Source organism: Phyllobates terribilis, unplaced genomic scaffold (genome assembly GCF_046119375.1).
Source record: "Phyllobates terribilis strain yellow unplaced genomic scaffold, ASM4611937v1 Scaffold_11__3_contigs__length_659146591, whole genome shotgun sequence".
Taxonomy (NCBI): Eukaryota; Metazoa; Chordata; class Amphibia; order Anura; family Dendrobatidae; genus Phyllobates; species Phyllobates terribilis.
In genome coordinates, this window is record NW_027362771.1 from 619803266 (window position 1) to 619875354 (window position 72089).

Genomic DNA, 72089 nt, shown 5'->3' on the forward strand with positions numbered 1-72089 from the left:
ATCCAAGGATATACTAGAGCTTTGACACAGGGCATCAATCCCTGATATTATGGGTCATCCTTTGAGGGGGCTGAGGCCCTTGTAAATTTTTGGGAGGGCATAAAATGTAGCCATCAATGGATACTTGGCAAGCAGAAAGTTAAACTCATTCTTAGAAATCAGACCTGCATATGTGGCCTTCTGTAAGATATGAGGTAATTCCGAGGAATATTCAGTGGTAGGATCTCTATGGAGGATCTCGTAAGTGCTATTGTCTGATAAAATAACAAGACTCATATTTGCATGATTATCATTGTCCTTGTGTACCTTGTTGCCCCCTTTATCTGATGACTTAATGACAATAAAGGTATTATCATTCAAGCCATTTAAAGCTCTCCTCTCCTGCATATGACAATTTGGGGTGGGTAAGTACAGATCTGCGATTCATTTTTCGTATCACCTCTGTTACTAATTTTGAGAAAATACCATTACTCTCAATATCTCCTAGAGACGGCATTTTCGTACTTCTTGGTCCGAAAAAGGACCTTCCCGCATAGCTTTTTGACCCTCCTTTGCAAACCCAGTTACAAGTCTCAAATCAAACAATTTTTACAGTTAGAGTAAAAATGAAGAAGACACTGATGATAACATAACATCACAGCAGGTGGATGAAAGTGAAATAACAGGGCCTTTGGTCATGCTGGTAGCATGGAAATGTGTATGCTGGGATGCTTATGAGATTACAGGAATATTGTTACCATTACGGAAATGGATGGTATTGTACAGCGATGCTTTTAGACTCTTGTTGTAAAAGAAAAATGGGGAAACGTTTTCCGTCATCCAAAGGGAAGACTAAATTGATGTATTACCAGGATAATCTTGAGTTACCTGCTTGCAAAGCTTTTAATGAGCAGACGCCTTTCAATGGCATAAAATATCAGGAGACAACACTGTGCTCACTGTAAACCCAATGCTCCCTGACTCTGCCAGCATTAGAACTACAAGTAGATGAGGTTGCAACAGCAGCAACAGTACATTTGATATAACGGACCAGATGTTTTATCTGCCATTGTTCCAATCTGACGCACATCAATAAAAAGAGATGCAGTGGCTGAATAGCCAGGTTCAGTCGTAACTAGACTGTGTCTTTTCTCTGGTAGGTCACCTGACTCCTGATCCCGTGGACCTCTGGGGCACCAGTTTGGATCATTGGCAAAAACTTGCACAGTTTGCTGTGGGTCTAATGTCATATCCAGCCTCCAGTGTACTGTCAGAGAGGGTATTAAGCAAAGACCACCAGTTGATCAATCTGCAGAAGCGTCGCCCATGGCCAGTATGGCAAAGGCGCAAATTCTCAAACAGGATACAGGTCACTCAAATAGCAGTGACCTGTCATAAAGACACCAGAAGCAGGAGGAGCGTCCGGGGTATCAGCCGAAGATCATACCCACAGTAAATCTTATTGTACCAAAACCTCAAATGCTGATTGAAGAACAACCACCATGTAGATTTCTTTACTAAAGGTATCTATTTAATCTGTAAAACAGGGCCATTATGGCCATGCCATTACTTTAACATGCGAAATCGTGGTGAAATTTCCTCTTTATATACAACTGATACACAGATAACACATTTAATATTTTTTCTTTTATAGATCAGTTCATTGTCCAGTGTGTCTATACTCAGCAACAGAGTGATGTTTCCATCCTTCTTCAGAACTGTAGCCAATGATAATTTACAATGTGAAGGATTAACAAAACTAGTTTTGCATTTTGGCTGGATTTGGGTTGGATTATTGGCTACGGACAATGATTACGGCCAACAGGGGATTCTACCCATTAGAAAAGAGCTTATTAAATCTGGAGTGTGTGTGGCTTTCATGGAATACATTCGTTTAGGTCAATCAGATCGAAATGCTCCTAACATAGCCAAGGTTATTAAGAGGTCTACAGTAAAGGTGATCATTGTCTTTTCCCTTTGGGTTGATTTGGTTCTTATTGTTGATGAGATGTTGAAACAAGATGTCAAAGGAAAGATCTTTGTTGCCAATGCTGGTTGGGCAATGTCTTTCATTTTGCTTTCTACCAATTTTGGACAGATACTCTCAGGCACAATTGGATTAACTATCTACAATACAGTTATTCCAGGATATAATGAATTTCTCAATAAAATCCACCCATCTGAGTCTTTGGGTAATCAATGGGCAATATTGTTTTGGGAGAAGATATTCAACTGCCAATTTCCTAATGCTAATAGTTCGATAAGCCCTGTACAGTCATCTGTTAGAATATGCACTGGAGAAGAAGATTTTAACAACATCAAAGACAGCTTCAACTTCACCTCTAGTTTACAATTTTCATATACCATTCATGCTGCTGTTCAAGTTGCAGCTAAGTCCTTGCAAGACATGGGAAGTTGTAGTATGGGCTTGTCCCCTAGTGGAAATTGTCCAGATCTTTGGAACATCAAACAATGGCAGGTAAGCGTTGTCTTCTTTTTGAATTTTGCCATCATTCAATTGGGCAAAATTCGTAAGGGTTGTGAAAACCCCAATGAGATTTTTTTTTCCAGCACTAAATAGTTCAAACAGAAGTACTGTTGTATGAAATCAGAGGTGAAGTTAGGTTTTTCCAACTTGTCCAATTGTCTACATTATGAAATAGACCTGTACTGGCAAAAGAGTAGATCCAAAAAAAGTTGGTACCTTAATTAAAAAGCTTGACCATCGTTATGCATGTAAAAGTAGAAAGATCCAGCTACTTAACTGATGTAGTGTAGAAGATGGAGGGCATTGTTGAACAATTCAAAGAACTTTTAAAGAAAAGAGGTTAGGAAATGTGGGCAAAAGGAGGGTTGTTCAGTAGATCTTGGATGTACAGAAGGTGTATAAAGTGGATCTTAATTGGAGCTATTGCGCTAGTATACAGACTATAGCTAGAAATAAATTGTGTACATTTTTATACACAATTTATTTCAAAAAATATAATTGTTTACTTATATATAATATTGACTAGCTCACTGGTTAGAACAATACAGACAAACAAAAGAGAAGATTTAAAAAATTCTACTCATCGGTGAACGTATTATACAATTTAATACATTTAAATAAATAAATAAGTAGCAAACTGCAGCAGTAGTCTCCTTGCGGCTTGTGAGCAGCCACACTCCTCTGTCCAGAGAAAGTTTAAGCAGTGCAGCTTTGAATTTTTTTAGCCTCAGTACAGTTGTTGTTACTTACAAGGCCTCTCAAAAGGAAAACAGGTAAAGGACTAGTAATGCAAACTACATCCCACGCAATACCCTATAAGCCACTAGTCACATTCAGTGACCCATAGAAGCGCAAATAGGCATGAAACGGCGGTCGTCCAATAGGTTTATCTCTAACGCCCTTTCTTGCTGGTTTAATATGAAGCAATAAAAAAGAAGGTTTTACTTACCGGTGAGATCTGTCTATTTTTTCCACTTTTTTGGACTGTTTTTCATAAGACAAGACCCGGTGTATGTGGGAGAGATGTCAGCTCTGCAGGCTGGAGAGCGTATTAAGTGCAGCGGTGCTGGCTTTTTTCTACTGTGGACTATAAATTGCAAGCCACTAGTCGAAGAGTATACTAAGGCCAGGGTCATCCCACTGTTGATTCTTTCCTGCAAGAGAATTGGGCTGCTTATGCAAATTACACTCAGCTCAAACTCTGTCACGTGGATTTTTCCACTGTTTAGGCCCCTGATGTGCCGAAACAGTGGAAACCCCTAAACAAATGAGGCCATTTTGGAAAATAAATCCCTGAAGGAATGTATCTAGATGTGTGGTGAGCACCTTGAACCAACAGGTGCTTCACAGACGTTTATAAAGTAGAGCTGTGAAAATAAAAAATCTTTTATATTTTTTAGATACAGTATTTTAAATTTTTCCCAGAAAAATGTTCTTTAGCCTCAAATTTATTATTTTCACAAGGGTAACAAATGGACTCCAAAATTTGTTGTGCAATTTCTCCTGAGTAAGCCGATACCCCATATGTGGGGGAAAACTACTGTTTGGGTGCATGGCAGGGCTCGGATGTGAAGGAGCACCGTTTGACTTTTTGAATGCAAAAATGACTGTAATTGCATTTGGAGCACCCCTGATGTCCTGAACAGTGGAAACCAAAACAAGTGACCCCATTTTGGAAACTAGACTCCACAATTAATTTATCTAGATGTGTGGTGAACACCTTGAACCCCCAGGTGCTTCACAGAAGTTTAAAGTTGAGCTGTAAAAATAGAATAAAACATTACTCTTTGCAAGTCTGCTATTGTAGTGCCCGTATATTTTAGTGACTGTACAATTGTAGTTCCCATAAATTGTAGTGCCCATTATATTATGTGCATCTTGTGCTTCTGGAGACGTGCACCAGTAAAGTAAGAGAGTTCTGATCACTGCAGAAATATAAAACATGTGGACACTAAATGTGTTTTAGGCACACTGGGGCTCAGGAGTGAGAGGTACATTTGCATTCTGAAGTGCACAATTTGCTGATTTCCTTTTGGGGGGCGAGGAGCCAATTTGCTTTTCCAGAGGCTTCGTACTACCAGTAACGTGGAAGACCCCTATATTTCCATTGACAGATGACAGACCTGAGTGGGGACCAGCTTTTTTTGTGGATTGAGTTGAAGCTCTGATGCACTGATAAAGTGGCAGTGCATTATAAGAAAAAGCTAATAAGGCAGGTAATATAAAGTGTAAAGTGCACTGTTAAAGTGGCAGTGCATCATGTAAAACAGTAGTCACAAGAGATAGATAGTAGAAAAAGGTGAAGTAGATAGTGTACTTGTTAAAGTACCAAAGCATTGTAAAGTGACAGTGTATAGTACCAGAATAATGAATAAGTAAAGCCAATAAACATACCGCCGCAATCAGGGAAAAGTGGTGTCCGCACAGCCTGGTCCCAACGTGTATTTTGCCACCAGAGGGGCTTTAATGTTTATCAGTCCACACTGTACTTTAGTCTACTGACTCCTACTGGTGAGTTTACTACCCACATTCATAACACTGTGGACTATGTATATAGTATCTGTCTCTGTGGCATTGCCATTTTTTATTATTTTTTGTATTTATTTATATACTACTTGGTGCATACAAATTTTCCCTTATCCCTCTTTCGGACTAATTTTACTATTGACACATTCTTTTCTTCTGTATTTATTTTGTTATGTTTACACAATATAGTGTATTGTTCATATATTTATCCACCATCAGTTCTGTGATACTTACCATCTGTCCCCTGCCTTGTTTTTCAACCTGTTGTTTTTATCCTCCATTTGATTTTAATCTTATAATCAATTAATAAACAATTAACTTTTTTGAATATGTCATTGTTGTATAATCTTCTGTAGGTATACTCTATATTGCTAAAGTAGACTAAGAATAGGCTACCTTTTGTGTCTATGAGTACATCTTCTAATACCCTAGTACAAGACCCTCACATTATTACCTGCCATCTATACAAAAAAAACACATGCTCCATCCTCCCAACAATGGAAACCCCACAGCCGCCGCAAATATACAGCAGGAGCAGCTAAGCCACACATTTCCTGCTTGTTTTGTGTATTCTATGGTACATTTGCATTGCACTACTCCTTCTGTGGCTGTTAATGCTCTCACTACAGAGCCAGGCAACTCCTTACCTGTCCCTTTCATATTCTACAGTGTGCAGTTGCTGTCAGTTCATTATGTTCAATGGTTATGATATAAAGCTGGAGGAAAGCTTACACTGCACAGGATAACAAAACCAGAAAATCTGAAACTGATGCAAAAAGGAATAATTTTTGGATGATTTTTTAAAATAAAATCAAACAGTTGTGCTCAAAAGTTTACTTACCCCAGCAGAATTTTTCCTCTCTTGGCCTTGTTTCAGAGAATATGAATGATAACAAAAAATTATTTTCTCCACTCATGGTTATTGGTTGGGTGAAGCCTTTTATTGTCAAACTACTGGGCTTTCTCTTTTTAAATCTTAATGACAACCAAAAACATCCAAATGACCCTGATCAAAAGTTCACATAACCCAGTTCTTATTACCGTGTATTGCCCCCTCTAACATCAATGACGGCTTGAAGTCTTTTGTGGTAGTTGTGGATGAGGTTCATTATTTTCTCAGATGGTAAAGCTGCCCATTCTTCTTGGCAAAAAGCCTCCAGTTCCTGTAAATTTCTGAGCTGTCCAGCATGAACTGCGCGCTAGAGATCTCCCCAAAGTGGCTCAATGATATTGAGGTCAGGAGACTGAAATGGCCACTCCAGAACCTTCACTTTTTTCTTCTGTAGCCAGTGACAGGTCAACTTGGCCTTGTGTTTTGGATCGCTGTCATGTTGGAACGTCCAGGGGCGTCCCATGCGCAGCTTCCGTGCTGATGAGGGCAAATTTGCCTCCAGTATTTGCTGATAGCGTGCTGCATTAATCTTTCCTTCAACTTTTACCAAGTTTTCTGTGCCTCACACATCCCCAAAATATTAGGGATCCACCTCCGTGCTTTACTGTAGGGATGGTGTTCCTTTCATCATAGGCCTTGTTGACCTCTCTCCAAATGTAACTTTTATGGCTGTGGCCAAAAAGTTTAATTTTGGTCTAATTACTCCAAATGACCTTGTTCCCGAAGTTTTGAGACTTGTCTCTGTGCTGTTTGGCATATTGTAGGTGAGGTACTTTGTGGCATTTGCACAGTAATGGTTTTCTTCTGGCGACTCGACCATGCAGCTCATTTTTCTTCAAGAGCCTTCTTATTGTGCATCTTGAAACAGCCACACTACTAGTTTTCAGAGATTCCTGAATTTCAGCTGATGTTATTTGTGAGTTTTTCTTTCCATACCAAAGAATTTTCCTGGCAGTTGTCGCCGAAATTCTTGTTGGTCTACCTGATCGTAATTTTGTTTTTACAGAGCCCCTGATTTTCTATTTGTTAATCACAGTTTGAATGTTGCTGACTGGCATTATCAATTTCTTGGATATTTTTTTGTATCCCTTTCCTGTGTTATACAGTTCAACTACCTTTTCCTGTAGATTTTGACAATTATTTTGCTTTCCCCATGACTCACAATCCAGAAACATCAGTGGCTGGATGAAAGATGCAAGAGTCGGTTTGGATCCCAGAAACTCATTCAGCTTTTATGCTCACACACTGATTACAAGCAAACAGGTCACAGGTGAGGATGTTACCTTAAATACCGACCATTCAAACTCATTTGTGTGAAATTCTGTGCATGTTATCAGGCCAAAATCCAAAATCACCAGGGTATGTGAACTTTTGATCAGGGTCATTTGGATGTTTTTGGTTGTCATTAAAAAGAGAAAACACAGTAGTTTGACAATAAATGGCTTCACCTAACAATAACCATGAGTGGAGAAAATTTTTTTTTGATACCATTCATATTCTGTGAAACAAGGCCAAGAAAGGAAAAATTCTGCCGGGGTATGAAAACCTTTCAGAACAACTGTAGCTGATTCACTTACAAAACAGCAGACCTATTGCTGTTGCAAAAAGGGATAATTCATAGCTAACTTTTTAAAAAAGCCATTGCTTCGTCATTGTCCAAAAAGCAAACCTGATGCTGTTCTTAAGAAAGGGATCATTTTTGCAAGGCTTGTTAAAAATCTGTTGATTCTTCATTTGTCTTCATAGCTGTTACAATTTTCTGAAAAGGAAAACCATTTTTTACCATTTACATTTCAAAAAACATAAAAAGTCTGTCCATATAGTGTATCAATAAACATGCTCTTGGTTACCACCGTTTACCATCCATTTACAAATAGCCATACATGCTAATAGAGCTTTAACAATACTAAGACTGTGTTTGCATTGAAGAGATGGGTTGGACACGATTTTTGGAGACTTTAGAAAGTTACATACAGCTTATAAGAGCAATAGGAGGTTTTGGATCACTTTCAATTCACTGTAAATTCAGTCATGTCTATCGATCTTGTGATTTTCATAATTCCATGACTTTTCCTCATTGGTGTTGTAATGTAATGTATGTGTTAAGGGGATGGTTGCAAACAAATTTATTAATAATGGAAAGCAACCGAACCCGGGGTCCGCAATGCAGCCTGGAGGACTGCGGCCGAACACCTTCCGGGTAAGAAGGTAAAACAACCAACTGAAATAACAATCCCTTCCGTGTTACTGCACACCGGAACTGGAATAGGGATTCACAATATCTCCGTTAACTGCACGAGAGATGTGCGACAAATAATGTATCCATAGCCCTATTTACTGCACAGGGACTACGCAGCAGGCTCTAGGATGCGTGTGTGATTCACACCGGCGTATACGTGCTCCCGGCCGGCATGCTACCGGAATGAGGAGTATCTCTCCACGTGGCTAACAGGTGGTGCCGGGAATATGGAGTCTGCAGTCTGCTCGGGGTGTATAGCGACCCCCTTGTCGGAGCCAGACTGTCAGACGAAGCTACCTGCCTCCCTCCATCTAAGGCTGCCTATCCCCCGCTAAACCTGCCTGTCAGAAGCTATTAAAAGCAATAGCACATGTGGAGCCCAAATGACCAAGCATCCACACAATAACACCATCACAGCTCAATGATCAGAGCGCGCCGCCATGTTTGTGGGCGGGCTATTTAAAGATTAAGCCCTGTACACCCTCGCATTATTGGTGACGTCACCCGGGACCAATCAGGCGGTGCCAGGTCACCGGATCAGCTGACTCCCAAACCACCTATCACGGTCCGCCATGTCACGGGTAGTGTTGAGCCACCCCTGTAGTGTTCGAGTTCGGTTCGGTTCGTCGAACACCCGTGTGTTCGCCGAACTGTTCGTCGAACACCTTCGAACACCGTTAAAACCAATGGCAGGCAAACAAAAACACATAGAAACGCATAGAAAACACCTTCAAAGGTGTCCAAAAGCTGACAAACTGCTCAGAAGACATAACTAACACATGGAAAAGTGACAAGTACATATAGTAATGCGAAAAGAAAAGAGGTGGAGGAGTAAAAGGAGGGGGAGACACAGACATAGGCATGTCATGCCCTTCTAAAATCCAAAAAGTGAGAAGCCGACACGGCCAGTCCGTTCCTGCCCGTGCCATCTCCGTGTCGCTGGGTTTGTGCCAGAGCCGCGGTGGACCCTGACGGCCAGCCCCCCTCTCCCAATACTGGTGCCTGTCTGCTGGTGGGTCGAGCCCCCCAGCGGTGGGGGGGGAGTAACATCTGCAGAAGAAAGACCATCTTCCAGCCAAACTAAGATGTCGACTTCTTTTCGTGGACAATGTGATACGATCCCTTTCTTACGGACACGCCCATCGCTACAAATTCCAGATGAGGCACAAAAACAGCAGGTGCTTCAACGGATATCAAGTGTTCCTTCACGTGGGCTCTCCTCCACCTCAATTTCAACATCACAAATACTCCAGTCCTCAGAGGTGTCACCCCAATCGCACTTGCTTCCTCACAGCTCCGAAGTCTCCAGCTGCCCGTCTGAGTATGGGGTAACACAGATGGTTGAGTCTGCAGAGCTGTTTACTCATACTATAGCCTGGGAAACTGAGGTCTGCTCCAGAGCTTCTGTTAATCCAGACGAGGAAATGATCTGCACTGATGCCCAGAATCTTTATAAGTCGGATCCAGCACCAGATGAAGAAGGTTCTGAGCATAATGAAGACCCTCTTTCCCAAACTGTAACTACTGTTAGTGGAGACAATGATGAAGACGATGATGAGACTCAAATACCTGATTGGAGCGACAACTTGACTTTTCGGTCAGGGCAGGAAGAGGTTGGCTCTGAGGACGACGGGTGTGATAACACACAGGGTGATGATGACGAGGTTGGAGATCCCACTTACTGTCAACCCACAGTCAGCCAGTCGATGAGGTCAGCGGAGGAGGTGGAGGAGGATGTGACTAGCCCGGGGGATGGGGATGACTCGGTACCCGGGCCTTTGCCTGGCCTTGTGGATGTCGCGGTGGTCGGCTCCCTTGCCCGTACCCTGGGGTCACTCTTTAAAAGGGTGGATAATTGTTCATTTTATAAGAGTTCGTGACGCCACCAGTGGTATCTGGTGAGAAACACCAGCGCTGCAGCTGTCCACTGAGGCCGGTGATAAGGCAGCTCTATGGTATAGCTCCCCACAGGTGGAGCTAGGTCTCAGGGCAGTGTATGCAGGGGGAATGCAGGACAGGCGAGACCCAGCTGGGTCAGAGCAAGAACGGGAACGGACACGGTAGTCACTTCAGTACCTTTTACTGGAGGAAATTCAGGCACATCCCAGAGCACTGAAGGGTGAAGGGTGCATATCAAGATCCTCCCCAATGAGCGGGTGTAGGGACTCCTGTTTCTTGTCTCTGCGCAGTAAGTTTCTGACCTGCCTGGAGCTAGGCCTAACTTTGTCTCTGTCCTGCGCTGGCTGACCTTGTGGTAGGGCCTTCTCTTGGAGTTCACGCTCCCAGTATGCGGGGCCTAAGCGTCTACTGGCTCTGTTACGTATCAGCACCTTAGCAATTCTGGGACTTGTAGTTCTCCAGGGATTAGGGTTATGCCTTACTGGGTCATAGAGATCCAGGTAAGCTCGGATCCGGTGTCCGGTAAATGCTTCGGGGTGAGCTGGTTAAGCTCCTCTGCCCCTTATGTACTAACTCGCCACTCGCCTTCGGCCTACTCGGGCCCTCACTAGGCTACACACACTAACTTCAGCTTGCCGCGCTTCACCGATCTTATGGCGCCGGCACACCTTAAGCTCTATCTGGGCTCCCTGAATCTAGCTAGCAGGAGCCTCGTGCTCCACTGATGAACTATTAACTGAGTTCTCTAGACTAGACTGAGCTCCACTGCTGACTGACCTCTCTAAGGCTTTTCTACTGCAGGATCTCTTCAGAGGAGCTGAACTGCCTAGCTCCACATTCCCTATTTATATCCCTAACGGGCTCCCTCTGCTGGTCTGAGGTGGAAGGTGGAGATGTGTGAATGTTTATGGGGGCCTCTTGTGGAGGATTCCATCAATACACTCACAGGGGCGTCACAGATGCTATTGACGACGAGGTTAGGTTGCGCCTTCCTGGACAGAAACAGAGTACTGGAAGCACGTCAACAACTGCATCCTCAACCACAACTCTTCCTCTGACCACAAGTCGTAGTGGCTCTTCTGGTCGCATGGGCTCTAAGCCTTGCATAGCCTGGGCATTTATTCAGATCGATAAGGATGACCCAACTCGTGTTATCTGTAATATTTGTCACCAAAAGCTAAGTAGAGGCCAAAAAATCCATAGTTTGAGTACTTCATGCATGTACCGTCACATGGATATGAAGCATAAGTTGCAGTGGGAAGCTCACTGTGCTACAATGCGGCCTAGCAGGCTGGGCCAACCACCGTCTGCCCCATCTTGTGCATCCACGGCCTCTTCATCCTCTGTGACAGGGGGGACAGCAGTCACACATGTTTTTGGATGTAGACCTGCCACCTCTTTACCTGCAACAGCCAGTGTTGGCAGGTCGTCAGTTCATTGGGAAGTGGAAACACCTGCTGGTGTTGAGTGCTCTCCGACTTCGAGAGCACCACTTTTGGATCAAGGCAACCTAACATGTCCGCCTGCATCTTCCTCACAGACCGGCAGTTTGCCGGGGACACCCTACTCAACCCCGTCTAAGCACAACAGCCAGCCCTCGGTCCCTCAGATGTGGAAAAGTAAAAGACCATTTCCTCCTAGCCATGAGAAAGCTAAGAGGTTGAATTTCACCATCTGCAAGCTGTTGGCTACAGAAATAATGCCTTTCAGCCTGGAGGACACAGTGGATTTTCGAGACCTTATGTACGTCGCAGTGCCCCAGTACCAGATGCCCAGTCGGCACTACTTCTCAAAGAAAGGTGTGCCTGCGCTCCACCAGCATGTCGCACACAACATCACCGCTTCTTTGAGAAACTCTGTGTCTGACAGGGTGCATTTCACCACAGACACTTGGACGAGTAGGCATGGACAGGGCGTTACATGTCGCTGACTGGGCACTGGGTAACTATGGTGACAGCAGGACAAGGGGCTGCTGTCCAAGTCTTACCATCCCCACGAGTTGTGCGTCAATCCTCTTTATCTCGAAGTTCCTCCACTGCTTCTGCCTCCTCAACCTCCTCTCGGTCCTCCACCTGCACCCAAAGCCTGTCTAGTAATTCCACCTGCTTTCTAACTGCGCAGAAGGAATCCTGCACACCTCCTTACTAGCATCAACAATTTAACCCTTTTATAGCTAGATTGGCGCATCTGGGGGAAGAAAAGACTAACCCTGAGCACCAAATCATGCCAACTCATGTTACATATAATAGATTTGAGAAACACAGAGTTGTTTTATAAGCATAAAACATTCAAATTTTATTACAACATTTAAAATTACACATAAAGTACAATATCAAGTGACAGTATATAGATGGTGGCCAAGAAAAATATTCACTGGAGAAGACAACCAACAACAGAGGTCCCCATGGTCCCAGAAAATTCATACAGCAGAATAATATATATACTGAAACCAATAGTGGTATATATCGGAGCACAATTGTAGGTGTGTTTCCGAGTAAAATAATTATTGCTGAAGAAAAGGATTTTCAGAGGGACAGGTCCTATGCGTTAGGCAGCCTTACCCAGTGAAGATCAATCACAAGCCAGTGATAATGGCCACAAAATGGCAAACCCCCAGAATACAGGTGGTGGCCAAGAAAATTGTACACTGAAAAAGATGGCCAACAGTAGAGGTCCTCATGATCCCAGAATATATGCAGTGAGTTAATCAAGTAATAAGAATAAAGTAATTACTATTAAAGAGAGGGATAGCCATAAGGACAGATATAAACATTAGGTCATCTTACCCAGCGAAAAGCCAAACACTGGCTAATAGTAATAGCCGCGCTGTAACAAGCACCTCCTTACTATCCTGGCAGCAGGGCTCAACGGCATCAGTGTTTACTTTGAATTGCCTGGGAAATGTGAGTCACACAGCTAAGGAGTTGTGGTCAGCTCTGGAGACCCAGTTTCATGAATGGTTGTCTCTACTGGACCTGCAACAAGGGAAGGCCGTGTGCGACAATGCTGCAAACCTGGGTGCGGCCCTTCGCCGGGGCAATGTCACACACGTGCCTTTTATGGCTCACGTGTTGAACCTGGTTGTCCATAAATTTTTAGCCCACTATCCCGGACTAGATGGCCTTCTGCAGAGGGCACGGTCGCTGTGTGCTCACTTCCGCCGTTCGCATCCCACAGCTCAACGACTTACATCTCTATAGAAGTCATTGGGCCTGCCAGTTCACCGGCTGAAATGCGATGTGCCGATACGGTAGAATTCAACTCTGCACATGTTGCAGCGACTGTGGCAGCACCGACAAGCCCTGGTGCAATACGTTCTGACGTATAGCCTGGGCCAACGAGATCCAGAGGTGGGGCAAATCACGCTGCAGGAGTGGTCTCAGATCAGGGACCTATGAAGTTGATGCGCCCCCTGGGCCGTGGGGTACCCTGAGCCGGGCCGTTAGACGCTGGGGGTTGTAGTCACTGTGGCGGTGACCCGGTCAGTGACCCAGGGCGGTCAATCCAAGGGTAATTTGTATATATGGATTTTATAATGTCCGACTACGCCACCTGTGGAGTGCGGCCAAAGGGGCGGCCACTGCGGAACAGTCCTCTGAAGCTTGTGGTTTTGCAGCAATGGTATTATTACTCACCACAGGAAGAGTGTAGCTTCAGGGCAGTGTGGGTGGATGATGGTGGTTGTAGTGCAGGGAGTCAGTAATGAACACAGAGTCTGTGTGATGCAGTCCCAAGATCTTTACTCACAGTTGCTGCAGTCCAGATTACAGGTAGCAGAGCAATCTCAACGGTCATGCTGTGCGTACTCAGTGAGGGGCTCAGTCCACCCCCAGATATATAGTTATATAGTTAGTAAAGCCGAATAAAGACTTGCGTCCATCAAGTTCGACCTGTAAGTTATGTAGTTGCTAAAGTTGATCCAGAGGAGGGCAAAAACCCCAAATGATTTGGCCAATCTTCACCTGATGAAAAATTCCCTCCCGACTCTGAAACCAGCAGTCAGAATAAGTCCCTGTATCAACTTACTATTTTATTCTATTTTTAAGTATATGCTGAAATCTGCCTGGTATCTAGAAATGCATTCAGTCCCCGCTTGAACTGGTTTAGTGAATCTGACATTACCGTCTCCTCACTCAGTGAATTCCATATTTTCACTGCTCTTACCGTAAAGAACCCCTTCCTGTGCTGGTGCTGGAACGGAGCTACGGAGTACTTAGCAGGACCCCCTTCAGTGTGTCCTTTCTCTTGCCTTCTCCCTGCACCTCACACCCAGTGACACTTCTATCCGGTATCCTCGGGCCTTGGCGGGCAACTTGTGTTCCGTCCCCTGGGTCCTATGTGGCTTCCTTCTTAGCGAGACTGGTGTGGACTTTGACCTGCAATACATGAAATGCTGCAGCCTCCGGTTTCTAGTTGAGCCTTGCTGTTTCTCCGCTAGTTGAGGGACCGTTTCCCCTTATCTGGCCTGACTCCTCTACCTCCTGGTAGCAGCGGGAGTACGGGTGGCCTTCTGCATGGCCCGTAGCCCTAGGGTCCCTTCGGTTCCTGGAGCCTTCCTGCTCCCACTCCTCTCTTCTCTCCTTCAGTCCTGGGCCTCCCAGGCTAGGCCCGCCTCCGGAGCAGAGCTCATGCCGAGCCTCTGCTCCTGTCACATTTCCTCCTCTGACTAGCTTGCTCTTTCTAAGATGGCTTCCTATTTATACTCTCCCTGTCATGTGCTCCCCTAAGCTGCTCCCCTAAGCACCCACTACAGAGGACCCTCCCACCAGCTAGCGACCTGGGACTGTGCTCTCCCTTAGGAGCAATCTCGCCCTACCCCCACTGCGGGTATGTGTTGGATGCAGGTGTTAGGGTCCCGAGCCATACACCTTCCTTACCTGAGGGTGAGATACCACACCTGTGGGTGAGATGCAGTAACTATGTGGCGAATGAACCCTCAGGGGCGCCACACACCCTTCTGCACAGTTTTGAAATGGCGATGAAGATGTTTAGTGCTGACGACGATGCCATTATCAGCATGACTATTTCGGTGATTTACATACTGGAGCACACATTAAACAGAATTCAGAGTCAGGTGGTGGGACAAGAGGAGGTGGAGGAAGTAGAGGAGAAGTCGTACGCGGAAGTGATAACATCTCCAAGGTCTAGACGGTCGGCAGCACCAAGGCGGCAGGCATGGGAGGGTGGGGGAGAGGGATTAACCAGGGCGCATGGTAGCAGCCAAACTGTTGAGGAAGGTGCAAGAGCCGAGGAAGAAGTGGAGGACGAACTGGCAATGGGCATGGAAGACTCATCAGATGAGGGAGACCTTGATCACATTTCTGTTGTGCGAGGTTGGGGGGAGAGGGCAGAGGAAGGAAGCATGATTCTTACCTCGCTATCAACACAAAAAGGACTTGGTCCTCCCGGATGCGCAAGACACATGAGTGCCTTCTTGCTGCACTACCTGCAACATGACCCTCGGATTGTCAGAATTCGAAGTAATCCTGACTACTGGGTTGCCACACTCTTAGATCCCCGTTACAAAAGTAAATTTGCCAAAATAACTCCTGCCATAAAAAGTGATTGACGCATGCAGGAGTATCTGCAGACGCTGTTGAAGAATCTTTCATGTGCTTTTCCACTAAACACCAGTGGTGCACATAGTGAATCTCACAGTTCTAACTTGCCAACCATGGGACTGTCGAGTCTTCATCACTCAAACCGTAACAGTAACACAGTATCTGCTGGTAACAGCAATTTTGTGGAATCGTTTCACCACTTTTTTAGACCATCCTTTGCAAGGCCACAGGAGACAAGAAATCTGACACATAGTCAATGCCTAGAGAGGATGGTGAAGGAGTATCTCCAAGTGAACATCGAAGCCATGACTGTGTCACTGGACCCTTGCTCATTTTGGTATTCCAATCTGGAAAAATGGCCGGAGCTCGCCACTCACGCCTTGGAGATCTTGTCATGCCCTGCAGCCAGTGTTCTCTCTGAACGTGTGTTCAGCGCTGCTGGTGGTGTGCTGACAGATAAGCGCACGCGGCTGTCCACTGAGAATGTAGACAGACTCACGTTCATAAAGATGAGCAAATCATGGATTCGCAAGGACTTTTCTACCCCTGTGTTATCCTTGGGAGACTAAAAGCTTGAGGATTTGGTAAAATCACCTCACCAACCGTTTTAAGCAACTGTGGGTCAATTGATGCCACTTAACCATAGAACGCATGACCATAAAAATCTACACTTTCACATACCTGGGGCCTTTTAGGCCCGTGTGCAAATAACATGGAATAACTCAAACTCAAATGACAAACAACTATATACATGAAGAATACCTAGAGTTTCAATATTCTAACTAAAGTGATCTTGCAGAAAATAGAAAACAATTAATAGGGCGGGCCTGCGAGGCCCCAGGTATGCGTTCTAGGGCTAAGTGGTGTCTGTGCCACAATTTTGGGAAAAAATGGAGACTCTTTTTGGAGTCCCCATGCTGTGTCTTACGTGACGTTGGCATCGTCAATTCCAGGTGGGTTGGGTCGCTCCCCCCCCCTTTTAACTGTAAGAAACTACATACACTATGGCTTGGGGTAACACAGATGGTTGAGTCTGAAGAGCTGTTTACTCAGAGGTCTGCTCCAAATCTTCAGTGTCTGCTAGTCAGCGTAGAATTTTTAACTGCATCTAGCCTAGGCAATACTTTGGGTGTAGTAGCCCAGCTGCGAAGCAAGCTGCACCGCCTGTGTATCTAATAAGAATTTTTAAATGCATCTAGCCTAGGCAGAGTGTGGGGACCCCCAACCAAACCCAGAATCTCAGCCCCCCCACCGCCCCCCTTTCCTTGACAATACAATAATGTAACTCTTACAACTGGATGGGTGAGGATCGGTCACAGCTTTAATAACTCTTTATACTCATTCCATTAGAAAGGCATTTTATTTCTAAAATAATTCAGCTTGTTGCTGCATGCCCTGGGTATCCACTCCGGCAAGTTGGCCAACAAGTGTAACTCTCCAACATGTCCTTTCTATTTCCAGGCCAGGGAGGATCCGGCGTACTCATATGCAGGACTCTGACCCCCAACCCATCACTCTTATTGCTTGTTCCACTCCGTCCTGGAGTCCTGACGTAATATGTCCAGTCCAATATCCATTAAGTGAACACCGTCGGGCCGTATGAGGCCTGCTTTATCTCCTTCCAGTTGTCGGTGTCGGACCACTGCACCGCCTCTGTCTCTTCTAAATTTTGCCATCCGAATATTTATTACCCGCCTTGTCCGTTCGATGGCCGTGATGTCTCGCGCACCTTGCCTTACCTCTATCGGCACAATCTCTGACCATACTATAGCTAGATTTGTGAAAAATTCTCTGAAGCGCTCAGTGTCTAGTTTCATTATTGCCATTAGTTATGCGCTCTTGTGATGACCTAGGTTGTTTCCCCCGGCCTGTATAACTTTGATGACCAGACCTCTTGCCTCTCTCCCTACCTTGATTACCTCCATTAGTACCTGTGGCCATAGCAGGCCTCTAATACCTCTCCAGTTGAAATATGTGTTATGAAAATCTAATTTCCTCCCGCCTGGGCCGACTTTCGCCCTTTTTTCTGCACAATATATATACGAGTGGCCTATCACCCACATTGTTGGCTTAGCGTCACCTGTAAAAGAAACAAAACACGTTAGGATAACAAGTCTGGTCTTATGTATCTCGCCAAACATGTGGATCACCATCTCCCTATCCTCTGACCTTCCGTTTCTGACAGTCCTGCTCTTGCTGCTTCCATGGCCGCGCCTATGCGGAATGAGTGTGTCCCGTAATCTTTGGGGTGGTTCCCTGCCGATGTTATGCATTTATTAAATATAGCTTGGAACTGGTATCTTGATAATGGCGTTCCATCAATGTGTGATAGGAAGAAATTACTTTGTGATCTGATGGTTAGATATGTTTTTACTATTGTTACCCGACTCAGTGTACCGTTTGTGGGTTGTAGAAGTATCCAAGTGCCCCTGCACGCTGGAACCGTTTTCGATTGGTGTATGCGTAGACGTATTGCATTATTGGCTATGACTACATCCTGGTGTTAATTTTGGATTGAGGGACTAATTCACTTATGCATAGCTCCCCGAAGAAGGCGATCACAAATGCAGTAGACAGTAGTGTTGCTTCAAATTGTGAGTGTCATTTTAATGGTGTTATGGATATGATGTGAGAAATCAGTTTTAGTGACACGGGACGGGACGTCTACACTCCTGACTTGGCTGACCCCTTTTCCACCCTTTTATGGATTGTCTGATGATGAATCTTTGTCACATCTCCCCAATTCAGTAGTTGGAAGTGAAATGCTACTCCGGTCAGACACCGCTTCGCTGATGCCCCTGATATGCCCCTCATCATTAGCTGGTGGAGAAATTCTATGGTGACTTGTGATCTGGCTTGTTCACATTGGTCAACCCGTCTGCCAATTGAATTGTTATAAAGCGTTCTCAGCAGCATTGAACCCCTCAGAATAGTGGCTAGCGCGGACCCATACATTGTGTTTTAGGCACATGAATGCTAGCCTGCGTAGTAGGCCTTGCACTGGGAGAGACGATGATGCCATCTTATTAATGCAGTGTGCTAGGCTGGTGTTTTTTGTTATGAAGCGTATATTTTTGAAAGCCAGGCGCGCGCCCCATATTTCTATTGCTACCACTATTGAGAAGAAAAATTATTTTCGGGGCTAGATGCAGCTAAAAATTATTATTAATTTCAAAGCTGGTGGAGCTTGGTATAGATGGCCTAATACAATGAGTCCCACACACTGCTAGAAGCCCAAATATTTTTTCAGAGCAAGATGCAGAAAAAAATTATATTCAATTTGCAACCTGATGGAGGTCAATACAGATGGACTAAAAGACCAAGTCCCACACACTGCTAGAAGCCCAAATATTTTTTCAGAGCTAGATGCAGATAAAAATTATATTCAATTTGCAAGCTGATGGAGGTCAGTATAGATGGACTAATAGAACAAGTCCCACACACAGCTAGAAGCCCAAATATTTTTTCAGAGCTAGATGCAGAAAAAAATTATATTCAATTTGCAACCTGGTGGAGGTTAACATAGATGGACTAATAGAATGATGCTATGCTCAAAAGATTTTACTTCACTAGGTGCCGTAAAAAAATTGGTATTCTATACACAGGTGGTGTAGCTTGCAACACAGATAGGCTACTCCACTGACTAACACACTCTGCAATAGGCCAAAAAGGATTAGCTTTGCTAGATTCAGCCAAATGCTGTGAAAAAAACTTGCACAGCACTGGCACAGACCTGCCTGGCAAAAACTGATAGGAACTGATGTTACTTAGTCCTGAAAAGGACTGCAATTACAATTAGCCTTTACTCCCAAACTATCTATTTAAGAGCACAGACCTGCCTGATAAAAGTCATAGAAAATGCTGTAACCTAGTCCTTAAAAGGACTGCAATCACAACTATTCCCTACTCCCAAGCTATCTGTAGATTTGTGCGAAAATTGGCTTGAAATAAACAAGGTATAGTGCACACAGCAACAGCGGTGCCGTCTAACATGCAGCTGCAGCAGTGAGAAAATGGTGTCGACGGGGAAAATGGCTGGGTCTTATAGGGCAAGGACATGTGACATACACTGCCAATGACACATGCCCTTGCTTGTGTGAAAAAAAGCACTTCGCTCCGTTTGTGCGCTGCTGATAGGCAGACAGTTTGCACCTCCCCACTGTAAATGCGGGAATGAGAAAAAAAAATGGAGATCTTCATCATTCCTGCAGAGATCCATCCCCTGCCCCGCTGCACACTCAAACTGCGTATTAACATTAATTTTCAGCATTACTGAGAAAAAATCCAGTTATGATTTTGGTGCACGAACAGTTATCGAACAGCCGAATTTTTTTCAAATCGTTTGTGTTCACTAGAGATGAGCGTTGTTCTACTCGAACTGTTCGCCAATCTCAAATTCGAGCTGTTTTGGGCGGTGTTCGAGCCGTTCGGCGAACACGAACAATTTGAGAAAAATTCGGCTGTTCGAGGTTATGTTCGATAACTGTTCGTGCACCAAAATCATAACTGGATTTTTTCTCAGTAATGATGAAAATTAATGTTAATACGCAGTTTGAGTGTACAGCGAGGTGGGGGGAGGGGCATGGGATGGATCTCTGCAGGAACAATGAAGATCTCCATTTTTTTTTCTCTTTCCCACATTTACAGTGGGGAGGTGCAATCTGTCAGACTATCAGCAGCGCACACACGGAGCGAAGTGCTTTTTTTCACACAAGCAAGGGCATGTGTCATTGGCAGTGTATGTCACATGTCCTTGCCCTATAAGACCAAGCCATTTTCCCCGTCGCCACCATTTTCTCACTGCTGCAGCTGCGTGTTAGACGGCACCGCTGTTGCTGTGTGCGCTATACCTTGTTAATTTCAAGCCAATTTACGCACAAATATACAGATAGCTTGGGAGTAGGGAATAGTTGTGATTGCAGTCCTTTTAAGGACTAGGTTACAGCATTTCCTACGACTTTTATCAGGGAGGTCTGTGCTCTTAAATAGATCGGTTGTGGGAGTAAAGACTAATTGTAATTGCAGTCCTTTTCAGGACTAGGTTACATGAGTTCCTATCAGTTTTTGCCAGGCAGGTCTGTGCCAATGCTGTGCAAGTTTTTTTCACAGCATTTGGCTGAATCTAGCAAAGCTAATCCTTTTTGGCCTATTGCAGAGTGTGTTAGTCAGTGGAGTAGCCTATCTGTGTTGCAAGATATACCACCTGTGTATAGAATACCAATTTTTTTACTGCACCTAGTGAAGTAAAATCTTTTGGGCATAGCATCATTCTAATAGTCCATCTATACTGACCTCCATCAGGTTGCAAATTAAAACTAATTTTTATCTGCATCTACAGTACCTCTGTAAAAATATTTGGGCTTCTAGCAGTGTGTGGGACTTGTTCTATTAGTCCATCTATACTGACCTCCATCAGGTTGCAAACTGAATATATTTTTTTCTGCATCTACCTCTGAAAAAATATTGGGCTTCTAGCTGTGTGTGGGTCTTGTTCTATTAATCCATCTATACTGACCTCCATCAGGTTGCAAACTGAATATATTTTTTTCTGCATCTACCTCTGAAAAAATATTTGGCCTTCTAGTAGTGTGTCGGACTTTCTCTATTAGTCCATCTATACTGACCTCCATCAGGTTGCAAACTGAATATAATTTTTTTCTGCATCTAGCTCTGAAAAAATATTTGGCCTTCTAGTAGTGTGTCGGACTTTCTCTATTAGTCCATCTATACTGACCTCCATCAGGTTGCAAATTAAAACTAATTTTTATCTGCATCTACAGTACCTCTGAAAAAATATTTGGGCTTCTAGCAGTGTGTGGGACTTGTTCTATTAGTCCATCTATACTGACCTCCATCAGGTTGCAAACTGAATATATTTTTTCCTGCATCTACCTCTGAAAAAATATTGGGCTTCTAGCTGTGTGTGGGTCTTGTTCTATTAATCCATCTATACTGACCTCCATCAGGTTGCAAACTGAATATAATTTTTTTCTGCATCTAGCTCTGAAAAAATATTTGGCCTTCTAGTAGTGTGTCGGACTTTCTCTATTAGTCCATCTATACTGACCTCCATCAGGTTGCAAATTAAAAATAATTTTTATCTTCATCTACAGTACCTCTGAAAAAATATTTGGGCTTCTAGCTGTGTGCGGGACTTGTTGTATTAGTCCATCTATACTGACCTCCATCAGGTTGCAAACTGAATATATTTTTTTCTGCATCTACCTCTGAAAAAATATTTGGCCTTCTAGTAGTGTGTCGGACTTTCTCTATTAGTCCATCTATACTGACCTCCATCAGGTTGCAAATTAAAACTAATTTTTATCTGCATCTACAGTACCTCTGAAAAAATATTTGGGCTTCTAGCTGTGTGCCGGACTTGTTGTATTAGTCCATCTATACTGACCTCCATCAGGTTGCAAACTGAATATATTTTTTTCTGCATCTACCTCTGAAAAAATATTTGGCCTTCTAGTAGTGTGTCGGACTTTCTCTATTAGTCCATCTATACTGACCTCCATCAGGTTGCAAATTAAAAATAATTTTTATCTGCATCTACAGTACCTCTGAAAAAATATTTGGGCTTCTAGCTGTGTGCGGGACTTGTTGTATTAGTCCATCTATACTGACCTCCATCAGGTTGCAAACTGAATATATTTTTTTCTGCATCTACCTCTGAAAAAATATTGGGCTTCTAGCTGTGTGTGGGTCTTGTTCTATTAATCCATCTATACTGACCTCCATCAGGTTGCAAACTGAATATATTTTTTTCTGCATCTACCTCTGAAAAAATATTTGGCCTTCTAGTAGTGTGTCGGACTTTCTCTATTAGTCCATCTATACTGACCTCCATCAGGTTGCAAATTAAAAATAATTTTTATCTGCATCTACAGTACCTCTGAAAAAATATTTGGGCTTCTAGCAGTGTGTGGGACTTGTTCTATTAGTCCATCTATACTGACCTCCAATTTTTTTCTGCATCTAACCCAGCCAATAGTTTTGGCCTAATACCACAGTTTGGCCACTCAGCTCTGCTCGTTACCATCCATTGTTTTTTTGTGCAAACAACTCCAGAGTTGTGAATTAGTTAACCACCAAAATGAGTGGAAAAAGGCCTGCTGCTGGTGGAAAGGGGAATAGGCGTGTTGGGAAGGGGAAAAAAGGTTGTGTCCGTGGGGTAGGTGTTAAAGCAACAGTAACATCTGCAGAAGAAAGACCATCTTCCAGCCAAACTAAAATGTCTACTTCTTATAGCGGACAATGTGATAAGATCCCTTTCTTACGGCCACGCCAATCGCTACAAATTCCATATGAGGCACAAAAACAGCAGGTGCTTCAACGGATATCAAGTGCTCCTTTAAGTGGGCTCTCCTCCACATCAACTTCAACATCACAAATACTCCAGTCCTCAAAGGTGTCACCCAAATCGCACTTGCTTCCTCACAGCTCCCAAATCTACAGCTGCCCGTCTGAGTATGAGGTAGAACAGATGGTTGAGTCTGCAGAGCTGTTTACTCATACTATAGCCTGGGAATCAGAGGTTGACTCCAGCGCTTCTGTGAATCCAGACGAGAAAATGATCTGCACTGATGCCCAGAATCTTTATGAGTCGGATCCAGTACCAGACGCAGAAGGTTCTGACCATAATGTAGACCCTCATTCCCAAACTGTAACTCCTGTTGGTGGAGACAATGAGGAAGACGATGATAAGACTCAAATACCTGATTGGAGCGACAACTTTAGTTTTTTGTCAGGGCAGGAACAGGTTGGCTCTGAGGACGACGGGTGTGATAACGCACAGGGTGATGATGATGAGGTCGGAGATCCCACTTACTGTCAACCCACAGTCAGCCAAGAGATGAGGTCAGCAGAGGAGGTGGAGGAAGATGCTAGTGACGACGAGGTCAGGTTGCGCCTTCCTGGACAGAGACGTAGTACTGGAAGCACGTCAACAACTGCATCCTCAAACACAACTCTGCCTCTCACCACAAGTCGTGGTGGCTCTTCAGGTCGCATGGGTGCTAAGCCTTGCATAGCCTGGGCATTTTTTCAGATCGATAAAGATGACCCAACTCGTGTTATCTGTAACATTTGTCAGCAAAAGCTAAGTAGAGGCCAAAAAATACATAGTTTGAGTACTTCATGCATGAACCGGCACATGGACATGAAGCATAAGTTGCAGTGGGAAGCTCAGTGTGCTACAATGCGGCCTAGCCGGCCGGGCCAACCACCGTCTGCCATATCTTGTGCATCCGCGGCCTCTTCATCCTCTGTGACTGGGGGGACAGCAGTCACACCTGTTTTGGGGCGCAGACCTGCCACCTCTTTACCCGCAACAGCCAGCGTGATTGGCAGGTCATCATTTTCTTTGGAGGTGGTAACACCAGCTGGTCTTGAGCGCTGTCCGACATCGATAGCACCACCTTTGGATCAAGGCAACCTAACATGTCCGCCTGCATCTTCCTCACAGACCGGCAGTTTGCCGGGGACACCCTTATCAACCCCGTCTAAGCACAATAGCCAGCCCTCGGTCCCTCAGATGTGGACAAGTAAAAGACCATTTCCTCCTAGCCATGAGAAAGCTAAGAGGTTGAATTTCACCATCTGCATCTCTTGGCTACAGAAATGCTGCCTTTCCGCCTGGTGGACACAGAGGATTTTCGAGACCTTATGTCCGTCGCAGTGCCCCAGTACCAGATGCCCAGTCGGCACTACTTCTCAAAGAAAGGTGTGCCTGCGCTCCACCAGCATGTCGCACACAACATCACCGCTTCTTTGAGAAACTCTGTGTGTGACAGGGTGCATTTCACCACAGACACTTGGACGAGTAGGCATGGACAGGGGCGCTACATGTCGCTGACTGGGCACTGGGTAACTAGGTGACAGCAGGACAAGGGGCTGCTGTCCAAGTCTTGCCGTCCCCACGAGTTGTGCGTCAATCCTCTTTATGTCAAAGTTCCTCCACTGCTTCTGCCTCCTCAACCTCCTCTCGGTCTTCCACCTGCACCCAAAGCCTGTCTGGTCATGCCACAAGCTTTCTAACTGCGCAGAAGGGATCCTGCACACCTCCTTACTATGCTGGCAGTAGGGCTCAACGTCATCAGGTGGTTTTTACATTGAAATGTCTGGGAAATGTGAGTCACACAGCTGAGGAGTTGTGGTCAGCTCTGGAGAACCAATTTCATGAATGGTTGTCTCCACTGGACCTGAAACCAGGGAAGGCCGTGTGCGACAATGCTGCAAACCTGGGTGCGGCCCTTCGCCGGGGCAATGTCACACACGTGCCTTGTATGGCTCACGTGTTGAACCTGGTTGTCCAGCAATTTTTAGCCCATTATCCCAGACTAGATGGCCTTCTGCAGAGGGCACGGTCGCTGTGTGCTCACTTCCGCCGTTCGCATCCCGCAGCTCAGCGACTTACATCTCTACAGAAGTCGATGTGCCTACCCGGTGGAATTCAACTCTACACATGTTGCAGCGACTGTGGCAGCACCGACAACCCCTGGTGCAATACGTTCTGACGTATAGCCTGGGCCAACGAGATTCAGAGGTGGGGCAAATCACGCTGGAGGAGTGGTCTCAGATCAGGGACCTATGCACCCTTCTGCACAGTTTTGAAATGGCGACGAAGATGTTTAGTGCTGACGATGCCATTATCAGCATGACTATTCCGGTGATTTACATGCTGGAGCACATGTTAAACAGAATTCGGAGTCAGGTGGTGGCACAAGAGGAGGTGGAGGAAGTAGAGGAGGAGGAGTTGTATGCGGAAGGGCTAACATCTGCAAGGTCCAGAAGGTCGGCTGCACCAAGGCGGCAGGCATGTGAGGGTGGGGGAGATGGTTTTACCAGGGCGCATGGTAGCAGCCAAACTAGTGAGGAAGGTGCAGGAGCCCAGGAAGAAGTGGAGGACGAACTGATGGAAGACTCATCAGATGAGGGAGACCTTGATCACATTTCTGTTGTGCGAGGTTGGGGGGAGAGGACAAAGGAAGGAAGCATGATTGTTACCTCGCCACCAACACAACAGGGACTTGGTGCTCCTGGATGCGCAACACACATGAGTGCCTTCTTGCTGCACTACCTGCAACATGACCCTCGAATTGTGAGAATTAGAAATAATCCTGACTACTGGGTTGCCACACTGTTAGATCCCCGGTACAAAAGTAAATTTGCAGAAATTATTCCTGCCATAGAAAGGGATGCACGCATGCAGGAGTATCAGCAGAGACTGTTGCAGAATCTTACATGTGCTTTTCCACAAAATACCAGTGGTGCACGTAGTGAATCTCACAGTTCCAACTTGCCAACCGTGGGACCGTCAAGTGTTCAGCACTCAAACCGTAACAGAACCACAGTATCTGCTGGTAACATCAATTTTGCGGAATCATTTCACCACTTTTTTAGCCCATCCTTTGCAAGGCCACAGGAGACAAGAAGTCTGACACATAGTCAACGCCTAGAGACGATGGTACAGGAGTATCTCCAAGTAAACATTGAAGCCACGACTGTGTCACTGGACCCTTGCTCTTTTTGGGCTTCCAATCTGGATAAATGGCCGGAGCTAGCCACTTACGCCTTGGAGATCTTGTCATGCCCCGCAGCCAGCGTTCTGTCTGAATGTGTGTTCAGCGCTGCTGGTGGTGTGCTGACAGATAAGCGCACGCGGCTCTCCACTGATAATGTAGACAGACTCACGTTCATAAAGATGAACAAATCATGGATCCGAAACGACTTTTCTACCCCTGTGTCATCCTGGGGAGAGTAAAAGCTTGATGATTGGTTAAAATCACCCTACCAACCGTTTTAAACTTTCAAATTACTAATCATGTTTATCTGTATCTTGACTGGAAAATAATTTGGGCTTTGTAGCAGTGTGCAGCACTGATCCTATTAGGCCATCTATAATAAGCTTCACCAGATTTAAAATTAAAAATATTTTTTAGCTGCATCTAGCCCGGAAAATAATTTTGGGGCTCCGAGATGCGCAAGACACATAAGTGCCTTCTTGCTGCACTACCTGCAGCATGACCCTCATATTGTCAGAATTCGAAGTAATCATGACTACTGGGTTGCCACACTCTTAGATCCCCCAAACTTTTCGATCAACCTTTTCATTTTAATAAAGACCAAAAAAATGGTCATTTTTGAAATTATAAGCATTAGCAGGTTGTTAGAAACTGAAATGAAACAGTTTTCAACTCAAAACTTTATTCTAGGTGATGTTACATTTTCACATAGGACCCCTTGTTCGAAAGGAGCTTCTGAACTCTCTCGTCCATTGAATTTGTCAGGTTTTGGATGGTTTCTGCTTCAATTGTTTTGCATGAGGACAGAATACCCTCCCAGAGCTGTTGCTTAGATGTGAACTGCCTCCCGCCATCATAGACACTCCTTTTAATGATGCTCCAAAGGTTCTGAATGGGGTAGAGGTCAGGGGAGCATGGGGGTCACACCATAAGTTTGTCCCCTTTTATGCCCATATCAGCCAGAGATGCAGATGTTTTATGTGCAGCATGAGATGGTGCATTATCATGCAGAAAAATGATCTTGCTGTGAAATACACGGTTCTTCTTCTTGAACCATGGCAGGAAGTGCTGTTTGAGAAAATCCACATACGTTATGGAGTTCATCTTTAGCGCCTTCAGGGATCCTAAAGGGGCCGACAATCTCTCTCCCCATGAGTCCAGCCCAAAACATTACTCCACCTCCTCCTTGTTGGCGCTGTAGCCGTGTTTGCGTGGGGTGTCCATCAACCAGCCATCCTCCACTCCATCCATCTGGACCATCGAGCGCTGCACGGCACTCATCCGTGAACAAAACAGTTTTGAAATCAGTCTTCATGTAATGTTTGGCCCACTGGAGCCGTTTCTGCTTGTGTGAAGTGGATAGAGGAGGTCGACAGGATGGCGTATGCACAGCTGCAAACCTCTGAAGGACCCTGCATCTTGTTGTTCGGGGGAAGTTGGAGGCACAAGCAGCTTCAAAAACTTGTCTGCTGCTATGACAAGGCTTTTTTGCCACTGCTCTTTCAACCTGACGTAATTGCCTGTAGGAAAGAGTCCTCAATTTGCCCTTATCATCACGCACACGTGTGTACTGTGAATCAGCTACATACTTCTTGATTGCCAAGACACTTCATCCTGATCATCGCACAATGTTGATTGTAGTCATGCCTTGACCTAAACACTCCACAATTTGTTGCTTCTCAGCAGCCGACACATCCTTTTTCTTTCCCATTTTGGCAGAAAATGTAGGCTGCTTAATAATGTGAGAGAGCCTTCTTAAATATGCTTGCCTTTCATTGGACACACCTGCCAAACTAATTAGCACAGGTGTCTGCAATTGCTTACAGTGATATAAAGAGCCCTGACACACATCACCATCAATGAGTTTAACTGACAAACAAACAAATTCTTCCCTTATCACTCCTAAACACTTTTTGCATAATAATTTGGAACGCGGTGTACATGTGCTTTTCCACAAAACACCAGCGGTTCACGTAGTGAATCTTACAGTTGTAACTTGCCAACCGTGGTCTGTATGGAATTGTTCAATAAAGGGCCCAAAATTAAGATAACATAGATGGGAGAGGTCTCTATGAATAGGAATTCCTAAGTATTTGATACCCTGTGAGGGCCAGGCAAAGGGAAAGTTGGACTGGATGGAATCCTATATGGATTTGAGGAGGGAGACATCGAGGGCCTCAGACTTCGCTGCATTGATTTTAAAATTTTACCATGTAACAAAGTGATCTATTTCAGCCATAACAGCATGGATGGATATATGTGATTGAGTGATATATACTAGGACATCATCAGCAAATAGAGAGCACTTGTACTCGGTGCCTCCCACCTCAATCCACCTAATATTGGGGTTATGGCGAATTGATGAGAGCAGGTGCTCCGTCACTAGGATGTATAAGAGAGGGGACAGAGGACATCCCTGCCTTGTCCCATTGGTGATTGTGAAAGGTGATGAAAATGTTCTGACGCACCCCCTGGGCCTTGGGACACCCGGAGCCGGACCCTTTTTGGTGGATGCTGGTGGTTGTAGTCTTCGTGGCGGCGACCCAGTTCCGTGGCTCAGGGCGGTCAAACCAGTGGCGGAACTATTTATGTGGTTTTGATGTTTAAATGTCCGACTACGCCACCCGTGGATTGCGGTCAGAGTGAACCGCCGCTACAGGGCAGACCGCTGAGGCTGGTGTTGTGGGTGCAGCAGAGCTTAGCATAACTCCCCACGGGAGGAGTATAGCCTCAGGGCAGTGTATGCGGAGGATGGGGGTGATGGTGCAGGGCAGCAGCAGTAACGACACGGAGTCAGTGATGCAGTCCAGGGCCTTTTCTCACAGTTCTTATTGTCCAGACCACGTCTGCAGGTAACGGCTGCCCACGTCGTACTGTGCTCACCAGGTGAGGGGCTCAGACAACTCCCAGATAACTTTGGAGCACTTCACAGGACCCCCTTTGTGTGTCCTTTGTCTGGCCTTTCTTACCAACACTTCTGTCCGGCTGCCTCGGGCCTCCTCTTGGTAAACTTGGCGCCAGTTTCCCTGACCCTATGTGGTGCCTTCCTAGTGGGTGTAGCGAGGGGCTGCGCCACATAAAATGTCAGAGCCTCCGGTTTCTAGCTGAGGGTCGTTTCCTGCCTCCACTAGTTCGGGGACCGGTCTCCCCCTTTGGCCTGACCCCTCCACGCAGGTGGATTCGGGCGTGCGGTGGCGACTCGCCCGTCCGCACCCCTGGGATCCCTTCATTCCTCGTTCCTGGAGCCTTCTCCGCTCCTCTTCCTTCCTTCTCCCTCTTCCAGGCCTGGGCCTCTGTTACTAGGCCCGCCTCCGGAGCAGAGCTCATGCAGAGCCCCTGCTCCCTGCCACTTCTGCTCAGACTTCTCTGCACTGAACTAAGATGGTGCCCACCTTTTATACTCCCTTCTCAATGCACCCAGGAACTGCTTCCTCCCTGCTCCTGCACTACAGGGTTCCCCTTCCTCAGTGTTCCCTCCCCCCACTCCAGCCAGGGACAGGGACTGTCGTGCCCATCTCAGGGGCATATTGTTCGCCCTGCCCCATGGCAATGTGGTGTAATGCATGCAGGTGTCGGGTCCTGATCCACACTCCATCCTTACCTGAGAGTGAGATATCACACCTCTGGGTGAGGTGCAATACGTCTGTAGCAACCGAGCCCTCAGGGTGCTACAGTTCCATTTATCTTCAGCCTAGGTGACGTATTGCGATACAGGGCCGTGATTTTGGCTATAAAAGGGTCCGCTAGACCCCTACCCCAAGCTTTTTAAGAGAATCATATATGGCGTGCCAGGAGACTCTATGGAATGCTTTCTCAGCATCCAACGAGAGTATCTAATTACAAATTTTTAACTGCATCTAGCCCAGGAAATACTTTGTGCCTAGTAGCAGTGTCTGCTAGTCAGCGGATTATCCCGGCTGTTAAGCAAGCTACACCACCTGTAGTTTAGACACTTAATTTTTTCAAAGGAAATGCTTCGGGACCATGGGATACTCAGTGAAGAGCATCAGGAGGCACCCCAAGGCATAGGGGCTGGGACTGGCAGTAGGATGCCTTGCGGTGGACAGCCGAGCTCGATCCTTATAAAAGCTTTTTAACTGCAGCAGCTTTAGTGGACGCTACTGGAGCTGGAATTACGCGGCTGCTGGCATGAGACTTGCCCTCCAATAGATCCTTGTAAATGGATTTAAAGTGTATTCATTCAAATTAGAGAGACAATTTAAATTAAAAAGCTTAGAGCTGCCTCCACCACAGGGGGGCTCGCTCGACCCACCAGCGGACAGGCACCAGTATTGGGAGAGGGGGGCTGGCCATCAGGGTTCACCGCGGCTCTGGCACAAACCCGGCGACACGGAGGTGGCACGGGCAGGAGCGGACTGGCCGTGTCGGCTTCTCACTTTTTGGATTTTAGAAGGGCATGACATGCCTATATCTGTGTCTCCCCCTCCTTTTACTCCTCCACCTCTTTTCTTTTCGCATGACTATATGTACTTGTCACTTTTCCATGTGTTAGTTGTGTCTTCTGAGCAGTTTGTCAGCTTTTGGACACCTTTGAAGGTGTTTTCTATGTGTTTCTATGTGTTTTTGTTTGCCTGCCATTGGTTTTAACGGTGTTCGAAGGTGTTTGACGAACAGTTCGACGAACACACGGGTGTTCGACGAACCAAACCGAACTCGAACACTATGGGGGTGGCTCAACACTAGTGTTCACTGAACGGCTTGAACACCACCCAAACCAGCTTGAATTTGAGATTTGCGAACAGTTTGAGTTGAACAATGCTCATCTCTAGTCATGGGCATGCTCAGTGCAGTGAATTCTGTACTTAGGCTATAGCAGCCCTGTTTCCCTCCACAACCTATCCTTCATGTTCCTAGGAGCAAAGACCCAAGAGACACCTTGTACATCTCTTGCACCAGCTAGGCATTGGGACCAATGATGATGCTGAGCAGCATCTGACCCAGCTGGACCAGAATGGGAGACCACAGAATCCACTGATGATTTTGAACCCATTTCAGATCCAGAAAACACCCAACGCCTAACAGTAAGTTATACAGTTTATTAAGAATAATGGTGAATGTTATGAATTATATTCTGGCTTAGTGCCTAGTGACACATGAGCAGTTTTTTTTCCTGAAGTGTCTTTTTTGCATTTTTTTCAGTTGTTTCAGATGCACTTTTTCAACAATTTTGGCAAGCAACATTTTTTTTCGCCTTCACATTGACTTGTGTTCTGAAGTGTAGGTGTTTTCAGAGTGTAAGCCAACTGAAGAATGGTCAATTCACTTCTTTTAACTACTTTTTGTCTTTGGAAACTTTTAGGCTTTATTCACAAGTTGCTTTTTGCTGTTTTTTTTTGCAGCCAAAACCTGATCTCTTGGCAGTAAAAAAAACTGCAGACATAAAGCAGGTCTTGCTGGCTTTTTTGCTTCTTTTCTTGCTGAGTTTTTTGCTGCATTTTTCAGGATCTCAAAGTCCAGCATTGCTTCCAATATACAAACATGAACAATGCAAGGTGTTGAGCCACCAATAAAAGACATATGTGAAACCATAAAACATTTTTGGAAAAAAGGGCAATTTGATGAATTTGTTTAGTGGAAAAAGTTTTTTTTTGTCTGAAAAAATAGTCACTATTTTGCATAAAATGTTCATATGAGTTCATGAAAAGTATGGGGGGTGGTAGTTGAATTGGCCAGGCATAGTTTACCTATGACATTGGTAGGGCATTGAATTGTTAGTGCTTTGTTTACTCTCGTACATATCACTAATATAAATAAACTGTACTAATCCTAACTGCCATTCTCAGGTGAGGAGACTAAGACTATGGTTTAAACTTGGGAAAAATCACAAACAAAAATAAATGAGTTTCACATCCTTCTGATGAAAAAATGCTGCTGAAATGCTGCAAAAATGCTGAAAGAAGTGACATGCTGCAGTTTAAAAAAAAAAAAAAAACAGAAGTTTTCCGACTCAATCAGGAAAAAAAACTAACTGTGTGCCTGAGATTTTTGAAATCTCATACCTTTGCTGATACCCTAAAAAGCAGCATTTAATTTGAATAAAAAAGCAGCAAAATGCAATGTGTGTTCATAGCCTAAGAGTTTAAAAGATATTCAAAATGCTGACCATAGATATAGCAAGTCGTTTTGACTTATACTTGTATATGTTCATTTTTGTTGATTGTTTTAGTTAACTTTTTTAGGTGGTTTTCAGAGCAGACCAGCCTAATAAAGAAGTTGTGTGCACATGCCCGTAATATGGTCCTGGTAGGGGACCATGGTTAAGAAATACAAAGGGCTATAAAAAATAGATGGTTAGAAGGTGTAAGCAAAAGGAGGTGTTAAGCAGATTTAGCATTTACAGAAGGTGCATGATGAGGAGCTATTCTTGATAATCCATGTCAGAATATGTACCATAGCTATAGATAAACTGGGTAAGTGTTTGTACACAATTTGAGATTTCATAAAGCAAAATTGTTAAATCGTGTATAATTCTGACTATTGTTTCCTGCCTTTTTCCTGTTTAGAATGTTTAAAATATATTATTCTTGACCTTGATTTTTTTTTTAGCTTATACATTACATGAAAAAAGTCCGACTTACTCTAAGCAATGGTAATGAAAACTACTTTGATCAGAATGGAGACCCGGCAGCATTATATAACATTGTGAATTGGCAGAACCTACAAGGATCCATGACACAGGTCAAGGTTGGAATTTATAATGGGGCAGATCCTTCTGGCTCAGTTTTATCCATCAACTCAATCCTGTTGCGCTGGTCTATGGGAGATCAACAGGTATCAATGAGAAGGATTTAATATGTATTATACAGAAATGCAATCATAATAACAAAATAGGTTCCCCCTTTTAAAATCTTAAATTATAAAGAAAAACTAATGATCAGATGTAAAAATTAACTCCATAAAAAGGAAATACTCTATATACATACACTTCTATATGTGAGTTTTCCACTTGTAGATTATTCTTTAAAGGAGTTGTCAAGTTAAACAGCATAATACTCAAAATAACAAGTTCTATAATTTACTGATATGCTTCGGTTATCGTTAACACATCTTCAGATATATCCTACAGTCTCAGGTTTGCTGGCTTCACTTCCTGTCCTTTCCTTTATACAAGGCAGCACTTCCTGTTGGCACATGACCAGTTCTCTGTGTGAAAGGGTTGGCTTACTGCTAACTTCAATAGGTAAGCCAGCCCCCATCTCATTCTCAGCCATAGAGGACTGGCTTATCAGTCATCCAGGCCCCCCTATTTGGTCATGAGTTAACACAAAAATTCTCTTCTGTATCGAACAAAGGGCTAGGAAGTGGAGCAGAACTAGAAATTAATCTGTAACGGATGAGGATAATTAAGGATTGGGCCACCCGTGATTTTAGAAGCAGATTAGTAAATTGTAGCACTTTTTTTTTAGGCACTTTCACATTAAATTTTGCTTAACTGCACAACCCCCTTAATGGAAATGTCTCACTATGGACATTGTTGACATATCCTTAGACTATGCGCATCAGTGGAATCTGACTTCTGATGTTTTATTTTTAATTGCTCAATGTGACTCTGTATTATATGTCTTATATGAAGATTAATGATGAGCGAGTATGTTCTGTTAACTATTTCGGCAAGCACTTGAGCATGCTCGCCGAGTATCTTCAGCTTGCTCCGGTGTTGTTTCAGTCAGTCAATGCTCATGATTTGCGACTGTTTAAAAGTTAATACATGTGAGGAATGCCTAAGAAAAAGGCATTTCTCACATGTATTAAAGCTGTCAAACAGTCGCAAACCATGTGCACGGAGTGACTGAAACATAACACCTGAGCAAGCTGAAGATACTCTGAAAACACCCATGCATGCTCGTAAATCTCGAATAACGAGCATGCTCGCTCATCACTAATGAAGATGACTCATGGCGTACAAAAGTTTTGAACTTTTGTAGCCTTTCACTTCTCAATGAATAACATTCAAGTTATGTCTTTTGGGTAATCAGTGGACCCAATATGCTCCAGCTGTTTACCATCCAAAGAAAATATGGCAGGCAATACTAGGTTTTGAGGAGAGCCAGAAAAGTCAATGATCAGACAGCAGAAGGTCTATAACACATACAGTAATGACTATGTATTTACTATGTCATCAATTGTGGAATAAGTTCTATTCTGATAAACAGAACCTGTTATAATTATTTCTTAACTGAGAAAATACATTAATTGATAAGTATTATTTATAATCACCAGCTCCCTCGTTCGGTCTGTAGCGAGAGTTGTCCTCCTGGGTACAGAAAGGCCATTATACCAGGACAACTGGCCTGCTGCTTTGAATGTGTCCAGTGTCTTCAAGGAGAGATATCTAACCAGACAGGTAAGTCTTATAGGTCTATCTAGGAGAAGTTTATTTTTCAGTTCTCTAAAGAGTATTCCCACCATTATGTTGTCTGGCATTTGAATAGGTCATGTACAGAAACACTAATTGATGGTTTACCATGACTTGAGGCCCTCATTCTCCCCCTTCTAGAATAGGTAGGTATGAATGTTGTTTTTTGTGTGGAGTAAGCCTGGCATCCATGAACTTTCTTTATAGGATGAATGAGAGTCAAAAGAAATGTGGCTGGCTGAAATTCAATTACTGTTTCAGACATGTAGATATTAGAAGTCAAAATTTAAGTCTCTAGCAAGCTGGTCGGCTACAGTATATTCATTTTCAGTTTCATTGTTATCATTGCACTCAGGTTATTTAGCAAGATTAAATAAACTAATTGAGCAATTATCCAAAGAGTTACTAATCGGAGCAGTAGATTGCCTGTCTTAAAGTCATCTTGAGATGGTGGTTTCTGCTAAAAACTTTGAAAGCCAGGCCACTTTATCATGTACAAACTTCATGCCATAAGATGATCCATTGTTCTACTGATGAGTCAACCAAATTTTGTTGCCATTTATAATCATTACTCAGCCTACACGAAGAAACAGCACATGATAACATACAATATTTAGTACAGTTGAGAGAACACATGTCAATCAAGTTTAACAATTTATCAGTATTTCCTCGTTCAGGCAGTTGGGTGCCGTGACATTAACCTTACAGAACCAGTCAACTGATCAAGCTAAGAAGCACATTGATGACGTGCTTCATAGAAAAAGTTAGGACCCCATTTCTAAGACTATTACATCTCCAAAAACACATCTAATGGATTATATTATTTAAAGAAACCTGTCCCGGTAATAAGTAAATAGTTATGGCTATATTTTCAGATTCAATACACTGTATGAAATGTCCTTGGGATCAGTGGCCAAATGATGAACATTCTAGATGTCTTCCAAAGTCAGTAGAGTTCCTTACATTTGAAGATAATCTTGGAAAGATCTTAGCAGCAACCAGTATCATGTCCTCATTCATTCCTCTTTTTATATTGAGACTCTTCTCCTATTATAAACAAAGTCCTATAGTAAAGGCCAACAATTATTCTGTAAGTTGTCTTCTTCTGCTGTCCTTAACCCTCTGCTTCCTATGCTCCATTGTCTTCATTGGATATCCCCAACCAGAGAAATGTCTTCTTCGTCAGGCTGCTTTTGGTATGGCATTTACTCTCTGTGTTTCTTGTGTCTTATCCAAGACCATCATGGTAGTGTTTGCTTTCCGAGCCACCAGACCTGGTAGCAACTTAATGAGATGGACAAGCCCTCGAGTGTCCTACTCCATCATTCTTATTTGCTTGTTGTTACAGCTGACGTTGTGTATCACTTTTCTAGCAAAATTTCCACCTTTCCCACAATACAACACACAAAGTAAACCTGGAGTCATCATTGTCGAATGTAATGAGGGTTCATCCTTTACCTTGTGGATCATGTTGGGCTATCTGTTCCTTTTGGCCACCATCAGTTTCATTGTTGCCTTCCTGGCTCGAAGACTTCCCGACAGCTTTAATGAAGCCCAGTTTATCACATTCAGCATGTTGGCCTTTCTTACTGTCTGGATATCTTTTATTCCAGCCTCACTCAGTGCTCAGGGTATATATGTTATAGCTATGGAGATTTTTGCTATCTTGGCATCTAGTTGGGCTTTGGTTATCTGCATGTTTCTTCCTAAATGTTTCATCATCTTATTCAGACCAGATATGAACTCCAGAAATTATCTCATGCGGAGAGAGAGACCAGGAGATTGAAAAATGATGACATTATTTATATTTATGCAATTCTAATAAAGAAACTATACAGTGTACCTATGGACATATGTCTATTTTTAGTAATACATAATGATAACGATAATAATAATAATAATAAATAGTAATAAAAAATGTGCAGCTATGACTTGTTCTTTTTCTAATCATGTCCTACATCTCACAAATTCCACATACAGTATAATTTTCTGTCAATCCTTATCATGTAGGTACTACAGAGTGTAGTGTAAAAACATCAACTGTTCATAAGAAATAAGCTAAAAACTCTCAGTATGGCCATAAATACTCACTTAAAAAAGTCAACATTATGATATTATTCTTTGTCTTTTATTTACCATACCTACCTGTTTAGTCCAATACTGTTAATCATGTTGCAAATTTCTGGCCAATGAGTGGGTTTCAAACAGGTTCCGAACTTGGGTAAGAAAGATTTTTTTGTTTCTGCATGTGATGGTAAAATTTCCCTCCAAAACATGTTCAATACACAGAAATATTGTCATACTGCATAGAACAATCAATGCCATAGAGCGCGATCAACAAATGATGCAGTACAGTGCCAACCATAACTGTCCCATACAGTAGCAACAAAAATAGTGTCATACCATAGATGAAACACATAATGCCATGGACTTCATGCAAGAAAACTGTCATACCCTCCATACAAACAAAGTATTCCATAGGCTGCATATAGCACAGAGTGCAATGCAATGTACTTTTTAAATAGTGCCATACAATGCCCATAAAAATTGCGCATACAATGAAAACAATTAATACATTGAATACAGCAAGTAGTGTCATACCGTTCCCATAGAAATAATGCCATAATGCTCACATTAGAATAGAACCATAGAGGAAAAATATCATGCAGTGCTAATAACCATTGATGCCCTACAGTTCAGATAACAAGGTCATAAGAAATAACACTGCCTTCAGGGTTTCAGGTTCACATTGTACATGTAGGTTTCCTTTTTAACGAAGATTCCTTTAACCCCTTAAAAAATGAGTAAATTTTGGCTTTAATGACCAATCCCCTTTTAATTTTGACACTTATCACTTTGGGTGGTGTTAACTAGAATGCTTCTAAACACATCCCGGTTTATATGTGACACATTTCACTTTATGTTAGTGGTAAATTTAAGTCAATAAAAAAGTGCTTTAATTAAATTATCAGAATTTTAAATGATCAAAAATTTGAATTTCCCAAAGTAGAATTTTTATGCCCTTATAGCACGTAAGCATGCTAAGCAAAATGATTAATAAACTACATTTCCCATTTGTGTATTTACAACAGCTTCAATTTTCTTGCAATCTTTAATTTAGTTTGAATGTGAAAAAGGGTTTAAAAGTTTAGCAACAAAATAAGAAAATAAAAACTTACAAATTCAATTTTTTGGGGGTAACCTAAAAAATGGATAGGCCTATTCATTGAAAACTCCCCAATATTGATACAATTTTAAAAACTTCACCCTTGAATGTATTTAATCCTTTATTCACCACCGATATGCATTATTCACCATTAAGGAGCCTTATTCCATTTTAAAATGGTGATCGTGTATAAGAGAATAGCGCCACTCTGAGACCAAAATTCCCATGGGTGACATCTGTACATCACAGTCTATACCCTGCGGTATCGGCCCCAGCTATTGTTGAAATTGATTAACTCTTTAAATACCGCTGTCAATTACAACAGCAGTATATAAGTGGTTAAAAGGAGGTTGATAGGTTAAAAGATCCCCTTATGGCAAGGTCGAATGCCCGCGATCGTAATCGGTGGTCTGTGAGATCCAGCTATATGCAGGGTCTCACAGGCTCTGTCATTGACTCACTGACAGGACTCTGCTATACACGAGTACTGCAATGCATGAGACCAACGATCGAAGTAAAAATTATTCATGTCACACAGTGCGACTTAGTGAAAACGTAAAAATAAAAATAAAGTAAAATAAAATGTGAAAAAAATGTAAAAATTAAAAAAAAGCACACACAAATCCCGAAAATCTGTTTCGCCAATAAAATTACAGAGTTTGTGATAAAACAAAGATAAACAAGAAAAGTACACATCATTTGTACGGCCACGTCCGGAATGATCTGATCTGTAAACCCGGCATGTTATTTATTCCGTACGGTGAATTTTATAAAAAAAAATCATAAAAAAATTTAATAAAAAGTGATCAAAAAGCAATCTGTATAAAACATGGTCTAAATAAAAATGCCACATCTTCCCACAAAAACCAAGCCCTAATATCGCTCATTCGGGAGAAATATAAAAAAGTTACAGCTCTCAGAATATGGCAATGCAAAAACAAATTAATTTCTGTAAAATCTTGTTTTTACTATATAAATTTTGGTATTACTGTAATCGTCCTGACCAGACGTACATATCAGTATTATTATTTTTATCACACGGTGAAACGCGCAAAAAAATAAAAACAATAAATAAATTGCTGTTTTTTGTTCATTCTTTGTCTGAAAAATCCAAATAAAAAGCGATCAAAACAGATTATGTACCCCAAAATAATACCAATAAATCACCAACCTCTTGGAAATTATAAATTTGGTGCTAAAACAGTATTTTAGTGAAAAAAAAATAGTTTTGCTTTCAAATCTAAATTTTATAAAGTTTTGATGGTTAAAAATGCTCAATACATTCTTAGATGAATTCCTTGAGGGGTCAAGTTTTCAAACCTGTATCATTTGTGGGGGATTTCTGCTGTTTTGGCACCTAAGGGGCTTGACTAATGGAGCCCATGTTCCCTGTCTTGTGCTCAAACAGTAGTGTACAACCACACATGGGGTACTGCCACATTCAGTTAAAATGTAATATCAAATTATGGGGTCCATTTTCTGCTAGTACCCCTCATGGAAATTATAAACTTGGTGCTAAAACATTATTTTAGTTTTTTGAATCACTCATAGGATAAAAATGCTCCAAAATAAGGTTACTGCTGTTTTGTCATGTCAGGGGCTCTGCAAATACAAAATGGCATTCATAATCTATTCCAAACAAATTTACGCTTCATTTCCAAGCCCTACCTTGTGCCCTAACAGTAGTTTTTTACCACATATTTTGTATCTTCGTGCAGAAGAAAGAAGAAATTGCATATCAAATTACTGGGTCAGTTTTTTCCTGTTATCTATTATGAAAATAACAAATTTGGGGCTATTAATTTTACTGCCACAAAAGGACTAGGTGGCTAATGGTGGAGTGTATCACGTTTGTCACAGAAAAAAAAGTTTTTATTTTACTCTTGTTAGCAGCAGAAAAAATAGATTTTTTTTCTCTGAAAACAGCTGAATTTCAACGCCACAAAATGACAAGGTGACATATGACGTACTTTATAACGTTTGTCACAGAAAAAAAAACATTTTTTTTACTCTTGTTAGCAACAGAAAAAAATAGTTTGTTTACTTAGTCTACACCCAGCTTCATTTCACTGCCACAAAAGGACTAGGTGGCTTATGGCGGACTGTATCACGTATATACTTTTAGATTTTTTTTTTACTTTGTAAAAACAGCTGAATTCCAATACTACAAAATGACAAGGTGGCTTATGTCTTGCAATGTCACGTTACTCACAGAAAAAATAAAGATGTTTTACATCTGCATAATGCTTAATTTCACAGCCACAAAAGGACAAGATGGCTTATGGCGGACTGTATCAAGTTTGTCACATAAAAACATTTTTTTTACTCTTGCTATCAACAGAAAAAATAAATTTTTTTTACTGTACAAAAAGCTGAATTTCAACCCCACAAGATGACAAGGTGGGCCACTAGGGCTTGCTGTATTACATTAGCAAGTGAAAAAAATAGATTTTTTTTAAGGGATGCCCATGCATGGAGATGAGTAGAAGCAGTGCACAACAGAGTTCTATGACATGGGTGACACAACATGTCCACTGTTTATAAAGAGAGGACATGTGATTTCAGCAGTCAATGGCACAAGCCCTTGTGTCTAGACAAAGTGGATTCTTCCTGCGCCCTGATTGGCTAGCCGTAATTTGCAAACATAAAGTTAGGAAATGAAATAAAAGATTACAAGCAAGGGCTCCTCTAAGCTTCTTTCTCCTCCCCCCAGCTCCTCCCCTCATAAAACATGTCCCCTCACTCATCATACACCACCAGTATGCTATCCAGAGTGTTAAAAATACTTTAGTTGCAGCACAATAATTTTCCCGCACTTTTTTACCGAATGTTACCGATTTTTGAAGATTTTAAGAAAAAATGCTTGTGTTTCCGATCACGAATCCGAATGTGCCAAATTCGTGTCGAATTTAACATTTGCGATCGTTTTTCGAACATATTCTCTCATCACAAGTCACCAGCACTTGTAGTTGCCCAATGTAGACGGTGTATTGCAGCTCATCTTTTATTAAAGCAATTAGATGATAAATGGCAGTACCCGAGAGCAGTGACTTAACTGTGTACAGATCCTTACTATTCCAGCTGAATAAACTGTTTGCATCTGACCATCACTAGACCATCAGAGCTGGTCACAACTGATTGGTGGGGTGCTAAGTTTCAGACCCTCACATATCTGGCATCAAATCTACAGTATCCTGGGAATAGGTCATCCATATCAAAGTATTAAAAAGATAACTACATTCAAAATAATAATAAAAAAAACATTATGGATGAAGTAAGTTTTGCAAAATAAAGTGATAAAATAGCATTGCCTTTCCATTGGACGTTCATCAAGACGAAAAGGGTGAAATTCTCACTAGAATTAATCATTAACCATGTTTCTGCAAGCATGAATCTTTGAATGTAAGTCTTCTTCTGTTGGTAGTTTCAAGTACTATTGGAAAGTGGTGGAATGAGAGTTATAATAATAACTGGTGTGTGAAAATATTGGATTTTAAGTACATATTAAAATGTCAATAATCTTATAGTCAAAGTACCTGTGCACTGCGAGCAAGGTCCAGATACCTTGGCAATGTTTTAGTTCTCTCGTTATGCTTGGTATATGAATGTGAGAGTAATTTTATAATATTATTATAATTTTTAAGGACCAGCTCCATACCTCTGTCTGTAGTGAAAATTGTCCTCTTGGGTTCTGTAAGGCTGTTCTACCAGGACAACTGGCATTCTGTTTTGAATGTATACAGTGTTTTCAAGGAGAGATATCCAGCCAGACAGGCAAGTCTGATATACATTATCTATCTAAAAGAGATGTAATCTATAATTCTCAAAATAAAAAGACTATTAAAAAGGCAAAGACACTTTGATCTTATTGTGCATTTTGTGTTTAAAAAATAGAAAATACCTAATAAACAGAAGCCATTGAGACATCCTCTTTGTTTCCCACCATATATAAGGATCCAATTCTCCACTGATGGGCCAATCAAGACTTCTTAATAGTTGTATTAACCTCTCAGCTTTATTGGTAGTTACATACAATAGTTAATATAGATGAGAAGAGACATATTTCCATCAAGTTCAATAAACACTTGGTTGTCAATAGTCACTCCTTCAGACATTGCAGACTCAAAGTGCACGTGAACCAAAAATGGGCCAAAAGGCATAACAATGCTGAGTTCCATTGAAAAATTTAGGGCAACAGCACTATGACATCTCAAATAAGGCATATAATAGATTATCTTACCAGCAGGACCCTAAGCTGGTAAAAAATAAGAATGATACCTTAAGGGCTTAAAATATGTAACTTAATCAGATAAGTAAAATGATTGCTTGATTTTCAGATTCAATACAATATATTAAATGTCCTTGGGATCAGTGACCCAATGATGAAAGGATGAGATGTCTTCCAAAGTAGGTCGAGTTCTTTACATTTTAAGATGATCTTGGAAAGATCTTAGCAGCCACCAGTATCTTGTCCTCATTTGTTCCTCTTTTTATATTAAGACTCCTTTTTCATTACAAAGTCCTATAGTAAAGGCCAATAACTACTCTCTCAATGCTCTTCTTCTGCTGTCCTTAACCTTCTGCTTTCTGTACTCTGTAGTCTTCATCAGATATCCACAACCTGAGAAATGTCTTCTTCGTCAAGCTGCTTTCGGTTTTGTCATTTAGCCTCTGTGTCTCTTGAGTCTTATTAAAGACCATCATGATGGTGTTAGGTTTTTGAGCCACCAGACCTGGTAGCAACTTAAAAAGATGTCTTAAGTGTCTTACTCCATCATTCTGGTCTGCTTATAGTTACAGCTGATGTTATGTATCGCTTGTCTGTCAACTTTTACACCTTTACCACAATACAACACTCAAAGCAAACCTGGAGTCATCATTGTCGAATGTAATGAGGGTTCATCCTTCACCTAGTGGATCATGTTGGGTTATTTGTTTCTTCTGGCCACCATCAGTTTCATAGTGGCCTTCCTGGCTCAAAGACTTCCCGATAGTTTCAATGAAGCCCAGTTTATCACATTTAGTATGTTGGCCTTCCTCAGAGTCTGAATATCTTATATCCCAGCCTCACTCAGTGCCCAGGGTATATATGTCATAGCTATGGAGATTTTTGCCATCTTGGCATCTAGTTGGGCTTTAAATATTTGTATGTTTCTTCCTAAATGTTTCATCATGTTATGCAGGCCAGATATGAACTCCAGGAATTATTTGATGCAAAGATAGAGAGACTAGGGGAATGAAAAATAATTATGATATATTTATTGATGCAAATACAAGTACATTAAATGTTTTGACTAAAAGATGATTGAAATTTTCAAAATCCATTTCAGGTTCGATTCATTCTTCAGCCAAATTGGCTGAAATTTGACTCAAACCAAATTGATTTGTCACAAATCAAAAGTGCCCTATAAAGACCACAAATTATAATAAACTGGAAAAAAGGAACAAATGAAAAAATAATATTAGACAATACTTACCTGTCCTGCCACCGCAGCTTCCCCACCAGTTCTTTACTTTTTTCTTAAAGAGGTTGTCCACTACGTTTAAGTTTATGACCTCACCACAGTATAGGTCATCAATACCTGATCGGCCAGCGTACGACACTTGGCATTACCACCAATCAACTAATATCAGTACTAACTTGATGGGCTGCTCCATCTACTTGTTTTGGCTGCCACAGGGTACTATACATCTGCCCCTTATTAATTTGAATAGGAGGTGGATGTGCAATACCAAGCCCCCAATATCAGCTGATCGTCAGGGGTGTCGTGTGTCGGACTCCAGCCAATCAGATATTGATGACCTATTCTATGGGTAGGTCATCAGTGTAAAACTAATGGAAAACCTCTTTAAGATCTTCTAGCCTGTGTGATCTTCGGGATTCTGCACCTTATTCAGTCATTTAGACCAAGGCATCGTAGCAAGAAAGAGGTGTGGGGTGAGTTTAAGACAGGTGAGTATAATATTTTATTATTTTTTATACCACTTCATGGCCTTCAAAATAATCCAGTAAAATGGAGGCCTTTAATTCTGATAAAAAATATAAACAGAAATAGTGTCATTATCACAGATGAATCAGTGTCATGCTGTGTCATCAACAAATAATGCAATACAGTGCCATTCAGTGCCACCGGGAGAGTGCCATACGGAATGTAAAACAAAAAGTGATATAAAGTGCAGACATCAGTGTCATACTTCCATACAGTGCAAACAACAAATAGTTCCAAACACGGAATAAACAAATATTGCCATAGAGTCGCAAAAAACAGTGCTATGTAGTGAGAACAATAAATGGTTTCTACAACTTATTTAAAGAAGATGTCCATTACTTTTTATTATCCCCCCAATGTATTCCCCCGGGGTCCATAAAGGTTTTTGTAATTACCTTACGTTGCAGTTACTGCCTGTGAGTGGTGCTATATATAAAAATATAAAACATAAAAAATAAAAAAAATGATAAAAAAAAAATTAAAAGAAATTAAAAAGGAAAAAAAATAAAAAAAAACATTTTTCTTTTTGTGCAGATAATAGTTTCTGATGAAGGTCTGATGGTAAAGACCAAAACATCATAATTTTTACAGTGGATTTCTTAGGTAATTAAAAAAACACCTCTCTATTTGAAATGAATTTGTGTGTGCAGGGAGTGGCAGTGTGCTACACTTCAAACCATATTCATAAGAAAAGAAAACCTGATTCTTCAACCTGCAAGGGACGTAAGTCTAGAATGAATATCTCCACACCTTTCAGACAATCCTCAGTAATTTTTAGGCCACTGATAGCTTAAAGCTCGGTCAGCTATGGGAGATCGTAGAAGATATTTTTCTTGCAACCAAGTGGTTGTTAAACTTGTGGCTGGGACAGAGAGAAACACTACAGACAACTTGCTGCCTGTAACTCTAGGCAAGCCAGCAATTGTGGGTCTTCAGTAGTGTTGAGCCACCCCCGTAGTGTTCGTATTCGGTACGGTTCGTCGAACACCCGTGTGTTCGCCGAACTGTTCGTCGAACTGTTCGTCGAACACCTTCAAACACCGTTAAAACCAATGGCAGGCAAACAAAAACACATAGAAACACAAAGAAAACACCTTCAAAGGTGTCCAAAAGCTGACAAACTGCTCAGAAGACACAACTAACACATGGAAAAGTGACAAGTACATATAGTCATGCGAAAAGAAAAGAGGTGGAGGAGTAAAAGGAGGGGGAGACACAGATATAGGCATGTCATGCCCTTCTAAAATCCAAAAAGTGAGAAGCCGACACGTTCAGTCCGCTCCTGCCCGTGCCACCTCCGTGTCGCCGGGTTTGTGCCAGAGCCGCGGTGAACCCTGGCGGCCAGCCCCCCTCTCCCAATACTGGTGCCTGTCCGCTGGTGGGTCGAGCGAGCCCCCCTGTGGTGGAGGCAGCTCTATGCTTTTTAATTTAAATTGTCTCTCTAATTTGAATGAATACACTTTAAATCCATTTACAAGGATCTATTGGAGGGCAAGTCTCATGCCAGCAGCCGCGTAATTCCAGCTCCAGTAGCGTCCACTAAAGCTGCTGCAATTAAAAAGCTTTTATAAGGATCGAGCTCGGCTGTCCACCGCAAGGCATCCTACTGCCAGTCCCAGCCCCTATGCCTTGGGGTGCCTCCTAATGCTCTTCACTGAGTATCCCGTGGTCCCGAAGCATTTACTTTGAAAAAATTAAGTGTCCAAACTACAGGTGGTGTAGCTTGCTTAATAGCCGGGATAATCCGCTGACTAGCAGACACTGCTACTAGGCACAAAGTATTTCCTGGGCTAGATGCAGTTAAAAATTTGTAATTAGATACTCTCGTTGGATGCTGAGAAAGCATTCCATAGAGTCTCCTGGCACGCCATATATGATTCTCTTAAAAAGCTTGGGGTAGGGGTCTAGGGGACCCTTTTATAGCCAAAATCAGGGCCCTGTATCACAATACGTCACCTAGGCTGAAGATAAATGGAACTGTAGCACCCTGAGAGCTCGGTTGCTACAGAGTTATTGCACCTCACCCAGAGGTGTGATATCTCACTCTCAGGTAAGGATGGAGTGTGGATCAGGACCCGACACCTGCATGCATTACACCACATTGCCGTGGGGCAGGGCGACCAATATGCCTCTGAGATGGGCACGACAGTCCCTGTCCCTGGCTGGAGTGGGGGGAGGGAACACTGAGGAAGGGGAACCCTGTAGTGCAGGAGCAGGGAGGAAGCAGTTCCTGGGTGCACTGAGAAGGGAGTATAAAAGGTGGACACCATCTTAGTTCAGTGCAGAGAAGTCTGAGCAGAAGTGGCAGGGAGCAGGGGCTCTGCATGAGCTCTGCTCTGGAGGCGGGCCTAGTAACAGAGGCCCAGGCCTGGAAGAGGGAGAAGGAAGGAAAATGAGCGGAGAGGGCTCCAGGAATGAGGAATGAAGGGATCCCAGGGGTGCGGACGGGCAAGTCACCACCGCACACCCGAATCCACCTGCGTGGAGGGGTCAGGCCAAAGGGGGAGACCGGTCCCTGAAACTAGTGGAGGCAGGAAACGACCCTCAGCTAGAAACCGGAGGCTGTGACATTTTATGTGGCGCAGCCCCTCACTACACCTGCTAGGAAGGCACCACATAGGGTCAGGGAAACTGGCGCCAAGTTTACCAAGAGGAGGCTCGAGGCAGCCGGACAGAAGGGTTGGTAAGAAAGGCCAGACAAAGGATACACAAAGGGGGTCCTGTGAAGCGCTCCAAAGTTATCTGGGAGTTGTCTGAGCCCCTCACCTGGTGAGCACAGTATGACATGGGCAGCCGTTACCTGCAGACGTGGTCTGGATAATAAGAACTGTGAGTAAAGGCCCTGGACTGCATCACTGACTCCGCGTCGTTACTGCTGCTGACCTGCACCATCACCCCCATCCTCCGCATACACTGCCCTGAGGCTATACTCCTCCCGTGGGGAATTATGCTACGCTCTGCTGCACCCACAACACCAGCCTCAGCGGTCTGCCCTGCAGCGGCGGTTCACTCTGACCGCAATCCACGGGTGGCGTAGTCGGACATTTAAACATCAAAACCACATAAATAGTTCCGCCACTGGTTTGACCACCCTGAGCCACGGAACCGGGTCGCCGCCACGAAGACTACAACCACCAGCATCCACCAAAAAGGGTCCGGCTCCGGGTGTCCCAAGGCCCAGGGGGTGCATCAGAACATTTTCATCACCTTTCACAATCACCAATGGGACAAGGCAGGGATGTCCTCTGTCCCCTCTCTTATACATACTAGTGACGGAGCACCTGCTCTCATCAATTCGCCATAACCCCAATATTAGGTTGATTGAAGTGGGAGGCACCGAGTACAAGTGCTCTCTATTTGCTGATGATGTCCTAGTATATATCACTCAATCACATATATCCATCCATGCTGTTATGGCTGAAATAGATCACTTTGTTACATGGTCAAATTTTAAAATCAATGCAGCGAAGTCTGAGGCCCTCGATGTCTCCCTCCCCAAATCCATATAGGATTCCATCCAGTCCAACTTTCCCTTTGCCTGGCCCTCACAGGGTATCAAATACTTAGAAATTCCTATTCATAGAGACCTCTCCCATCTATGTTATCTTAATTTTGGGCCCTTTATTGAACAACTCCATACAGACCACGGTTGGCAAGTTAGAACTGTAAGATTCACTACGTGAACCACTGGTGTTTTGTGGAAAAGCACATGTACACTGTGTTCCAAATTATTATGCAAAAAGTGTTTAGGAGTGATAAGGGAAGAATCTGTTTGTTTGTCAGTTAAACTCATTGATGGTGATGTGTGTCAGGGCTCTTTATATCACTGTAAGCAATTGCAGACACCTGTGCTAATTAGTTTGGCAGGTGTGTCCAATGAAAGGCAAGACTACTTAAGAAGGCTGTCTCACATTATTAAGCAGCCTACATTTTCTGCCAAAATAGGAAAGAAAAAGGATGTGTCGGCTGCTGAGAAGCAACAAATTGTGGAGTGTTTAGGTCAAGGCATGACTACAATCAACATTGTGCGATGATCAGGATGAAGTGTCTTGGCAATCAAGAAGTATGTAGCTGATTCACAGTACACACGTGTGTGTGCTGATAAGGGCAAATTGAGGACTCTTTCCTACAGGCAATTATGTCAGGTTAAAAGAGCAGTGGCAAAAAAGCCTTGTCATAGCAGCAGACAAGTTTTTGAAGCTGCTGGTGCCTCCAACGTCCCCCGAACAACAAGATGCAGGGTCCTTCAGAGGTTTGCAGCTGTGCATACGCCATCCTGTCGACCTCCTCTATCCACTTCACACAAGCAGAAACGGCTCCAGTGGGCCAAACATTACATGAAGACTGATTTCAAAACTGTTTTGTTCACGGATGAGTGCCGTGCAGCGCTCGATGGTCCAGATGGATGGAGTGGAGGATGGCTGGTTGATGGACACCCCACGCAAACACGACTATGGCGCCAACAAGGAGGAGGTGGAGTAATGTTTTAGGCTGGAATCATGGGAAGAGAGATTGTCGGCCCCTTTAGGATCCCTGAAGGCGCTAAAGATGAACTCCATATTGTATGTGGATTTTCTCAAACAGCACTTCCTGCCATGGTTCAAGAAGAAGAACTGTGTATTTCACAGCAAGATCATTTTTTTGCATGATAATGCACCATCTCATGCTGCACATAAAACATCTGCATCTCTGGCTGATATGGGCATAAAAGGGGACAAACTTATGGTGTGACCCCCATGCTCCCCTGACCTCTACCCCATTCAGAACCTCTGGAGCATCATCAAAAGGAGTGTCTATGATGGCGGGAGGCAGTTCACATCTAAGCAACAGCTCTGGGAGGGTATTCTGTCCTCATGCAAAACAATTGAAGCAGAAACCATCCAAAACCTGACAAATTCAATGGACGAGAGAGTTCAGAAGCTCCTTTCGAACAAGGGGTCCTATGTGAAAATGTAACATCACCTAGAATAAAGTTTTGAGTTGAAAACTGTTTGATTTCAGTTTCTAATAACCTGCTAATGCTTATAATTTCAAAAATGATCATTTTTTTGGTCTTTATTAAAATGAAAAGGTTGATCGAAAAGTTTGGGGGATCTAAGAGTGTGGCAACCCAGTAGTCATGATTACTTCGAATTCTGACAATATGAGGGTCATGTTGCAGGTAGTGCAGCAACAAGGCACTTATGTGTCTTGCGCATCTCGGAGCCCCAAAATTATTTTCCGGGCTAGATGCAGCTAAAAATTATTATTAATTTTAAATCTGGTGGAGCTTAGTATAGATGGCCTAATAGGATCAGTGCTGCACACTGCTACAAAGCCCAAATTATTTTCCAGTCAAGATACAGATAAACATGATTAGTAATTTTAAATCTGGTGGAGCTTATTATAGATGGCCTAATAGAATCAGTGCTGCACACTGCTACAAAGCCCAAATTATTTTCCAGCCAAGATACAGATAAACATGATTAGTAACTTGAAAGCTTAAAACGGTTGGTAGGGTGATTTTAACCAATCATCAAGCTTTTACTCTCCCCAGGATGACACAGGGGTAGAAAAGTCGTTTCGGATCCATGATTTGTTCATCTTTATGAACGTGAGTCTGTCTACATTATCAGTGGAGAGCCGCGTGCGCTTATCTGTCAGCACACCACCAGCAGCGCTGAACACACGTTCAGACAGAACGCTGGCTGCGGGGCATGACAAGATTTCCAAGGCGCAAGTGGCTAGCTCCGGCCATTTATCCAGATTGGAAGCCCAAAAAGAGCAAGGGTCCAGTGACACAGTCATGGCTTCAATGTTTACTTGGAGATACTCCTGTACCATCGTCTCTAGGCATTGACTATGTGTCAGACTTCTTGTCTCCTGTGACCTTGCAAAGGATGGGCTAAAAAAGTGGTGAAATGATTCCGCATAATTGATGTTACCAGCAGATACTGTGGTTCTGTTACGGTTTGAGTGCTGAACACTTGACGGTCCCACGGTTGGCAAGTTGGAACTGTGAGATTCACTACGTGCACCACCGGTGTTTTGTGGAAAAGCACATGTAAGATTCTGCAACAGTCTCTGCTGATACTCCTGCATGCGTGCATCCCTTTCTATGGCAGGAATAATTTCTGCAAATTTACTTTTGTACCGGGGATCTAACAGTGTGGCAACCCAGTAGTCAGGATTATTTCTAATTCTCACAATTCGAGGGTCATGTTGCAGGTAGTGCAGCAAGAAGGCACTCATGTGTGTTGTGCATCCAGGAGCACCAAGTCCCTGTTGTGTTGGTGGCGAGGTAACAATCATGCTTCCTTCCTCTGTCCTCTCCCCCCAACCTCGCACAACAGAAATGTGATCAAGGTCTCCCTCCTCTGATGAGTCTTCCATCAGTTCGTCCTCCACTTCTTCCTGGGCTCCTGCACCTTCCTCACTAGTTTGGCAGCTACCATGCACCCTGGTAAAACCATCTCCCCCACCCTCACATGCCTGCCACCTTGGTGTTGCCGACCGTCTGGACGTTGCAGATGTTAGCCCTTCCGCATACAACTTCTCCTCCTCTACTTCCTCCACCTCCTCTTGTGCCACCACCTGACTCCGAATTCTGTTTATCATGTGCTCCAGCATGTAAATCACCGGAATAGTCATGCTGATAATGGCATCGTCAGCACTAAACATCTTCGTCGCCATTTCAAATCTGAGCAGAAGGGTGCATAGGTCCCTGATCTGAGACCACTCCTCCAGCGTGATTTGCCCCACCTCTGGATCTCGTTGGCCCAGGCTATACGTCAGAACGTATTGCACCAGGGCTTGTCGGTGCTGCCACAGTCGCTGCAACATGTGCAGAGTTGAATTCCACCGGGTAGGCACATCGCATTTTAGCCGGTGAAGTGGCAGGCCCAACGACTTCTGTAGAGATGTAAGTCGCTGAGCTGCGGGATGCGAACGGCGGTAGTGAGCACACAGTGACCGTGCCCTCTGCAGAAGGCCATCTAGTCTGGGATAGTGGGCTAAAAATTGCTGGACAACCAGGTTCAACACGTGAGCCATACAAGGCACGTGTGTGACATTGTCCCGACGAAGGGCCGCACCCAGGTTTGCAGCATTGTCGCCCATGGCCTTCCCTGGTTTCAGGTCCAGTGGAGACAACCATTCATGAAATTGGTTCTCCAGAGCTGACCACAACTCCTCAGCTGTGTGACTCACATTTCCCAGACATTTCAAAGTAAAAACCGCCTGATGACGTTGAGCCCTACTGCCAGCATAGTAAGGAGGAGTGCAGGATCCCTTCTGCGCAGTTAGAAAGCTTGTGGCATGACCAGACAGGCTTTGGGTGCAGGTGGAAGACCGAGAGGAGGTTGAGGAGGCAGAAGCAGTGGAGGAACTTTGACATAAAGAGGATTGACGCACAACTCGTGGGGACGGCAAGACTTGGACAGCAGCCCCTTGTCCTGCTGTCACCATAGTTACCCAGTGCCCAGTCAGCGACATGTAACGCCCCTGTCCATGCCTACTCGTCCAAGTGTCTGTGGTGAAATGCACCCTGTCACACACAGAGTTTCTCAAAGAAGCGGTGATGTTGCGAGCGACATGCTGGTGGAGCGCAGGCACAACTTTCTTTGAGAAGTAGTGCCGATTGGGCATCTAGTACTGGGGCACTGCGACGGACATAAGGTTTCGAAAATCCTCTGTGTCCACCAGGCAGAAAGGCAGCATTTCTGTAGCCAAGAGCTTGCAGATGGTGAAATTCAACCTCTTAGCTTTCTCATGGCTAGGAGGAAATGGTCTTTTACTTGTCCACATCTGAGGGTCCGAGGGCTGGCTATTGTGCTTAGACGGGGTTGATAAGGGTGTCCCCGGCAAACTGCCGTTCTGTGAGGAAGATGCAGGCGGACATGTTAGGTTGCCTTGATCCAAAGGTGGTGCTATCGATGTCGGTCAGCGCTCAACACCAGCTGGTGTTACCAACTCCAAAGAAAATGATGACCTGCCAATCACGCTGGCTGTTGCGGGTAAAGAGGTGGCAGGTCTGCGCCCCAAAACAGGTGTGACTGCTGTCCCCCCAGTCACAGAGGATGAAGAGGCCGCGGATGCACAAGATATGGCAGACGGTGGTTGGCCCGGTCGGCTAGGCCGCATTGTAGCACACTGAGCTTCCCACTGCAACTTATGCTTCATGTCCATGTGCCGGTTCATGCATGAAGTACTCAAACTATGTATTTTTTGGCCTCTACTTAGCTTTTGCTGACAAATGTTACAGACAACACGAGTTGGGTCATCTTTATCGATCTGAAAAAATGCCCAGGCTATGCAAGGCTTAGCACCCATGCGAACTGAAGAGCCACCGCGACTTGTGGTGAGAGGCAGAGTTGTGTTTGAGGATCCAGTTGTTGACGTGCTTCCAGTACTACGTCTCTGTCCAGGAAGGCGCAACCTGACCTCGTCGTCACTAGCATCTTCCTCCACCTCCTCTGCTGACCTCATCTCTTGGCTGACTGTGGGTTGACAGTAAGTGGGATCTCCAACCTCATCATCATCACCCTGTGCGTTATCACACCCGTCGTCCTCAGAGCCAACCTGTTCCTGCACTGACAAGAAACTAAAGTTGTCACTCCAATCAGGTATTTGAGTCTCATCATCGTCTTCCTCATTGTCTCCACCAACAGGAGTTACAGTTTGGGAATGAGGGTCTACATTATGGTCAGAACCTTCTGCGTCTGGTCCTGGATCCGACTCATAAAGATTCTGGGCATCAGTACAGATCATTTCCTCGTCTGGATTCACAGAAGCGCTGGAGTCGACCTCTGATTCCCAGGCTATAGTATGAGTAAACAGCTCTGCAGACTCAACCATCTGTTCTACCTCATACTCAGACGGGCAGCTGGAGATTTGGGAGCTGTGAGGAAGCAAGTGCGATTGGGGTGACACCTTTGAGGACTGGAGTATTTGTGATGTTGAAGTTGATGTGGAGGAGAGCCCACTTAAAGGAGCACTTGATATCCGTTGAAGCACCTGCTGTTTTTGTCCCCATCTGGAATTTGTAGCGATTGGCGTGGCCGTAAGAAAGGGACCTTATCACATTGTCCCCTAAAAGAAGTAGACATTTTAGTTTGGCTGGAAGATGGTCTTTCTTCTGCAGATGTTACTGTTGCTTTAACACCTACTCCACGGACACAACCTTTTTTCCCCTTCCCAACACGCCTATTCCCCTTTCCACCAGCAGCAGGCCTTTTTCCACACATTTTGGTGGTTAACTAATTCACAACACTGGAGTTGTTTGCACAAAAAAACAATGGATGGGAACCGAGCAGAGCTGAGTGGCCAAATTGTGGTATTAGGTCAAAACTATTGGCTGGGTGAGATGCAGAAAAAAATTATATTCAATTTGCAACCTGATGGAGGTCAGTATAGATGGACTAATAGAACAAGTCCCACACACAGCTAGAAGCCCAAATATTTTTTCAGAGGTAGATGCAGAAAAAAATTGTATTCAGTTTGCCACCTGATGGAGGTCAGTATAGATGGACTAATAGAACAAGTCCTGCACACAGCTAGAAGCCCAAATATTTTTTCAGAGGTAGATGCAGAAAAAAATTATATTCAGTTTGCAACCTGATGGAGGTCAGTATAGATGGACTAATAGAGAAAGTCCCACACACTGCTAGAAGGCCAAATATTTTTTCAGAGCTAGATGCAGATAAAAATTATTTTTAATTTGCAATCTGATGGAGGTCAGTATAGATGGACGAATAGAGAAAGTCCAACACACTGCTAGAAGGCCAAATATTTTTTCAGAGCTAGATGCAGAAAAAAATTATATTCAGTTTGCAACCTGATGGAGGTCAGTATAGATGGACTAATAGAACAAGTCCCACACACAGCTAGAAGCCCAAATATTTTTTCAGAGGTAGATGCAGAAAAAAATTATATTCAGTTTGCAACCTGATGGAGGTCTATATAGGTGGATTAATAGAACAAGTCCCACACACAGCTAGAAGCCCAAATATTTTTTCAGAGGTAGATGCAGAAAAAAAATATATTCAGTTTGCAACCTGATGGAGGTCAGTATAGATCGACTAATAGAGAAAGTCCCACACACTGCTAGAAGGCCAAATATTTTTTCAGAGCTAGATGCAGACAAAAAATTATTTTTAATTTGCAACCTGATGGAGGTCAGTATAGATGGACTAATAGAGAAAGTCCCACACACTGCTAGAAGGAAAAATATTTTTTCAGAGCTAGATGCAGATATAAATTATTTTTAATTTGCAACCTGATGGAGGTCAGTATAGATGGACTAATAGAGAAAGTCCCACACACTGCTAGAAGGTCAAATATTTTTTCAGAGCTAGATGCAGAAAAAAAATATATTCAGTTTGCAAGCTGATGGAGGTCAATATAGATGGACTAATAGAACAAGTCCCACACACAGCTAGAAGCCCAAATATTTTTTCAGAGGTAGATGCAGATAAAAATTATTTTTAATTTGCAGCCTGATGGAGGTCAGTATAGATGGACTAATAGAGAAAGTCCCACACACTGCTAGAAGGCCAAATATTTTTTCAGAGCTAGATGCAGACAAAAAATTATTTTGAATTTGCAACCTGATGGAGGTCAGTATAGATGGACTAATAGAGAAAGTCCCACACACTGCTAGAAGGCCAAATATTTTTTCAGAGCTAGATGCAGAAAAATATTATATTCAGTTTGCAACCTGATGGAGGTCAGTATAGATGGACTAATAGAACAAGTCCCACACACAGCTAGAAGCCCAAATATTTTTTCAGAGGTAGATGCAGAAAAAATTTTTATTCAGTTTGCAACCTGATGGAGGTCAGTATAGATGGATTAATAGAACAAGTCCCACACACAGCTAGAAGCCCAATATTTTTTCAGAGGTAGATGCAGAAAAAATATATATTCAGTTTGCAACCTGATGGAGGTCAGTATAGATGGACTAATAGAAAAAGGCCCACACACTGCTAGAAGGCCAAATATTTTTTCAGGGCTAGATGCAGACAAAAAATTATTTTTAATTTGCAACCTGATGGAGGTCAGTATAGATGGACTAATAGAGAAAGTCCCACACACTGCTAGAAGGCCAAATATTTTTTCAGAGCTAGATGCATATATAAATTATTTTAATTTGCAACCTGATGGAGGTCAGTATAGATGGACTAATAGAGAAAGTCCCACACACTGCTAGAAGGCCAAATATTTTTTCAGAGCTAGATGCAGAAAAAAATTATATTCAGTTTGCAAGCTGATGGAGGTCAATATAGAAGGAATAATAGAACAAGTCCCACACACAGCTAGAAGGCCAAATATTTTTTCAGAGGTAGATGCAGATAAAAATTATTTTTAATTTGCAGCCTGATGGAGGTCAGTATAGATGGACTAATAGAGAAAGTCCCACACACTGCTAGAAGGCCAAATATTTTTTCAGAGCTAGATGCAGACAAAAAATTATTTTGAATTTGCAACCTGATGGAGGTCAGTATAGATGGACTAATAGAGAAAGTCCCACACACTGCTAGAAGGCCAAATATTTTTTCAGAGCTAGATGCAGAAAAAAATTATATTCAGTTTGCAACCTGATGGAGGTCAGTATAGATGGACTAATAGAACAAGTCCCACACACAGCTAGAAGCCCAAATATTTTTTCAGAGGTAGATGCAGAAAAAAATTATATTCAGCTTGCAACCTGATGGAGGTCAGTATAGATGGATTAATATAACAAGTCCCACACACAGCTAGAAGCCCAAATATTTTTTCAGAGGTAGATGCAGAAAAAAATTATATTCAGTTTGCAACCTGATGGAGGTCTGTATAGATGGATTAATAGAACAAGTCCCACACACTGCTAGAAGGCCAAATATTTTTTCAGAGCTAGATGCAGACAAAAAATTATTTTTAATTTGCAACCTGATGGAGGTCAGTATAGATGGACTAATAGAGAAAGTCCCACAAACTGCTAGAAGGCCAAATATTTTTTCAGAGCTAGATGCAGAAAAAAATTAGATTCAGTTTGCAACCTGATGGAGGTCAGTATAGATGGATTAATAGAACAAGTCCCACACACAGCTAGAAGCCCAAATATTTTTTCAGAGGTAGATACAGAAAAAAATTATATTCAGTTTGCAACCTGATGGAGGTCTATATAGATGGATTAATAGAACAAGTCCCACACACAGCTAGAAGCCCAAATATTTTTTCAGAGGTAGATGCAGAAAAAAAATATATTCAGTTTGCAACCTGATGGAGGTCAGTATAGATGGACTAATAGAGAAAGTCCCACACACTGCTAGAAGCCCAAATATTTTTTCAGAGCTAGATGCAGACAAAAAATTATTTTTAATTTGCAACCTGATGGAGGTCAGTATAGATGGACTAATAGAGAAAGTCCCACACACTGCTAGAAGGCCAAATATTTTTTCAGAGCTAGATGCAGATAAAAATTATTTTTAATTTGCAACCTGATGGAGGTCAGTATAGATGGACTAATAGAGAAAGTCCCACACACTGCTAGAAGGCCAAATATTTTTTCAGAGCTAGATGCAGAAAAAAATTATATTCAGTTTGCAACCTGATGGAGGTCAGTATAGATGGACTAATAGAACAAGTCCCACACACAGCTAGAAGCCCAAATATTTTTTCAGAGGTAGATGCAGATAAAAATTATTTTTAATTTGCAACCTGATGGAGGTCAGTATAGATGGACTAATAGAGAAAGCCACATACACTGCCAGAAGGCCAAATATTTTTTCAGAGCTAGATGCAGAAAAAAAATTATTTTGAATTTGCAGAGTGATGGAGGTCAGTATAGATGGATTAATAGAACAAGTCCCACACACAGCTAGAAGCCCAATATTTTTTCAGAGGTAGATGCAGAAAAAAAACATATTCAGTTTGCAACCTGATGGAGGTCAGTATAGATGGACTAATAGAGAAAGTCCCACACACTGCTAGAAGGCCAAATATTTTTTCAGAGCTAGATGCAGAAAAAAATTATATTCAGTTTGCAAGCTGATGGAGGTCAATATAGATGGACTAATAGAACAAGTCCCACACACAGCTAGAAGGCCAAATATTTTTTCAGAGGTAGATGCAGATAAAAATTATTTTTAATTTGCAGCCTGATGGAGGTCAGTATAGATGGACTAATAGAGAAAGTCCCACACACTGCTAGAAGGCCAAATATTTTTTCAGAGCTAGATGCAGACAAAAAATTATTTTGAATTTGCAACCTGATGGAGGTCAGTATAGATGGACTAATAGAGAAAGTCCCACACACTGCTAGAAGGCCAAATATTTTTTCAGAGCTAGATGCAGAAAAATATTATATTCAGTTTGCAACCTGATGGAGGTCAGTATAGATGGACTAATAGAACAAGTCCCACACACAGCTAGAAGCCCAAATATTTTTTCAGAGGTAGATGCAGAAAAAAATTATATTCAGTTTGCAACCTGATGGAGGTCAGTATAGATGGATTAACAGAACAAGTCCCACACACAGCTAGAAGCCCAATATTTTTTCAGAGGTAGATGTAGAAAAAAAATATATTCAGTTTGCAACCTGATGGAGGTCAGTATAGATGGATTAACAGAACAAGTCCCACACACAGCTAGAAGCCCAATATTTTTTCAGAGGTAGATGTAGAAAAAAAATATATTCAGTTTGCAACCTGATGGAGGTCAGTATAGATGGACTAATAGAGAAAGTCCCACACACTGCTAGAAGGCCAAATATTTTTTCAGAGCTAGATGCAGAAAAATATTATATTCAGTTTGCAACCTGATGGAGGTCAGTATAGATGGACTAATAGAACAAGTCCCACACACAGCTAGAAGCCCAAATATTTTTTCAGAGGTAGATGCAGAAAAAATTTTTATTCAGTTTGCAACCTGATGGAGGTCAGTATAGATGGATTAATAGAACAAGTCCCACACACAGCTAGAAGCCCAATATTTTTTCAGAGGTAGATGCAGAAAAAATATATATTCAGTTTGCAACCTGATGGAGGTCAGTATAGATGGACTAATAGAAAAAGTCCCACACACTGCTAGAAGGCCAAATATTTTTTCAGAGCTAGATGCAGACAAAAAATTATTTTTAATTTGCAACCTGATGGAGGTCAGTATAGATGGACTAATAGAGAAAGTCCCACACACTGCTAGAAGGCCAAATATTTTTTCAGAGCTAGATGCATATATAAATTATTTTAATTTGCAACCTGATGGAGGTCAGTATAGATGGACTAATAGAGAAAGTCCCACACACTGCTAGAAGGCCAAATATTTTTTCAGAGCTAGATGCAGAAAAAAATTATATTCAGTTTGCAAGCTGATGGAGGTCAATATAGATGGAATAATAGAACAAGTCCCACACACAGCTAGAAGGCCAAATATTTTTTCAGAGGTAGATGCAGATAAAAATTATTTTTAATTTGCAGCCTGATGGAGGTCAGTATAGATGGACTAATAGAGAAATTCCCACACACTGCTAGAAGGCCAAATATTTTTTCAGAGCTAGATGCAGAAAAAAATTATATTCAGTTTGCAACCTGATGGAGGTCAGTATAGATGGACTAATAGAACAAGTCCCACACACAGCTAGAAGCCCAAATATTTTTTCAGAGGTAGATGCAGAAAAAAATTATATTCAGCTTGCAACCTGATGGAGGTCAGTATAGATGGATTAATATAACAAGTCCCACACACAGCTAGAAGCCCAAATATTTTTTCAGAGGTAGATGCAGAAAAAAATTATATTCAGTTTGCAACCTGATGGAGGTCTGTATAGATGGATTAATAGAACAAGTCCCACACACTGCTAGAAGCCCAAATATTTTTTCAGAGCTAGATGCAGACAAAAAATTATTTTTAATTTGCAACCTGATGGAGGTCAGTATAGATGGACTAATAGAGAAAGTCCCACACACTGCTAGAAGGCCAAATATTTTTTCAGAGCTAGATGCAGATAAAAATTATTTTTAATTTGCAACCTGATGGAGGTCAGTATAGATGGACTAATAGAGAAAGTCCCACACACTGCTAGAAGGCCAAATATTTTTTCAGAGCTAGATGCAGAAAAAAATTATATTCAGTTTGCAACCTGATGGAGGTCAGTATAGATGGACTAATAGAACAAGTCCCACACACAGCTAGAAGCCCAAATATTTTTTCAGAGGTAGATGCAGATAAAAATTATTTTTAATTTGCAACCTGATGGAGGTCAGTATAGATGGACTAATAGAGAAAGCCACATACACTGCCAGAAGGCCAAATATTTTTTCAGAGCTAGATGCAGAAAAAAAATTATTTTGAATTTGCAGAGTGATGGAGGTCAGTATAGATGGATTAATAGAACAAGTCCCACACACAGCTAGAAGCCCAATATTTTTTCAGAGGTAGATGCAGAAAAAAAACATATTCAGTTTGCAACCTGATGGAGGTCAGTATAGATGGACTAATAGAGAAAGTCCCACACACTGCTAGAAGGCCAAATATTTTTTCAGAGCTAGATGCAGAAAAAAATTATATTCAGTTTGCAAGCTGATGGAGGTCAATATAGATGGACTAATAGAACAAGTCCCACACACAGCTAGAAGGCCAAATATTTTTTCAGAGGTAGATGCAGATAAAAATTATTTTTAATTTGCAGCCTGATGGAGGTCAGTATAGATGGACTAATAGAAGAAGTCCCACACACTGCTAGAAGGCCAAATATTTTTTCAGAGCTAGATGCAGACAAAAAATTATTTTGAATTTGCAACCTGATGGAGGTCAGTATAGATGGACTAATAGAGAAAGTCCCACACACTGCTAGAAGGCCAAATATTTTTTCAGAGCTAGATGCAGAAAAATATTATATTCAGTTTGCAACCTGATGGAGGTCAGTATAGAAGGACTAATAGAACAAGTCCCACACACAGCTAGAAGCCCAAATATTTTCTCAGAGGTAGATGCAGAAAAAAATTATATTCAGTTTGCAACCTGATGGAGGTCAGTATAGATGGATTAACAGAACAAGTCCCACACACAGCTAGAAGCCCAATATTTTTTTAGAGGTAGATGTAGAAAAAAAATATATTCAGTTTGCAACCTGATGGAGGTCAGTATAGATGGACTAATAGAGAAAGTCCCACACACTCCTAGAAGGCCAAATATTTTTTCAGAGCTAGATGCAGACAAAAAATTATTTTTAATTTGCAACCTGATGGAGGTCAGTATAGATGGACTAATAGAGAAAGTCCCACACACTGCTAGAAGGCCAAATATTTTTTCAGAGCTAGATGCAGATATAAATTATTTTTAATTTGCAACCTGATGGAGGTCAGTATAGATGGACTAATAGAGAAAGTCCAACACACTGCTAGAAAGCCAAATATTTTTTCAGAGCTAGATGCAGAAAAAAATTATATTCAGTTTGCAAGCTGATGGAGGTCAATATAGATGGACTAATTGAACAAGTCCCACACACAGCTAGAAGGCCAAATATTTTTTCAGAGGTAGATGCAGATAAAAATTATTTTTAATTTGCAGCCTGATGGAGGTCAGTATAGATGGACTAATAGAGAAAGTCCCACACACTGGTAGAAGGCCAAATATTTTTTCAGAGCTAGATGCAGAAAAAAATTATATTCAGTTTGCAACCTGATGGAGGTCAGTATAGATGGACTAATAGAACAAGTCCCACACACAGCTAGAAGCCCAAATATTTTTTCAGAGGTAGATGCAGAAAAAAATTATATTCAGTTTGCAACCTAATGGAGGTCAGTATAGATGGATTAATAGAACAAGTCCCACACACAGCTAGAAGCCCAATATTTTTTCAGAGGTAGATGCAGAAAAAAAATATATTCAGTTTGCAACCTGATGGAGGTCAGTATAGATGGACTAATAGAGAAAGTCCCACACACTGCTAGAAGGCCAAATATTTTTTCAGAGCTAGATACAGACAAAAAATTATTTTTAATTTGCAACCTGATGGAGGTCAGTATAGATGGACTACTAGAGAAAGTCCCACACACTGCTAGAAGGAAAAATGTTTTTTCAGAGCTAGATGTAGATATAAATTATTTTTAATTTGCAACCTGATGGAGGTCAGTATAGATGGACTAATAGAGAAAGTTCCACACACTGTTAGAAGGCCAAATATTTTTTCAGAGCTAGACGCAGACAAAAAATTATTTTGAATTTGCAACCTGATGGAGGTCAGTATAGATGGACTAATAGAGAAAGTCCCACACACTGCTAGAAGGCCAAATATTTTTTCAGAGCTAGATGCAGATAAAAATTATTTTTAATTTGCAACCTGATGGAGGTCAGTATAGATGGACTAATAGAGAAAGTCCCACACACTGCTAGAAGGCCAAATATTTTTTCAGAGCTAGATGCAGAAAAAAATTATATTCAGTTTGCAACCTGATGGAGGTCAGTATAGATGGACTAATAGAACAAGTCCCACACACAGCTAGAAGCCCAAATATTTTTTCAGAGGTAGATGCAGATAAAAATTATTTTTAATTTGCAACCTGATGGAGGTCAGTATAGATGGACTAATAGAGAAAGCCCCACACACTGCTAGAAGGCCAAATATTTTTTCAGAGCTAGATGCAGAAAAAAAATTATTTTGAATTTGCAGAGTGATGGAGGTCAGTATAGATGGACTAATAGAACAAGTCCCACACACTGCTAGAAGCCCAAATATTTTTTCAGAGCTAGATGCAGAAAAAAATTATATTCAATTTGCAACCTGATGGAGGTCATTATAGATGGACTAATAGAATGATGCTATGCCCAAAAGATTTTACTTCACTAGGTGCAGTAAAAAAATTGGTATTCTATACACAGGTGGTATATCTTGCAACACAGATAGGCTACTCCACTGACTAACACACTCTGCAATAGGCCAAAAAGGATTAGCTTTGCTAGATTCAGCCAAATGCTGTGAAAAAAACTTGCACAGCACTGGCACAGACCTGCCTGGCAAAAACTGATAGGAACTGATGTAACCTAGTCCTGAAAAGGACTGCAATTACAATTAGTCTTTACTCCCACAATCTATCTATTTAAGAGCACAGACCTGCCTGATAAAAGTCATAGGAAATGCTGTAACCTAGTCCTTAAAAGGACTGCAATCACAACTATTCCCTACTCCCAAGCTATCTGTAGATTTGTGAGAAAATTGGCTTGAAATTAACAAGGTATAGCGCACACAGCAACAGCGGTGCCGTCTAACACGCAGCTGCAGCAGTGAGAAAATGGTGGCGACGGGGAAAATGGCTTGGTCTTATAGGGCAAGGACATGTGACATACACTGCCAATGTCACATGCCCTTGCTTGTGTGAAAAAAAGCACTTCGCTCCGTGTGTGCGCTGCTGATAGGCTGACAGATTGCACCTCCCCACTGTAAATGCGGGAAAGAGGAAAAAAAATGGAGATCTTCATTATTCCTGCAGAGATCCATCCCCTGCCCCTCCCCCCACCCCGCTGTACACTCAAACTGCGTATTAACATTAATTTTCATCATTACAGAGAAAAAATTCAGTTATGATTTTGGTGCACGAACAGTTATCGAACATAACCTCGAACAGCCGAATTTTTCTCAAATCGTTCGTGTTCGCCGAACGGCTCGAACACCGCCCAAAACAGTTCGAATTTGAGATTGGCGAACAGTTCGAGTCGAACAACGCTCATCTCTAGTCTTCAGGACAGTAGAGCTGAAGTCACCCTGGTGAATTTGGAGTTAATTTACCCAAAGATATACTCACTGGAAAGTCGGGGTGTGGAGCCGAACCCAGCAGTACCCATGGCTCGTGTATATTTGGACTGTGGAGCCAGTTATGGACATGGGGGTGACTATATAAGGTCCACGTTACTCTACAGCTCAATCTCACACTCATCCCTCACTCAGGTACAGATGGAGTGATAAGTCCTAATTTCATGCACACAATGTACTCACTGCCCACAGGCTATACCAAGGTCACATGTACAAACTACCACTTATCTTTACAAAGATGCTTAGGTTCTTCTGGGCAAGAAGGCAAAACTATTCAAGTTTTAGACTTTAATTGACAACAGCTACAGTGCTTTATATGTATAACAAATAAGGTTTAAAAAAGCCCTAAAAACAAAAGGAAGAAAAATCAGGAAAATCATATACTTACCAATCCTCTGTAAGAAAGTTATTTCTGCTCCCAAGGACATGGGCAGAATGTGAGCACAAATCCAGTTGGCTAGAGTACCCAACTTGTGTCACTGTAAGAGGAATATTGATTATATACAGTCCAACATGTGAATGGGGTGGAACATTATTCTCTTCCTTGCTAGGTTCACCCATGGGGACGATACTTTATTGCACATGCTCACTACCCACCACCACCTTCAACTATCAAATATGAGAAACATGTTACCGTCACAGGATGGCCAGGATGTCACTAATTTGGAGTCATAGAAATTAGGATAAAAATATAAAATGCATATACCCTGCAGTAAGTAATTAAGTAACTAGTAATAGTGCATGTAAATAAAATAGGGTAATTAGTTGACAGTATTTTGATTAAAAGAGCATAAAAGCCATTGCACCGCGAAAAGGTGCCCTCATCAGGATAGTTCCTAACTCATGCAGTTCACCTCACTACTTGCCATCAGGTCTCAAAATAGACAGGGGCAGAGCAGGACCTAGATCTGAGTGTTTCAACACCTGACCGTTGAAAGCTATAAAGCAGCGTTCCCCAACTCCGATCCTCAAGAGCCACCAACAGGTAATGTTTTCAGGATTTCCTTTCTATTGCACAGGTGGTGGAGTTCTTGACTGTCTAGGTGATGCAATTAACACATGGGCAATACTAAGGAAATTCTTAAAACATGACCTGTTGGTGACTCTTGAGGACCTGAGTTGCTGAACACTGCTATAGAGACAAAATGCGCAGACCAAAAGTGGTGAGCCATGCCCCTGTATGTATAAAGTAGAAAAAACTAACCAGCAGCAGTTGTGGTATCACCGGCTCTCAAGCAGACTGCAGAAGAACCAAATCTGTACCTAGAAGACCTACTGACCAGACATCATGTCTACTCTTCATCATTGACATCACCGCTACCTTTCTATTCTGATAATATCACTTTTTCATCCCACCGGTCCGTTTAACCACACAGTCATCATCATCCATGAAGCAGCTCAGTTTTCTCAATGTGGAAAATGCCTTGAGCTCCTTGCCCCTCTTCTGATTCCTAAATCTAGGTTTTTCCCTGATTCACATTGTTGCTATCACCTCATCTGCCACTGTCAGTACAGTTTACATTACCAATATTACTATCTCCACCAACATAGCTACGCATCTGAGTGATGTCCTCCAGCCCTTCTGACTCACCTCCTGGGCCGCACGGGGAACCCGGAACCGGGCCTTTTTGTAGTATGCTGGGGGTTGTAGTCTCCGTGTGGCGGTGACCCGGTCCGTGGCTCAGGGTGGTCAAACCAGTGACAGTCTATTGGTATTGTATTTGTCCGACTACGCCACCAGTGGATTGCGGTCAGTGGGGACCGCCGCTGCGCTGCAGACCACTGAGGCTGATGTTATATGCGCAGCCAAGAATGGGATGACTCCCCACGGGAGAAGCATTGCCTCAGGGCAGCTAGAGTGAATGATGGTAGTGATGGTGGGAGCGTCCCAGTACTAATGGTGCTGGTGCGGCGATGAAACACAGAGACGTGTGGTTGCAGTTCAGGGTCTTTACTGATGTTATAAGGCAGACCCTCCCAGGAGTACTGGCTAGTATAAGGGGCCTGGTCAGTCTGTGAGCAAGCAGGATCTCCCCTGGCCAGGCGGAGTTGTAGGCCTCCCCGTCTATCTGCACTCTTCCTGGCTACCTTGCTGTAAGTGGTTACAAGTAGCCCACGTCCATGATTATACCGTGTGGTGTTCACCCGTATGGCTGGTGACTTGGGGCCTTCTGTTAGCCTCCTCTCCTGGATGGCGGCGCTGGTCCATTCATTGTGACTGAGCCTCCGGGCTTCTATGGCCAGAGGACCTGGAATCCCCTGCCGGCTGGTTTCTGCTGCTGGGTGTATATCAGTCCCCACAGCCTCGGACTCCGGTGTCCGGTTACTAAGTTGCTCTCCCAGGACGAGGTATGTCTCTGCTTCCAGCCCCTGGTATTTCTGCTCCTGCTCCTACAGAGCTCCTAGTTCTTGCTTTCCCTGTGTCTGCTGTCCTCCAGACCAGACTGCATCTCTGTCTGGGACTTCACTCACTAATCCCGCCCCAGACCCAGTTTATAAGGGCAGATTCCTCCCCTCCCTGGTCTGGGTGGGCCGTGTTGCATGCTTAGAGCTCCTGACCAGAGAAACCTCCCCCTTGCTCTCAGACATAATATTTCTATTACTGTGGCAACCAGACCCCTGGGGTGCCACACTTCCATCCCCTTTTAAATTAGCAAAAAGGCTGACTGTTTATTTAATTCAAAATGGTAGTGTAGCATTGGCGTCTCTACCTCCTGCTGGGCAGAGACGCCGTTCCTCTCACCGCTGGGGTCCTGATCCAGTGCCTTCCTGCTCCCCTGATGCTGAGGGACGCACTGCGCGCACCTTCCCTGGCACTGTGCTTAGGGCGCACGTGCTCTCCCTCCCTCTTAAAGGGGCCTTGCACGCCATCCTAAAGAGTCCCCGGCCAATGGCCGGAGGACTTCTCCTATATAGGGCACCTCCTCCAAAATGGAGGAGCCTGTGCAAGGTTGCTGTTCCATGTGCTAAAACTTGCTTCAACCCTCAGGTCTCGCTGCCTGTCAGTCCAGCCCGCTAGTCTGTCTAGCTAGCTGGTCGTGACATCCCTGCCACCCTGGATGACCTGGTGTTATTTGCTACCCAGATTGACATCCGTTTTCTGGAACGTGCTTTTGAGACTACCTGGGAGAGTAGATTTCCGCGTCTCACTCCAGCATTCCAAAGGCCAGCCTCGCAAACAGCAATTCCCCGGGCATGCTCGCCTGAGCCTATGCAAATTGACCTAACCAAGATGGTCAAGTCTCGCCTAGAGACGCGCTGAGCCAAGGGGAGTTGCTTTTTCTGTGGCAGTATAGAGCATCTGATCCATTCCTGCCAGGTGAGGTCGAGAAACTCCAGTGTCTAGGACAGCTCAGAGAGGTCATCCTAGGCAAGAGTAAATCCTCTCCGTCCTTGACTCTGTCAGTTTCCATTTCCAGTAGTGAGAACCACTTCTTTGAAACAGCCCATCTGGATTCTGGAGCCACTGGGAATCTCATTCAACAGGCTGTTGTGGAGCGGTAACAGATTCCTACCATACATCTGACTGAATCGTTGGCGGTTGCCTCCGTGGATGGGAGGCTTTTTACAGAGACCATCTTGCTCGTCACAGAGCCTGTAACCCTTCCGGTGGGAATGCTGCAATCGGAGAAGATCTCCTTTCATGTGCTGTCATGTCTCTCTCACCCCCTCTTGCTTGGTCTACCCCGGTAACAAAGTCATGAGCCCGTTGGGGTCAGGAATGCCATGAGTCCTGTCTGGTACCGGTTCATCCAGCTCGACCCCATCTACTCCGGATAATCTACCTGGTCTGTCGGCACCCTACTGGTCCTATGCGTAGTCTTTGACAAGAAGGAAGCAGAGACACTACCACCTCATAGGAAGTATGATTGCTCCATCGACCTGGTACCTGGTGCTTCTCCTCCCCGCCGGCGAATTTACCCCCTGTCACTGGCTGAGACCCGGGCCATGTCTGAGTACATAAAAGAGAATCTTGCTAGGGGAATTATCCAGAAATCCACCTCTCTGGCTGAAGGATGATTCTTTTTCGTCAAGAAGAAAAACGTCTCTCTACGTCCGTGTTTCGATTACCGGGATCTTAACCAGATTACCTTCAAAAATAAGTACCCCCTGCCTGTCATCTCAGAGCTGTTTGACCTGCTTAAAGGCGCGAAGATCTTCACCAAGCTCGATCTTCTTGGGGTGTATAATTTGGTTCGGATCCACTAGGGAGAAGAGTGGAAGATGGCATTCAACACCCGGGACGATCACTACGAATACCGCGTGATGCCCTTTGGTCTCTGTAATGCTCTGGCTGTCTTCCAGGAGCGGGTTAACGACATCTTACGTGATCTCCTGTATTCTTGCGTGGTGGTGTACCTGGACGATATCTTGGTTTTCTCTCCAGATCTGCCCTCACACTGGAGGGATGTTCGACAGGTTCTGCAAAGGCTCCGGAAGAATCACCTATACGCTAAATTCGAGAAGTGTCTCTTTGAGCAGACCTCCCTACCGTTCCTGGGCTATATTATCTCCGAGACTGGCCTGCAGATGGATCCCGATATGGTGTCTGCCATCTTAAAGTGGTTAAAGGCGATTCAGTGATTCCTGGGCTTTGCAAACTTTTACCCCCTCTTCATTCCTCATTTCTCCTCCTGGACAGCTCGCATCTCCGCACTCACCCGTAAAGGAGCAAATCCCAAGGAATGAACTTCTGAGGCGGAGAAGGCCTTCGTCTTCCTAAAACAAGCCTTTTCCTCTCCTTCTGTGCTACACTCTCCGGATTGCAACAAGCAGTTATTCCTGGAGTTGATGCATCCTCCTCCGGAGCCGGAGCGGTGCTCACCCAGAAATCCTCGTCCGGGAGAATGGTGACCTGCTTATTCTTCTCCAAACTCTTCTCCTCGTCTGAGCGCAACTGCTCCATAGGAGATCGTGAGCTGCTGGCCATCAAATTTGCACTGGAGGAGTGAACCTACTTGCTGGAGGGGGCTCTGCACCCGGTGGTCATCTACACTGACCACAAAAACCTCGCTTATTTGCAGAACGCCCAAAGACTAAATCCGCGTTAGGCCAGGTGGTCTCTCTTCTTTGCCCGATTCTGCTTCACTCTGCATTACCGCCGGGCAGACAAGAACATAAAGGCTGACGCTCTATCCCACTCATTCCTGTTTTCCAACCAAGAGGAGGAGCCTCTAAATATCATTTACCCCTCCAAAGTAATGACTGTTGCGCCATTTGACCTGTCTCATCTTCCACCCGGTAAGACCTTTGTAGCGGTTCCGGATCGAAAGAAGATTCTACTGTGGGGCAATTCATCCAAATTAGCCGGTCATGCTGGCCAGAGGAAGACCTTTCTGCTCATTGCCCGACATTACTGGTGGCCTTTCCTGCGCAAGGATGTTGCGGACTTTGTCGCTGCTTGTTCCTCTTGAAACCGTAACAAGGTTCCCAGGCACCTTCCATCCGGCTGTCTTCTTCCTCTTCCTGTGCCTTCCGCTCTGTGGCTACACATTGCAATGGACTTCATCACGGATTTCCCTTTTTCTGCCAGTTGTACTGTCATTTGGGTGGTCGCTGACCGCTTTTCTAAAATGGCCAACTTCATCCCTCTGCCTGGTCTTCGGTCTGCATCTGTGCTGGCTAAGGACTTCATCCATCACATCATCCATCTTCACAGCCTACCCCTCCACATTTTGTCTGATCGCGGGGTTCAGTTCACTTCGTGCTTCTGGAGAGCCACGTGCAAGATTCTGGATGTCTCTTTGGATTTCTCTTCTGCTTATCATCCTCAGTCCAATGGTCAAGTGGAAAGTATCAACCATATCCTTACCAGCATTCTTTGGCACTTTGTCAATGCTCACCATAACGATTTGGTTGAGCTCCTGCCCTGTGCTGAGTACTCCTATAACAACCATGAGAGCGAGTCTTCTAAATCCCCGTTTTTTGTCATCTACAGTCGACACCCCCAGATTCCGTTTCCCGTCTCCTCTTCAGTGGACAATCCTGCCGCGGAGTCTCTCGTCAGTGAATTTTCATCTATTTGGGAACACACTAGATCTACACTTCTTCAGTCCTCCGAGCGGATGAAGAGACATACTGATAAGAGATGTCTGGATCTGCCTCAATTCCGCCCGGGAGAAAAGGGCTGGCTTTCCTCCAAACATGTCCATCTCAAGATATAAGTTGGGTCCGCGGTTCATCAGTTTGTTCGAGTTTTGAACCAAATCAATCCTGTGGCTTACAAGCTGAAACTCCCGGTCACCTTACGGATTCCCAACTCGTTTTATGTATCCCTCCTAAAACCCGTTTTCCTTAATTCTTTCTCTGATGATTCAGGTACCACTCCAGCTCCTGTCTCCGCTGAGGATGTCTTTGAGGTAGAAAACATTTTGGCCACCAAGAGGGTAAGAGGAAAGACCTTCTTTCTTGTGGATTTGAAGGGGTTTGGCCCATGAGAAGAGGTCTTGGGAACCCAGGGAGAACATTAATGCCCATCATCTTGTTAAAAAAAATTTCACGGGCCTAAAGAAGAGGGGGCGTAAAGGGGGGAAGTACTGTAGCATCAGCATCTCTGCCTCCTGCCGGGCAGAGACGCCGTTCCCCTCACTGCCGCAGTCCTGGTGCGGAATCTTCCTGCTACGCTGATGCTGTGGCGCGCTCCAGGCACAGCTTCCCAGGCACTGTGCTTAGGGCGCGCGCGCGAGCGCTCACTCCCTCTTAAAGGGCCACGTTCGCCGTCCTATAGAGTCCCCAGCCAATGGCCGGAGGACTTCTCCTATGTAAGGCACATCCTCCAAAATGGAGGTGCCTGTGCAAGGTTGTTGTTCCGTGTGCTAACACTTGCTTCAGCCCTCAGGTCCCCGCTGCCTGTTAGTCCAGCCTGCAAGTCTGTCTACAGTTTAGCCTGCCAGTCTGTCTACAGTTCAGCCCGCCAGTCTGTCTAACAGTTCTGCCCACCAGCCTGTCTACCTGGAGCACCTACCAGTTACCTGTCATGTCCGCCAGTTGCCTACCTGGAGCACCTGCCAAGTAACCTGTCGTTCCTGCCAGCTTACCTACCCGCAGCACCTGTCTGACTATCCGCCATGCTCGCCTGCTTGCCTACCCGGAGCACTTGTCTGACTATCTGCTGCACCTGCTTGCTGATCTACCCGGACCACCCGTCTGCCTTCCTGCCGTGCTCATCCGCTGTACCGGTCAGTTCCTGTCATCTGACCTGTGGAAGTCACCTGTTCTCACACAAGGTCGGTCCCAGAGTGGCACTTGATTCACCTGCCCGGTCCCTCCCTGGTTCACGGAGTCGACTAAGCCGCCATGTGACCTGGGTCAGGCCGAGTAGGCACTTAGTCATGTCCCTCTGTTCCCTCCTTGCACAGAAGCACAGAGGTTCCACCGCCCGGATCCGTAACAGGCAGAAACTGATGTTGTGAAATATCTTCCTTATTCTCCAGAATTTTGTAGCATAGTGGACAAAGCACATCATTATCGGTCAGAGACAGAATAGAAGGACGATCCAGCACTCTAACCCAAATTGACAGTGTCACCGCTAAAGGTTACATTACCCTGCTATCACCAAGACGATGTTTGTTCCATTTATTTCATAATATTCTCTAATTTCTCCCTGCTTGCTGGATACAAAGGAGGACAATTGTGACTTACCTTTAGTACCACAGTCATAGTGGTAATACTGCTGCTGCTTGTGGTCACCACATTGTTATTGCCAGAAATATTATTATTTTCATTTACATTAAACCCTCATTCACATTTTTTCCATATTTTTTAGTAAACTTGAATTATTTTTTTTCACTGTTTAGAATCACAGTTCACTAACTTATCAAACAAGATCCAACCAAGAAACAATATACACGGCATGCCCAAAAAACAACTGTGGGAACTGAAACATTAAAAAGGAACCTGAAGACCCACCTCTTCCGACAACCGTACAACCTGCAGTAACAGTCGCTTCACCACACAGCTGCATGACCAGCTCTAACCCCACCTATTGTTTCCTCACCCATTCCTTGTAGATTGTCAGGGTTCTCGCTCCTCCTGTACCAGTCGCCGTCACGTTTTGTTCAAGATTATTGTAATTGTTTTTGTATGTATACCCCTTTTTCACATGTAAAGCGCCATGGAATAAATGGAGCTATAATAACAAATAATAATAATAATAACTGGCTAAAATATTGGTGTGGTGTATACAGACATCAAATTTGATTAATTAAACAGGTCTCTACAAAGAATCAATAGTTTGTGATGCGCACACTTTGTGAGGTAGATATTCACACTGTTAACTATGTGTATTTTTTTTTTTTACTTCTCTTTAATATTTTTTTAACACATTTACCCTCTTTTGCTAAAAGGACCAACCAATAAAAGCCAGATATAAGTCAAGACCAAAAACACGAGCAGCAACATGCTTCCTTATTGATATGGAGTGTAAGTAAACCATAATAGAATAATATCACAGATGAGCAAAAAATCTGTTATTTGTGACAAGCACACTTTGTAAATTATATTTTTTCCTTTCAATATATTTATGGCCTGCCTCTGCATGAATGCATTAAAAAATAGTAATTGAAATTCAGCACAATAACCGTACTTTCTCCAGCTATTGATTGATCTCTGTATTATTCTCTTTTCTTCATAAACTATGCAATAATAAAATTGACTGCCTTGCTGTCACTCACTATTTATACTGTTTCTTCTCTGTTTTGTGGTTTTCTCTCCCTATCTCTCTAGCTATGCTGTGAGCCAAAAACCAAAAAATGTCTGCTTCATTCCCTGCTTCTGCTTTTATGCAGGCTTTGAGAGTCGCTACTGGTTTGCTGTGCAATACCATGTGATGTAATAACTGCAAAGAATTGTGAAAAACCTACCCACATGCGAGAGAAGCCCTGTGAGTTTGCTCTGGCTCATCACTTCTGCAAAGTGGAAAATTGTAGTCAACTTTATTAGTTTTGAGCAAAGCACAAAGCAATATTTCAGACTTCTCTGGGTTCTGTAAACCTTGAAAACATTTACTTGAACTTGATTCTTCTTAAATTGGTATGCTCGTCTTTACTAGTCCAACCAATCTCTTTACTGAACCTTGCAGCGTAACCTGGGATATAAGCACCATATTATCACTATTTTCCAGGCACTGTTAAGCTTTTTTACCACTTTGTCTTAAACATCTTTTTCATTTATGATTTTTGTGGCATGTATATCTAGAAGATCCCATATGGACAATTATAAAGATCACATAGGGAATAAACCATTATACATCTGATTTGAGACTAGTCTACTGAGAACGGTGATTTTCTATGTGCTCATTGCATAAAAGTGTTACACAATGTCTCACAACATCTATAAATATGATGTAGGAGAGAAACTTTTCTCTGTAAGTCCCGATAACAGATCTGTGATTTACTAGAGGGGAGAAAGACGGCCGTGTGATTGTAAGTATCATAATAATAATCTTTATTTATATAGCGCCAACATATTCCGCAGCGCTTAACAATTCACAGGTTCATATACAACATCATAGGGGAATGGCTGCTGCTCCACAGCTTGGCTGAACATCTAACCCATCACTTGTAGGCATTTACTACTATATGAGTTATCTGATTAGTGTATTATCGGTGTTTTTACATATGATTGCGGGTGAACCCATGATTCTTACCAATAAAATGTAAACTAGTTAAAATCTAAAT

General features: G+C 43.2%; 1 protein-coding gene across 1 annotated transcript; it reads left to right on the forward strand.

The window, feature by feature from the left end:
- The first annotated feature begins 676 nt into the window (after positions 1–676).
- LOC141167403 (extracellular calcium-sensing receptor-like) lies at positions 677–36276 on the forward strand. Its single transcript, XM_073654810.1, has 5 exons — positions 677–754; positions 1634–2458; positions 32681–32905; positions 34355–34478; positions 35366–36276. Exons 1-5 carry the CDS (start codon positions 677–679, stop codon positions 36274–36276), a joined length of 2163 nt encoding a protein of 720 aa, XP_073510911.1.
- Positions 36277–72089: the final 35813 nt, after the last annotated feature.

Excerpts from the sequence above, each read along its gene's own strand:
- LOC141167403 (XM_073654810.1), top strand. The coding sequence starts at position 677 with ATGCTGGTAGCATGGAAATGTGTATGCTGGGATGCTTATGAGATTACA. Across the intron at positions 755-1,633 it reads TACCATTACGGAAATGGATG|ATCAGTTCATTGTCCAGTGT; the intron begins GTATTGTACAGC and ends TTTCTTTTATAG. Across the intron at positions 2,459-32,680 it reads GGAACATCAAACAATGGCAG|CTTATACATTACATGAAAAA; the intron begins GTAAGCGTTGTC and ends TTTTTTTTTTAG.